Raw genomic sequence first — 69,539 nt, forward strand, 5'->3', positions numbered from 1 at the left:
TATGCAAGAAGAGTTGAATCAATTTGAAAGAAATGATGTTTGGACACTTGTTCCTAGACCCAAAAATCATACTATGATTGGAATAAAATGAATTTTTAGAAATAAGAAAGATGAGTCCGGAGTTATGACTAGAAATAAGGCTCGACTTGTAGTCCAAGATTTTAATCAAAAAGAAGGAATCGATTATGATGAAACATATACACCAGTCGCAGGATTAGAAGCTATTCGAATGCTACTTGCATATGCTTGTTATAAAGATTCCAAAATTTTTCAAATGAATGTTAAAAGTGCTTTTTTAAATGGTTTTATAAATGAAGAGGTATATGTTGAGCAACGTCCAGGTTTTGAAAATCATATTTCCCCAAATCATGTTTTCAAACTCACAAAAGTACTATATGGACTTAAGCAAGCTCTTAGAACTTGGTACGAGAGATTCAGTGGTTTCTTGATTGAAAAATATTTTTCAAGAGGAAAAATCGACACAACTCTTTTAATTAAATATGAAAATGATGATATTCTTTTGATTCAGATTTATGTTGATGATATAATATTCAGTGCTACTAATGAAAATATGTATCAAGTTTTTGCTAAGACTATGCAGGACGAATTTGAGATGAGCATGATGGGAGAACTTACATTCTTTCTTGGATTGCAAATTAAGCAAGCAAAAAGTGGGACATTCATCAATCAATCAAAATATATTAAGGAATTATTGAAGAAGTTTGGGATCGAAAATGTTAAGGAAATTGGAACACCAATGAGCCCATCAACTAAACATGATAAAGATGAATCCGGTAAGCCAGTTGACTCGAAAATATATCGAGATATGATTGGTAGCTTATTATATTTAACAACCAGTAGACCAGATATTATGTTTAGTGTGTGCTTATGTGCACGCTTTCAATCATCTAAAAAAGAATCACATTTAATTACAGTTAAGCGCACTCTTAGATATCTTAGTGGTACAATTAACCTAGGGTTATGGTACCCTAAGCACACATCTTTCGATCTAATCAGTTACACAGATGCAGATTATGCTGGCTGTAAAATAGATCGAAAAAGTACTAGTAGAGCATGTCATTTCTTAGGTCATGCACTAGTTTCCTGATTTAGTAAAAAACAAAATTTTGTTGCACTATCTACTGCTGAGGCAGAATATGTTGCTGCTGGTAGTTGTTGTGCTCAAGTTCTCTACATGAAGCAACAACTTGAAAATTTTAAACTCATGTATAATCACATTTCAATTAAATGTGATAATACAAGTGTTATAAATCTTTCAAAGAATCCAATACAACATTCTAGAACTAAGCATATTGAAATAAGATATCATTTTCTTCAAGATTATATGCAGAAAGGCGATATAATACTAGAGTTCACAAACACACACGATCAGTTAGCAGATATTTTCACAAAACCTTTACCAAAAGATAGATTATGTATGATCAGAAAAGAAATATGTATGATGCATGCTATGAATATCTCTTAAAAGATAGATCAGAATAAATAAAAATAGAGATAAATTTTTTAAATACTTTTACATAAATTTGAGATTTTTAGCCTCACGTTTGAGACGCTCATTCTCTTCATACAATATCATGTCATTTTTATTCATGGGAACCGGTAAGTGGAATGAAGAATCTAATAAAGATTTCAACTGTTTATTCTTCTGCCGAATGATTCTTTCCCTTGTGTGAGACTCTTGAACAATTCGTTGAAGTACAACAATTTGTTCTTTGAGTTTTTCAACTTCATGATTTTTGGCTTGTAGCCGCTGGGAAAAAGCAACAATAGAGGAAGAGTAGCAAGTCTCAAGACTCACCAAGTCATAGATAGCATCAGAATCTGACTTATTAGTCAGATTATTATTTTCTTGCTGCAACATGGCACCAATGGCAGCTGCAGAAAGGACATGAGGTTGAGATGCAGAATGCCTCATGGATGGATCTAGAGAAATGTTAGAAGAATGAGCCATTGAGAATAGAATAGAATGCTTAAAACGAGAATGTTGAAAGAATGCAGATGAGTTATAGAGATGAGAAGAAAACTTGATGCGGATTGGATGAACTTTAAGACTGATGATTTTGTAGAGATAGCATAAAGAACCCGACGAGCTATCATCCAAGTCAAAGAGCAATGTGATTTTTTTTTCCGATCAGTGAAAATGACATTTTTTAGAAACTTGGAGTCTTCAATCTCGTTTGTCAACAACATCAGACGATTTTTTCAAATCTCCAGCCACACTTGTCGGGTCACGGATGGATCAAATTTATTTATTTATTTTTTTTCAACTATCTACAGTGTCTACTAACGCATCGTTTTCTTCAGGTCCATTTTACTTGTTGCGGATCCTTTTTAATGATGCCAAAAGGGGGAAAAGTGTTAGATTAGAACATTAACATTGTTTGAATTACTAAACTTATTATATATGTTTAGAATTATATTTATATTTTTACTTGAAAAACTAAAGCACATTCTCAGGGGAAGCTTAAGTATCAATACAGGCTTCAGGTTCTATCAAGTATTTGTCATCATCAAAAAGGGGGAGATTATTGAACCCAAGGTTTCAAGTTTTGTGTAATTATATATCTACACATGAATTTTGATGATAACAAATGAATTCAAAGAATAAAGAAGTCTCAAGCTCAAGTTGTCTACACAATGGAGTCAAGCACATCAAGGAAACAAGCATGAGCAAGAAGGGAATAAGTTCACATTAAAGTTATAGAGTAATGTTGTAAATCTCTTCAAAATTCAAAATTAGGATTAATGCTTAAAATTAATATTTTATCATAAAGCATTAAAATACATTTTCCACATGTGCATGAATATTTTTGAAAATTAAATTTGAAAACTTTAAAAGATGATTGATTATCATCTTTTACATATGCATGTCTTGATAAAAAGTTGAACTTTAAAAATATTAAAGATGATTGATTGTCATATTTCACATGTGCATGTTTTATTTGAATATTTTCAAAAGTGATTGATGCTTTTTTAGACTTATACAAAAGGTAGATGATTTTGTTTGAAAAATTTGAAAAGTAAAGTGTGCTCCTTTTGTCATATACAAAAAGTAAAAGATTAGGTTTGAATTTTTTGAAAAATAAAGTGTGCTCCTTTTGTCATATGTCAAAAGTAAAAGATTATGTTTGAATTTTTTGAAAAGTAAAGTGTCTTCCTTTTGTCATATCCCAAAAGTAAAAGATTAGGTTTGAAATTTTTGAAAAGTGAATGATATTATCTTTGACAGTTGAAAAAGAAGAACCTTTTATTTGAATTTTTTGAAAAAATGAATGATGTTGTCTTTGACATGTGAATCTTTTTAAATTTGAATATGAAGTCTCATATGCCTATAAATAGATCATTTGAGAGTTTCACATTCAAAACACCAAGAGCATACAACATTCATTCATTTTTCAAAAATTTCAAATCTAATCTTTTACTTTTGGCATATGACAAAAGGAACACACTTTACTTTTCAAAAAATTCAAACCTAATCTTTTACTTTTGGCATATGACAAAAGGAACACACTTTACTTTTCAAAAAATTCAAACCTAATCTTTTACTTTTTGTATATAACAAAAGGAGCACACTTTACTTTTCAAATTTTTCAAACAAAATCATCTACCTTTTATATAAGTCTAAAAAAGTATCAATCACTTTTGAAAATATTCAAAAAAGCATGCACATGTAAAAGATGACAATCAATCATCTTTCAAAATTTTCAAATTTAATTTTCAAAAATATTCATGCACATGTGGAAAATGTATTTTAATGCTTTATGATAAAATATTAATTTTAAGTATTAATCCTAATTTCAAATTTTGAAGAGATTTACAACATTACTCTATAATTTTAATGTGAACTTGTTCCCTTCTTGCTCATGCTTGTTTCCTTGATGTGCTTGACTCCATTGTATAGACAACTTGAACTTGAGACTTCTTTATTCTTTGAATGATGTTGTCTTTGACATGTGAATCTTTTTAAATTTGAATATGAAGTCTCATATGCCTATAAATAGATCATTTGAGAGTTTCACATTCACAACACCAAGAGCATACAACATTCATTCAAAACTTTCATTCTCTCTTCTCTAAGTATTGAGCCTTAATCTTTATTCATTTTGAGAGATATAGTTTGCGCTGTATTGTTCTTATTTCACTCATTGATGAGTGTTTTCTGATAACCTACCCACTATCAGCTCTTGTATCAGAAAAAGGGTGTGTATAACCCTTGTGCGTGTAGAAAGTGTTCTACACGGGGAATAGTTGAATCACCACGTGTAAGGTGATTGCAAGTGTAGAGGGTGTTCTACACGGATCCTTTGTAGCGGTGTTGTTCAAAGGTGTAATAGGTTTCTATCTCCACCTGAAGGAGGTTGAATAGTGAATTTGAAAATTCTCAAGAGGTAGCTTGAGGTGAGGACGTAGGCAGTGGGGCCGAACCTCGTTAACATACTGAGTTTTTTTTTTTCTTACCATTACTCTTTATATTTATTGCTATTTCATATCTTGTTTATATTTTATATTATATATTTGATTTATAATTGTTATTTTTTTTTAATACAACTCAATTCACCCCCTCTTGTGTTAGTCATATGGGCAACATAGTTCATCCATAAAATTAAGATTGGAGTGAATACTTTTATGTCAGAATTTACTCCCAAAAGAAAATTCTGATAATACAGCTAGTTCATCCATAGAATTTAATATTAGCAGGAACACTTTGTATGTCAAAATTTACTCTCAAAGAAAAATTCTGATGATACAGCTAGTTCATCCACATAATTTAAAATTGGAGGGAACACTTTGTGTGTCAGAGTTTACTCCCAAAGGAGAATTCTGATGATATAACTAGTTTATCCACATAATTTAAAACCAGAAAGAAAATTTTGTGTTGGGGTTCATTCTCAAATGAGGGATCTCGATGACACTATTAGTTTATCCATAATAATCTAAATTCTATTATTATTTATGTGTGTTGAATTCAAAGCATTAATGTGATCAAAATGCTTTTCTTGTAGTAAGTATCTGAATATCATTACAAGTTTCATGTATAGAATAGACTCTAAGATAGAGAAACATGAGCATGTCAAATTTACACTAAAAATTTTGACATTGGTTTATCCATTTTAAGTTTAATATCAATTATTATTGGGAATAGTGATAAGGGTTATAAAAGTACAATATTTAAGAAGATTGAATTAATTATTAAATATTAAACTATATGAATTTTTTAGTTTTGTACATAATGGTTTACTTTAGATGCATTATTTTGATTAAAGTAATGAGATATGAACAAGTTAGCAGCATGATTGTTAGTAAGATACAAATTCATTTTACTTATTCATATATTTTGGGAAATCAATGAAGTTATTATGATGAAAATATAAGAATTGTGTCAATTGAAATTTGAAAGAAATAATGACACATTAAAGGTTTAACTGCCCTAAGCATAAAATATGATTCGAAGGGATGGGTAAACCTTTTTTCGTATTAGTTTCGAATAAGATTTTATAAATGTTTATACATATCTTTTAAATTAAACTTGAGTGTAAATGTTCATATTTTTTTTGTCTGTATAAGTTTCAAATCAAACTCTATAAATGTTTACACTTATTTTAACTGTTGAACTCGAGTACAAATGTACAAATTTCAATTTGTTTCAAAATATCATTTATGTTGGTTCCATTCTTCCTTCCAATAAAGTTTTATTTGTCATGCCTTCATAATAATAATTTTTGTTAAAATTTTTCTCACTCATGAGGTATGTACTGGAACCAAAAGAAAAATGATTTATGAAAACCTTTTACAATTTATGGCATAGAATTTGAAACATAATTTGTGGCATAAAAGTTTGGAGAATATTTCCAAGAAAAGTTACAGAGATTAGTAAATAAAATATTTTTCGCATTTAGATTTTCTAATCTCAGGATGTGTGTTGATTTATATAAAAGGAATTCAAATCAAACATATCAAGAAAAGATGGTACAAGGAATAGAGAGTTTCTTGAGATAATGCATATAGACGCATGTAAATATTTTTCTCTATAATATTTGATATAAGTATTTCATTACTTTTATAGATGATTTTCATAATATGAATATATCTATCTGCTACATGAGAAGTCTCAATTCATTAGTAATTCTTATAGTACTTCTCATGGGGGGAATTGCAGTTAGATAAAAATGTGAAAATCATTGAATTTGATTGAAGTAGTGTCATGAAAAATATTAAGAGTTGAGCTATAATGATTTGGAACTAATATCATAATGGTTTAGAACTTATATCTTGTTTTTAGCCTTAATGATTTATTTTTGAGTTATGAATTGTTATAAGGCATATTCATGTATGGATAGTCAAATTAAAGTAATAATTTATAACCCAAATGAAATATTGTTGAATCTTATAATAGTTATTGAATACTTTATTATTATTGATTACTTAAGGAGATTCAAATGATTTAAGTTGTATTGTTTTTACTTATGGTTTGAATTTTGAGAAAATTGAAATATCAACTTTCTTATAGTTGGCAAAATTAGTGGGAGTATGGAAACAAGAGATGTGATTGTCGTGAAGTGCATTCTTGTACTTTTGAAAATTCTTGTAGTATTCTTTTATGATTATCTTAATGATAATATTAAACAACAAGCAAATGATCATTCACCTCATCAAATAAACACTACTGAAAAATTGGTCATAGAGACATCAGAATAGGTAATCTCGTGTAATCTTCTTGATTTGCTATTTGTTTAGACTATATGGTGTATCTTCAAAATTTGAATTTGACATGGAAACAAAGAAAAGTTCACATATGTTTTCACAAATTTTAGAAATAAGTGATTCTATAAAAGATTGATGTATAAAAGTGTGATTGAAATCTATGAATAAATATAAAGTCTATAATTTTGTCTAATTGCCTAAAAAGTATAAAAAGTTAAATGTAAATAGGTTTTGGAGACAAAACCCTAATTGTAAATGGGTCTTGGAGACAAAACTCTAACTTTAAAGGCAATGTCGAACGATATAAAGTTAGACTTGCAAACATGGGTTTTACTCAGAAATGAGCATTGACTGGAGAAATATTTTCTATTTAACTTGAAAGAACTCATTAAGAATCACTATGACATTAGTAGCTCATTATGGTCTAGAGTTATATTAAATAGATGTGAAAATAATTGTAGAGTGAAAGTCTGCAGTCTACAAGAAACGAATAAAATGATAACTTAGAAAATGTAACAGTTTTTTTTTTTTAAATTAATATCTGAAATTTGATAATACCAATACTGTTTTGGATTTAAGAAAAATATTTATTGTTAATACATATACCCCGTAGGTTAGTGAGAGTATATTTGTATTTATGCTCATGCATATATATGCCTTTTTGGCAAGTATGAGTTATCGTTAGTAGTATAACATTAAAGTTATGTCTCTAAGTGAAATTTATGAATGAGACATCATTCGTAATTGAGATTGAATTTAATACCAAGACAATGACTATTAGGATTGTTTCAGTATAGTTGCATAAAATTTTGAAAGATTTTACATGAAGAATTATTGGTCAATGAATACTTTAAAAATAATATGTGCATTCTCAAAATTTTACAGTGTCCTGAAATTGATTATGCTGCTAAAGAATTCTATATATGATTATTATAAGGAATTTTATAATTGCACAAACTTGTAAAAGGTTGAATATCAGTTTTGTCGGTTGGCATCTTTGGTTGTTGCCAAAGTAATATAAGGATGTTTGACCCAAAAGCTATGAAAAGAGTGCAAGGTTATTTGTAAGAAATTAAAAATTATATTGTTATCTTAAGAAGAACCGATACTTTTAATGTAACTGGATATTCAGACCCTATTTTGTGGGATTACTCTTTGATGGAAAATATAGTTATAGCTATGTATTTTCTTATCTAGTAGAATTATTTTATGAAAAAGTAGGAGGCAAATATCTTATTGCTTCATATGCAATTGTGACTGAGTTTGTAGTATGCTTTGAGGCTATAATATATGGTATCTGATTGAGAAAATTTATCTTAAGACTTGGAATTGTCGACTTATAGCCAAGCCACTAAGAATGAATGACAAGAATTTATCATAATAGTTTTTTTCGAATGATGAGTATTTAATGAAATTTTAAATACCTAAGTGTCAAGGAGAAAGTACAAAAATAAATATGTCCATATTAATAGTGTGTTAATGATTATAATTTAAAGAATACGTTGAAAAGACGGGTTCTATGCTTATACCCATAATATGAACATGTTACAGAGATCATTGATATGTCGAGTATTTTGTTACTGGACATTGAAAGATATCTATTATGGCTATTTTTGCTTTCTTATCTTTCTACTTTATATGTACATTAAATGATGTGGATGAATGATGACAAAATAATATCTACAATAAACATGAATTGGAATCCAAGGCATCAATGTATTAGCCTTAATTGTCTAAATTAAAGATCGTGTTAAATTGATTACTGGTGTTGTGGTACATGGAAGAAAATTTGTTGGTTATATAATATAGGACTGCCATGACTCGCATTGGTAGTTGATTTAATATTGATATTATAGAACTCATGTAATGTGTTTTGAGCTATGAAAGTTTCAAAAAATGAATTTGTGTAGCATGGTTAATTTCCTGTTATAAACTCATGAACGAAAAATATTATTTTATGGGCATATGGGTCATGTGGGAGAATGTAAGAGTTTTATTTAAATTCTATATTCCACACATCCATCTTAAGAGAGTTTAGAATAGTTCAAAACTTATCAGTTAATAAATGAGTTATAATGGGATAAGATTAAAACTCTATATCTCTAATTATAGTCAGATATAAAATCTGAAATTTCTTTATGGTCAGAAGTTTATAAATAGCATCGAGGGGTTAAAGGGTTCTTACCTATAATATTATTGTACCTCTAGCCATCGGGAGATATTCGGAAGTAAAGTTGTTAAGATAATCCTTCCCTCATAGTCAAATTAATTTCTTCATTAATGTAAGGAGAAATATACGTATTTATTTATTATTGTCTTATTATTATAGATTATTAAAAATCAAAGATCTAATTACTAATATTTATATTAAAATATTTAACAATTTCTTCGACAACCACCCCTTGACAATTACAACAGCCAATACCGTCAATACCATCCGTCATAACTCTGTCGAACTGGTCAATCACTGCGACCACTTCTCTGTGATGGAGAACCAGATACTTTTTTAATAAACATTTTTCAACAACGAGCTATGGTGTTTGTTTATGATATGTTCTTCTCATCATCAACTTTTAAGTACTAAAAGAAACATATATATACTTGTACAGAGCCGCTTCTAAGCGGTCCGGCCGTTAAATAGAGATAATCAGCCCTCCTATCAGCATCAGCCACATCAGAAATCACACCAAAAAGGGCATAGGTGCAGCCACATATGATTAGAAAGCTAGGTCGCCCCTGCAGTTTGAATCACACCCCTTTATCTTTCATAACACATCTCACCGAGACCTTGCCATCTCTTCCGTCGGAATCGAAAACCATTGCTCGCTGTGAGGGGTCGGTCATCTCTTCCGTCCGTTTGCACCACTGCCCAACAGTTTTGGAAGTTCAACCGCAACCATCTCAGTCCGACAGACCAAGTTGCCGGGAAATTAATAGAGAAGCTCTTTTGACATCAATGGCTCCAAATACTCAAACCACTTTGAAAAACAAAAAGGTACTATTGTGTTAAAATAAAAATAGAAAAAATAAAAAAGAAACCCAAACCTCACTGTCAATGAAGAAAGTGTCGTGCCTTGTCCATCATCAAGAAGAGATATATTCTGCAAGGCCCTTCATTGCTATATTCTCTTGGGGTTCATTTTTACTGCATATAGCAGAAAGTGTTTGACACGAATGCACTAGATCAGCATTGTTCCCTGTTTCATATACTACTAGATTTACTCCCCCACACAGTAGAACTTCCTTGTCTATCACGATCCTCTAAGCCCCACCCCCACTGTCTATAATTTGCTGCCATTCAAAACACAAAAAGAGCCCAAAAAATTTCTTATAATCGATCTGTTTCAACAAAGAGATAAAAAACACGGATTGGGTAGGAGAATTTTTGGGGTTGGAACTTGGGGGCTTCGGTGGAAGAGGGAAGAAGAAAAGGTAATGACCACTTAGGAAAAAGCACGGTCAAGCACCCTCCCTCCAGTCGTCGAACACAAAAAATATGAAGAAAAATTAAAGTATATTGGAGAACGCAGTTGAAGAAGAAAAAGTTGAAGAAGACGCAGGCAATGTCCCTCTCTGGTTGCGCAAGGTGGGGGAAGGTGCGACGGATTGTATGCAGTGCGGTCACACATAAATTATACTGGAAAGTATACGTGGCAATCTATCATTGGGGGGCTGTTTATTGTGGATTATAGGTCTAACCGGCCCAAAGGTTTTCTCATACTTGTAAAAGCTTTCCAAAGAGCTTGAGCCGTTAAATAAAGACGTGCATCATGTAGATAGATTACCGTCTATTAATACAAATCCCTATATATTCAGATACTACATTTCTCTGGCAAGATGTTTTATGTCCCGTGCAATCTCCTCTCGTTCAGGCTCAAAGAGAAGGTCATGCAAGAAGCCATCATAGAACTTTATGTTTTTGAACTTGGATGCCGCCTCGTTGTACAGATCCTTTGAGGCTAGAGGATCCGTGACTGTCCCATGAAGGACGAAGAATGGGACAGTCACTGACCTAAAGTTCCTCATTAAATAAGAGGAAATGTGCAATATCTCGTGGCCTGTTCTAACCCTTATGGGACCCGTATATACTAATGGATCCGAGTACTTTGTCAACAGTGCTTCAGGATCCCTAGAAACTGGAATGCCTCTTTTGTTTGCACCTTTAAACTGGAACTTTGGAGCAACCAGAGAAAATATAGGAGCCACAGCCTGCGCGCATAAAGACATCGGGTAGAAATTTTCCCATGTAAAAATTTTACCAGCATGGAACCACCAATATAATATTTTCCTCAATTATCAAGCACGCATTATTCATCAAATTCAACTTTCCATCTATGAATTCGTCACCGACAAGCAAAGGAAAATGAACAAAAATACTAGCTACTTTTTATTTTTTTATTTTTATTTTTCTACTACGACGTAACCTTCATTCTTCGTATTTGAATTTGTTAACGTGCATTTTACAAACCCCAAAAGTAAAAGAACAAACCGGCATAACCCATAAAAATTTTCACGCCTTTAAGAGAAAACAAACATGCTCATAAAAATACATTTCAAACATTCCCATTAAAACAAAGTACTCAAAATAAACAAGGCAAAAATTTGTCACCTATATATAGCACCTAAAAGTCACGAAATTTGTTGGTTCAAGTTTTACTTTAAGGTCAGGGCGGCCACAGAATTCAATTACAACTATCAAAATGCTTTTCCACTTCTTTCAGCCAACCAAAGTGAATATTTAAGACATCATTATCTTATTAACAAATAGACTACAGACTACAGATCTATAGATCTAGATCTCCACGTGTCAAAAAACAAGCTACAGAATACCGTGCTACATGATGCATCCAAATATACAAATATCCATGAGTCAAAAGCTGCAGAACATAAAAAGAAAAAACAAACCATAACAAATTGAGCAAAAGTTTTATTTTTTGTTTCTGTTTTGCATACAAACATCACTACAGCAAACTCATATTCCCAAACACTGCAGTTATAGGCATAGCACGTCATTACTATAGATGATTTTTTATCAAATAACATACACAAAAATGCTTTAAAAAATATATATATACAACACTGCTAGGTTCCTGGCGTTTTGTGGATGTAGCATCATCCCATATTCAAGAGCACTGGGTCAGCGGTCATGTGGTGGTATTTTGGTAATATTCCTTCTTGTCCCTAAACAGAACACCCACTAAAACCATATATACAGGTTGATTCTCGATTGAACCGATAGCTTTCTTATCCATTGTATCTCGAACGCACACATGGAAGAGGAAACACAGCCTTTAAAATGGGAAGGAAAAACCTCTGCACAACTCCCCACCGCAAGAGCACATGAAGTATGGCCTTTCTTGGAGGACTTCTGCAACCTACACAAGTGCTTTCGTATTGATACGTGTTACCATGTTGATGGGATCCCTGGCCAGCCTGGCCTGATCCGCTACTGCGCCTCCACAGTACCATCATCATCAGGCGGCCAAGAGGGATCGGTGATCACCATGTGGGCCAAAGAGAAGCTGCTGCTGATTGATCCCATCAAACGGTGTTTGAGCTATGAAGTTATTGATAATAACATCGGCTTCAAGTCATACGTCGCGACGATGAGAGTATTGCCAATCCACGATGATGAAGGCGAACGTGGGTGCAAGATCGAGTGGTCATTCCTGTGTGATCCGATCCAAGGGCAGGGATTTGAAGAGTTTAGCTCTTTTATCGAGTCTAGTCTTCAGTTTATGGTAAAGAAGATTGAAGATGCCCTCCTACCCGCAACCTGAAATATGGCTTTAGATGTATGGTATTTATAATATTATTTCTCGATTTCCTGCTGTGCTTTTGTTCTTAAGTTTTAACATTTGGAAATAAAGAACGTACATCATGCACCCTGATATTAAACCTCATGTAATCATGTTTTGAAGTCTTGAAATTGGCCTATTAATTTGAGATCCTAATAAAACATTTGGAGGTTGCGTAGGAAATACGTACATTCAGGGGATGGCGCAAAAACGTGCAGATAGATAATGGTGATGTGGTATGGTACTCGAAAGAGTTCACGCCCAATTTGGAGATATTGTATTTAGGAAATTAAGGAAAACATTTAATATTGCATGGTTGTTATTTTTCCATTATTTTAATAGTTGAAAATAATATTTTCCGTTCTTTGATCAACAAAAAATAAGAAAGGAAAACAAATGGCAAATGAACTTTAGATGCGAATTGACGGTGATGCATATGTTTTGTCTGCCAATTAAGCAATTTCTTCGACAAGACGACCAGCCCTTGACAATTACAACAGCCAATACCGTCAATACCCGTTAAATCTCTCTCATTCCGATCAATCACTGCGATCACTTTTCTCTGATGGAGAACCAGATACTTTTTTAAAAAAGTCTTTCAACAACGAGCTAGTGTTTATAATTTATGATATGTTCTTCCCATCATCAACTTTTAATTACTAAAAGAAACATATATATACTTGTAAAAGTTTTCCAAAGAGCTTGAGCCGTTCAATAAAAGCACAGTCAATTGATTGAAAAGAAGTTTTGCGCTGTACGTAATGCCAACCTCCAAGACGTACATCATGTAGATAGATTAGCGTCTATTAATACGATTCCTTATATATTCAGATACTACATTTCTCTGGCAAGATGTTTTATTTTACCAGATATTAACAACATTTCCAAGACCAGCACCTAATCTTTTCTCCATCCAGGCAATTATGTCCCGTGCAATCTCCTCTCGTTCAGGCTCAAAGAGAAGGTCGTGCAAGAAGCCATCATACAGCTTTATGTTTTTGAACTTGGATGCCGCCTCGTTGTACAGATCCTTTGAGGCTAGAGGATCCGTGACTTTATCAGCAGTTCCATGGAGGACCAAGAATGGGACAGTCACTGACCTAAAGTTCCTCATTAAATAAGAGGAAATGCGCAATATCTCGTGGCCTGTTCTAACCCTTATGGGACCCGTATATACTAATGGATCCGAGTACTTTGCCAACAGTGCTTCAGGATCCCTAGAAACTGGAATGCCCCTTTTGTTTGCACCTTTAAACTGTAACTTTGGAGCAACCAGAGAAAATATAGGAGCCACAGCCTGCATAAAGACATCGGGTAGAAATTTTCTCATGTAAAAATTTTACCAGCATGGAATCACCAATATAATATTTTCCTCAATTATCAAGCACGCATTATTCATCAAATACAATTCTCAAAACACATATGAGTTAGTGGTTTTCTGCCACTCAACTTCAATGTGTATGCGTTGTACCTATTAGATTATTGGAACTCTGTGAAACCAAAAATACTTACACCAACAATTGGATGTGCTGGCTTCACGCGCAAAGCTGGTGAGGTCAGTATAATTCCCTCCAGCATGCCTTCAACTTGAGGGTATGAAGCCGCCTAATCAAATGGGTAAATTTCATATTAAAACTATCAAATATCAAAGCAGCTCAACTAGTCGATCTGTTCAAACCCCTTACCTTCAAAACCACAGAACCTCCTGTGGAGTGACCAAAGAGGAAGCATGGAATTCCAGGGTTCTCCGTTTTAAGTTTTTCTAGGAAAGCCCCCTGTTAAAAAGGCAACATAGAGCTCATAGAAAGGTATTTTGGAACGTTATGCATTCAAAACTACTAAGATATGACTCACAAAAATGAAATGAAACTGAATGGTTCTAACAAAGATTAGGTAGCATTGACTTGACCATAACCAAAGTTGGCTCAATAGATTTTGAGGCCTAAGGTGACAAACATAAGTGAGCCCTTTCTATAATTTAATAAACTAAATAATACTTACTCTGTTTCCTATATTACAATTTTTATTGCATTGAAAAGAAAGCCACAGGACTGGAAAAAAAATCAATGTAAGATTGAGATTTTAAAAAGAAAGAGAGTGAAAGATGGGAAATCACTTAAAAAGAAATTCTCACGAGTAATCTGAATTCTGATTTTATTTTACCCGACTAAAAGAAAGTAATATGAATTCTGTTCACTTAAATGTATATAAACTCAATTGCAAGATTGACAGAATTATGACTACACTTACAGTGTCTGCAACAACATGGTCAAGTGAAGGAACGTATCCATGCAATCCATCGCTCCCACCATGACCTATATAGAAAGAAAAGAAAAACCCATCACCTCACACTTTCTTTTTAATCATCTCAGATGGAGAATGATTACCAGAAAAAAATAAAAAAAGGATGTACACGTTTTCTATAATAACATGATAATTTTTCAAGTCCATGATAGCACGATCATATACAAAGAAAAAAAAGTGCTGGTACTCCAAATTAATAAAACTGCATCGAGGACATTATTTCTCGAGATATTTTGAAGTATCCATATCATAATCCAGACTATTATTGTTTCAAATGCCAGGAGAAGGAAAAAAATCATTCGAAGGATACATTAAAAAAGAAAGAGAAAAAGAAAGAAATAAAATAACAGCTTCAAATTTCTTCTTGCCGAGTAAGAGATTACCAATATGAAACTTGTACTTTCTTGTTATAAAAGTAACATTTGTCATTTAAGAACTATTAAAGTGAAACAACTCAACCAAAAGTTTTCCGGACATAGCTACCTATCCAGTCCATCGCATAGACACCAAAATTGCATGATGTTAGTTGCCTTGCAAAATGAGCATATCTTCCACTGAAAATGAACACCAAGTTAAAAAATAAAAAATAAAAATTCTTAAAATCTAGTAGTTAACAACTTAGGGTAGACCATGGATGAGATCCCAAACGCTATTAAAATGATCAATTATGAGTACTAATATCGAAAAAGGAGTTGAGAAAACCAAAGTTACCTGTGCTCATTAAGCCCATGAATTATAATCAATACACCCCTGAAATCACAAAACACTCATGCTTAGGATATAAGTAGACAGATAGAACAGATGAATTAATGCAACAGCAACAAATGTAAAAACAGTACATGCTAAAGATGAGTGGCACAGAACCAGAGCCCTGTTAATCCTTTCGTCTAGTGTGACTCCTGGTGCGCCAGAGTTTTATTAGAAAATACTGTAATGTATATACATCATACAATAATCCAAGTTAACAACCAACCCCTTGCAGATTGGCTCCAAGGCTCACAATAGGTATATTAACAAAGCATGGTACATACACAAAAAGAAATACAAAATTCACTTCATAAACAGACCGACATAGGTAATAGAGATATAGCAAAACAACACTGAAACAGTACAGGGTTGAATTGAAAACTCATTTGGAAAAATTATGCTTTGGATAATACCCTATAAGGCTAAGATTCGACAAAGTTTAAAACCTTTAACCAACCATTCAGGTATTTTCCTTGCAACCAACTCGGAACCTCCAGCAGAATTAAGACGCCACAATATGACTAGGTGATGCAAGGAAGAAGGGTTCATTTTCTCCTTTTTCCATCAAACAGAGCAACATAGAAATTAGTAACTAAATTCCTTACGAAATTATGATTTTTTCTTTTGGATAGATAGCATCCAAATAATGTATTCACGGTAAAAGTTGAACCAAAAGTAACATTTCACTCTTAAAACGGATTGTGGAATATTAAATTTCAATTGATGATTATTCCGCTCTTCCAATTCGAAACAATAAAAGAAAAATTCCAATTTACTTCCTTCTCCTACAATTTAACGCCCAGATTTTCAGTTTGGTGTCATTTCCTAGCCAAACCGACCATGTTAGGCAGATAGATGAACTAAAAACATTAATTCTTCCAAAAACCTTACTTCAATTCAGAGGAGACCGGAAGCCACGACCGGCAGAAGAGGGCGTTCCCACGTACCCCTGAGAACAGGAACTTGGACCATCGGCATCGGCAGTCCCCGTCGCGAGTCTCGAAGCCCATGTCCAAATCCTCGGCTAAGGCTCTCCTTCTCGCGGTGTCTTCGTCTTCCATTCTACGTTTGGAACACTTGGAAGGTGGCGCTTGAGTCAGAGGCGCCACCGTGGATGGAGAGAGCCGGCGGGGCCGGCGCGGGAGGATGAAGAGGACGAGAGATATGAGAATTGTGTAGACGAAAATGAGGGAGGCCCTTAGGGTCTTCAGGATTGGAATGATCCGGTTACTCGCCCCCGAGGTCAGTTGTTCCATCTCGGCCGTCGACATGGATGGCTGAGATGGATTCTTTCCGTATCACCGAGAGATAGTTGCAACACACAGATACGCGCATAAAGGGACGGACGGCAAGGGAGAGAGAGAAAGAAAGGGAAGAAACTTCTGCCCCTAAAACTGTATATTTATAGACTATGCTCGTAGTGTGTAATTTATGGACAAGGTGAGGAAGTCTCGTTAAACGCGGTCTGTGCACGTGGGTCCTACGATGACGGCCCTAATTGCTTGTCGTATACGGCTGGTCCCACATCCTAAGAGAAACCGGACTGGACAGACCCATTAAATCGATGACGTGGCCTCTTATTAGTGGATTCCTAGGACAGTTAACATTAGGGTCATCTAGATCGTAGCATAATTCATAAGGACTAAGAAGACTGATACCGATCACTATTCTGATCTAAGATAAATTTTTATGATAAAGCTTAAAATGAATTTAATATTTTGCTTTATGATTTAATCGTCGCTTAAAACAAATAATTAATATTTTTCGTTCTTTACACTGATAATGGAATTTTAACCTTATTGTTTTTTCTCCATAATTTTAAGGAATTTTTTTTACTCGTAATATATAAAATAAAGTAACATTCACATAATATTAATGACGTGACAGACATTAATATATGTTGCATATTAACAAATAAGTCTGAATTGTCACAAGTTTTATAAATCTAATCCATTCCTTTATCACCCAAATTACGATTGTCGAATTTCTTTGAAAATTAAAACTCATTATAAAAAGTTCTATGTAAAAAGTATATATTAGTTTGTTGTTATATATCTTGAATAACGATCGAGGTATTTTAACCAAAAAAACAAGAAAAACAAGAAAAAAGATTACAGATTCGTTATCTGTCGTCATGTCCCGAAAAGAATCAAACCGTTTGAATATATCAAAACAAGACCAGCAATTTTAATAATGACAATTCGAAAAACTATTGAGGATGTGGCCTGCAGAATGAGTCATCCAAAAGGCAAAAGGTCATATATATATATATATACATACATATATATATATATATATAACAAGACGTTTTAGCAACAAATATTGGTGACCAACTCAAACCAAACCACAATCTTCATCTTCCATCAACGCGCATTACGGCATTATAACAAACACATGATGTCCAAACCGAGACATTCATGTAATATTGTATTCCAATGCAACGCAAAAACCACCGCTCTCTGTATTCAACCGGGCACTTTTGGTTTCACTGGTCAAGCCTATATAAAGCTTTAATAAAATGAAAAACCCGCATATAATATTTGTCTGATTCTTTTCTTTGACTTTTGAGCACGCGCGAAAGAGACGGCGAAAGGACAACGAAGCTTCTACGTCAAACCGAATATTGAAACTTGAAAGAGCGAATCCACTTGGAACCTCACAACTCTCTCTGCATTATTTGCCAGTGGGATTCTTTTTTCACGGGTATAGGTTCTTGGAGGCTCACCACAAATTCATTTTTTGTCCTTTCACGCACTTCCCATCACCGCCAACCCTACTAACCCAATCAGTATCACGGCAATGTACAAAGTAATTAAAAAAAAAAAAAATGTAGGCGCACAATTTTTTTTAATAAAAATAAATTTATAAATTAATATAATTTAATGTGATAAATTAAATTTTAAAATTATTTTAATTATAAATATATCTACTATATCATATCAAAATATGTCTTTTATAAAGTTTCTTATCCAATAACACTTTAAAAGCTGACATATATATATATATGTTTTGAATTTATTAATAATAAAATTTCAATACATTCTTTAAACTATTAGAAAACACAAAATTAAAATTATAGGAAAAGCCTCCTCTAAAAGGACAGCTCTGCTGCTTTGGTTTACGTACTTTTCAACAGTGACACTTTGAGGAAAACCGAAAAGATGGACGGTGGGGTAATGATCCCGATAAGATCGGTTGTGCATTCGATCCATAAAATGCAGGGATTAAACTTTATTCATAAAAGGAGCTCTTACCTTGAATTATTGCCTTTCCTTCCTTAGCTATAATATTTGGCCACAATTTGTTTGGGATTTTTCCAATTAAGGTGGTTTCTGTGTACACGCAAGACAAAAATAGGGAGAAATTGTACTTTTCAGTTTTTCCCAATAAATTATTATTATTTTTTAAATGATAATTTCCTATAAATTTTTTAATTTTAAATTAATAATATATTTTTACATCAGCTGAAACTGATCAATAATTTTAATATAAAAAATAGATGACGTGGCATAATTATCACTATTTATAAAACTTTTGCCACGTTTATTTTGTTAGGAAATATGACCTGGTAGGATTAAAAATGATGAACTGATTTAAGTAGGATGATCCGAACCTCGAGGCGGGACCTGGTGTCACTTTCTTTTCATAAAGCACCGACCCCTTTTGGACCGTTTGCGTTAATTAATGAATGAATGAAATGGCACATCTGTCCCTTAAATTGCGGGGCCTGTGGATCTAACGGACGGACTTTGCTTTATGCCAACAATTGGGCCTTTCGCACAGATGTACTGGGTCGACATGTAGTCGCTGCAGTCAGGTTTCTTTCATACAACTTTTTGTTGGTGTATTATTTGTGAATAGTCGAGCTTCCGAAGTGTGAATCAAAGATAGGCCTTCCCCCTAATGGGCCTGCCTTTTCGGACTGAATCTGCGGGCTTAAACCCAACCGCTGGAGCTCTTACTAGTACAATTTTTTAAGTATTTTTTTAACTTTTTTTAATATATTTTTATTAGGACTTATCAAACATTATTCAGCCCTGAAAATGAAGGGTGTACGTCGCCCTTGGTGACGTGGTCTTTTCTCATAAAACAAATCCACGCACTCAACGCCCTTTCCGTCGAGATTTATTTTTCCAATCCGGGATTCGGGAATGCAGGCAGCAAGAGATCAAGACTGGTTTCTCTTGACCTGCTTTCTGCTCCCCAAAGTAAAGCCTGAAACTGGGAGGCTGAAGCCGGAATTAAAAAAATGATAGTTGTAGTCATGATTATATAAATATTGTGTAATTTTAAAAAAATAAATAAATTAATAAGAGACTCACGTAAAAAAAAACTAATTTTTTAAATTGTAAATTTTATTTATTTTTTAAATAATTATACAGTATTTACACGTTTCACGATTGTATATCATTACTCCACTTCTTATTTTCCCGTTTCATGATACATGTGATTGTAATACTTTTTTTTTCCTTTAAATCATCCATCTGACAAGTGCATGGCACTTTCTCTGCATCCCTCTTATCTCTCTCACATGATTGACTATGTTTCTCGTGATTCTAGAGTTCTTTGGATCAATCGGATGTGTAAAGACAAACCCATATTATTCTTTTTGGAAAATTTATTAATTTGTTTCTGCCTTTAATCTGAAAAAAACAGAGCCAAAAGCCATTCTCCACAACGTCTCATGCCTCTCACCAAAAGAAAAAAAGAAGAAGAAGCTGAAATAAGGACTGCATATGTATGGTTGAACTGAATCTTCATGTGAATAACCACAGTTTTTTGTTTCTTTCCCTTTACCGGAATTCGCAAAAGGTGTGATTCTGCAAAAATATAGTGTCGTTATACTCGGAGGACTTCTCTCCTCTAATATAATGTGAATTAATTACTTGTCCCAAAAAGCCAAAACCACCAAATGAAACCGAAAGTTCGTATGTACGCGCGCTGTATTGGCTACTGTAATTAATATAGACGTAGAAAAGGCTGATATTTTCTGATATCTTCAAGACAAATCCAGGTTATTAAGGGTAGGTACTCTCTCTCTCTCTCTCTCTCTCTCTCTCTCTCTCTCTCTCTCTCTCTCTCTCATTTATTGATTGCTGAAGTAACATCGTTTATGGTCCACATACATCTGCTGATCTTAGCTAGGTTTCTGTAGATATAGAAGACCATTATAAATAAGAACATTGGCAATCCACACCTTGCTTCCCACATGAGACAGTCCTCAAATTTCTGAACTCGTTCCAAAGAAAACTCTCCCACAATCCGACTTCAATTAAAGCTATCCTTCATCCTCATGGCTCCACACACAGAAAATCCCATCGGGTCCCACTACAAGAGGGAAAACGTTAGTAAGCCACCACCAAAGCTTTCAATGGCAAGTCTCCAAAGAACAATATCCGACATCTCATTGGAGCTAAGCAAAGAAGACATCGACGCACACCTCCCACCCATATCGGAGGTAGAGGAGGCCCTGTGCGAGTGCTGTGGCATGTCAGAAGAGTGCACCCCGGAATACATAAATAGCGTGCGTGAAAAGTTCTCGGGGAAGTTAATCTGTGGGCTGTGCGCTGTGGCTGTGAGTGAAGAGATGGAGAAGAATGGAGTGAAAAGAGAGGAGGCTTTGAATAAGCACATGACTGCGTGTGTCAGGTTCAACAGGATTGGAAGGTCATATCCTGCGTTGTACCAAGCTGAGGCCATCAAAGAGATTTTGAAGAAGAGCCCAAGATCAAACAGAGCCAAGTCTCAGAGTCCAAGAGATAAGGTGGTTGATCTAAAGAAGGGTGGGCTTGCAAGGAGCTCAAGTTGTATTCCGGCGATCACGAGGGAGGTTGTACGTCGACCGGACTGTGGTCAATGACTGAGCCACCAAAGAGGATGGGGCCGTACTTTCTTATTATATATATATATATATATGTTGGTGCATGATCATCAGCTAGCTCGCGAGAAATCTGCATGGCCAATTATATTATTTGGGTGTAGCTATTCGCCAGTGGTTGCCTGCAGCCACTTTTGCCTTTTCTCATACCCCCAACGTTTGCTACATGCCCTGTCCAAGAGCAGTGGCATTTTTGTAGATGAAACGATAAATTACATGCACCTCTTGAAGACTTTCAACATCTCTTTCCCCTACACTAACTTACATCGAATCTCAATCTGCTCGGACTTTCACTGCATGCAAGGGCTAGTTGTTAGACGACGTTGTCAAGAAAAAAATCATATATATCATTCTAATTTCATCAAGTGATCTGTAACGATGGGTACTTAGTTTGTAAGCAATAGTATCTCGGCCGGTGATAGATAAAAGCCACCGAAGTTCTTCACCGATTGCGTAATTTTTTAAATTTGTTTAAAATTCTTTAAAACATTTTTAAAAAATAAATAAAAATCATAAATTCATAAGAAAACACTTCCTTAAACATTAAATAAATCAGCGACTCCCCTCGGTCAGAGTAGAGTTTTCCTAATATATATATTTAATTTGAAATTTAGTAATCATGAGTATATTTGCACTTTATCTTCAAGTGCACTGGTTGATTTGTAGTTAGCATGCATCAATATCAATCCCAATCAAGACTTTCCAATTTTAATTATGATAAACTTTTGCAAAACAACAATATTGCTTGATCTTCAAATTTTATTCTGGATCTCAATAAAGATATAGACAAATGAAAAAAATGGAGAAAGTTATATTGATATAGAAAAAGATAGATGAAAAGAAATAGGAAGCGAAAGAAATAATTTAAAAAGAGAGGGAGAGATATATATACGGGAAAAAGTTATATAAAAATGAGTTTTGTTACTTATAAGTAAAGTCACGTATCAATACTGATTCATTCATATTCAAAATTTAAATTAGCACGATTTTCAATCAAATCTACTTTTTGACCAATCTCATTAGATTGATGTATATATTAATACGTAATGATGCTTGTAACTAAATTTTTCCTATAAAAATATATATTATGGTATCAAAAACACGTTTAGATTGGTACGTAGTACCGCATGTAAAGAGTTATTTCACATATATTCCCTTGCATAGTCGATCGGATTAGTCTCTAATATTCCCTTGCATGGTCGATTGGATAGTTTATATTAATCTCCCTCTCATTTTTATTTTTTGGATAATTTGTTGCTACATAATATTTGCACCACTAATTATTATTTTTATATATAGGTACTTGGGTTCATATAATTTGCAATAGGTTTGAGTTGAAAAATATATATAAAAAAAGAAAAAGTTAAAACTAATAAAAAATTAAATTAATAATATTTTATTATTATTTTGACTAATAAATATACCTTTACAGAGAGAGAGAGAGAGGGGCTGCGATCGGAAACCGCCTAAAAAACTGTGATCGGAAACCGCCTAAAAGTTAACTAGTAGAGAATCGAGACGGTCCTTTTGTTTTTGGCCGAAGAATGAGTAGAATTTTTCGTTACAAAAGATAGGTTCGAGTGGCATACGTATATACAGAATGTCAATAAACAAGTATTTTATTTTTAAATCAGTCTGTTGGGAGAAACTTGGGCCTGTCGTCTCCAGGCTTGTAGTTAACCTGTGACTCGTAGAAGATGTGGCCGAGTCCGAGACCCACAAATTTTATTCAGCTTTAAGAAGGCCGTGCTTGGTTACACAAAAATGTATTGTAATGGGCTGCATCCATACGAAGATTAAGAAGGCCGTGACCCAAATAGAACACTGCAACTTCTGAGGGGGCGACAAAGCTCTCCTTTGGAATCCATCTATCTCGATTCTCCTTTTTAAATATTATTTAAAAGTTAAATACAAATTTTTTTAATCTTTTTTTTGCTTTTGAAAAATTCAATTTACTGATCTATTCACTATCTAATCATTCCAATTTTTTCAAATTTCTAAACAAAATACAAAAAATAATTAAAAATTTTCAAATTCTAAAATAAAAATAATATTAAAAAATAATTTTATAATAATATTTTAACTTATAATATTTTTATTTAATTTTTTCTCTTTTATTTTTGAAAACTTCAAAAAGAGTACTTTTAACTCAAAACATTTTACTGTTATCGACAAACTACTTCACTACTGCTCGCAGTTCTCTCTTTTCATTCCATTCTCCAAATTAATGTGGTCAAAATCAACTAATTAGGAAAAGAGAGAGAAATATAAATGGTGCTTTTTGACTGCTAATTCTCTCTTCTAGTTCCCGATCGAGCTTCATTTAATTTCCTCTCTCCGTTCTTAAAAATATTCTACAGCTTTGATCATCTATATGACTACAAGCATGCAGTTTAAGATATATATGGTAAGATCGGGCCAGTTGAATTACAAAGATGCACTTACGTCTGTCTCATGCATGCATGTGCTTTAGCAAAACACAATCAAATCGGATTCCTTACAGTGGATCTCGTGAGTCCTCACGAGTATGGAAAACGATTAGTATTTCATACCCTAGCTCGAACATGCACCCACGCACGATCCTTCCATGTCTTCTCCAATATCGATCGTTGCTGCACTGCAAATTGCAGAAAAAGCCCTAGCTAGCTAGCTAGCTACATGGCTACTGCCTGGCCACTGGCCAATCCTACTAGCTCTGCAATTTGCACATTAATGGAAAAGCAACCGGCCTCATCCGTAAAATTTGAGATATTTTAGCCTGTAAAGCGTTCAATCCTCTTGGAAATTGTCGATCGATAAGCTAGCTTAGCTAGCTATTATGACAACTAAATCGACTTCCCTGTTGATTATATCCACTTTAAGATCAGATCGATTCTTCTCACTTTTAAAAGACCCAAAGCAGCCAATTTTTTGTACGTACAAATGTATATATGAGTCTGAATTGAAGTGAACCTAACTTCTTTAGAAAGAAATGGCATCATCACTTACTGAAGTAGAGGTATTCCATCTCCTTTACCTCATCATATATATATATATATATATATTAGTGTCGTTAATTTAGTGTTGCATTGCTTATTTCACTTGTTATATTATCGAGCTAATGCATGGCCTGGTTACCCCTCTCTCTATGCTACTCTCCAAAATGAACAGATCAGGCTGCGAAAGGTGGTCTCCAACATCTCTGTGGAGATAGAAAAATATAGCAAGGAATTAGAGACCATTGGCATAGTCAATGAAGTCGAGCAAGCTGAATGCAAATGCTGTGGCCTCAAAGAGGACTGCACCCCGGCCTACATCGTAGAAGTTCAAGAATATTATTCAGGAAATTGGGTATGCGGCCTTTGTTCCGAAGCTGTAAAAGAAAGGCTAATTCGAGCTCCAAAAACATCCACCGGAGACGCGGTTGCCTCTCACAGGGAGTTTTTCCAGAAATTCAACAATACAGCCAGGCTCAACCCGAACCTCTCATTGGCATGCAAACTGAGAGATATAGCGAAAAGAAGTTGTGAAAACAGGAGCTCCAAGAACTCGTCAATGACAAAGTTAGCCCGAAGCACGAGCTGTTTTCCAAAGATTGATCTTAGAGACTAATTATAATATTAATTAGTTTAGCAATATTGATGGCCAAACTCCTTACCGGCCTGGTCATGTTGCTTTTGTGGTTCATGGATATGACTGATTGGGCTATCTGTGGGAAGAAATACTCGTGTGATTAAAACGTATTTATTTATCGATAGTATTAAACGATCGACGATTGGCAGATATATCGGCTGTGAGTAGCCATGCATAACCTATGGCTTTAGAAAAAGGTGGTCCTCAGTCTATATATATGTACATATATAATAATTTAGGTCATGTTTATCATGAGTCACATATGTATATGTAATCGATAATTGCGAATGGTCCCAACCAATTTCTCAATCCCGAAAAATTACTTTGATCGAGCAAATCTCAACTATAGCTAGCAAAGCTTGGTGCATGCAAGCAAACTCTCACATAGCACGTACGTGATCAGTTTCACACGTGCAATACCCCTCCACTTTCTCTAGGGTTTAAAAGAGCTAGCATGGATTTAATATGGGCCACCTTTCTTAGAAGTGCATGTTATTTTTTTAGCTCAGTCGGGGTCCACGATGAAAATGATATTGGTGTGGCTAAACTATAATTAAATTTTATATATAGTACTGTGGCTCGGCCTCGATCATCCTCACATCGATAAAAAACTGGAAGCTAATCCATTGGCATATATTTCCAGTAAATTAAAAGAAAAAGGCCAAACATTTCTAAAATAGGGTTTTGCACTCGGCCAAGACCTTTAAATTCAGAAGTAGAAACCCGGCCTGTATGACGTTTGTGTCATGCATGTACTGGTCTTATATATATAATTACGTGGTGCTGCTACTTTTGCCAACTTATTTAATTAGAAAACCATTAATGTATTTAAGAAAAACTTACCAAAAATTTATTTTTTTACATATCAGTTATTGATAGACTTAAAATCATGAAATATTTTAAATTTTAAAAGAAAACTAACAAAATGAGTATTATTAAATAAAAATATAAGTATATATAATACTACTCTATTTAATTTGTTACAGATAATGAATTAGAACTCATCATGATGTTGATATTTTGGCCCGAAGATTCACGGTTTACAGTTGAGTGATCAAGTTTCAGTTATTCAGCTGGCAATCTTTATTTGGAATATGACTATGTAAGTAACTTTATTTTTGTCCAGTACCCGCAGTACTTTGCATAGTACGTACTCCAGTCACCGAATGAGAACGACCCAGCTTAACGGGTTTGATGTGCATGCAGATCGAGGAGTTTAATTTTCCATGCACCTTTTGAAGAATTTGGAGAATTTGATCAATCGTCGGCAATTAATCTAAATTCACGCGTACCCATCCAGTTGATGCCATGTGATGCGTACTGAGTTGAGCTCTTGGATACATAAGTAGCCCATGTTCGCAGTAATCTTAGTGGACCCTTGCGCCCGACATTTGTAGATCAGAGACTCAAGAATTGGAAATTTATTCTTTTTAAAAAGTAATGGGACAAAAATAAAAATAAAAATGATCATTAATGCTTACCATTGCTACCGTAATATGTATAGTCTTTAATTAGTCAAAGCATTTTATTAAAGTTTTGGGCTAAGTGCATGGCTGAAGTGGACCACTAACTATGAACATTACGCCCTACATGCAGATTTCAAAAGAGATATTTGAGACCCTTATTTAAGGGAAATGGTCGGTTCCACGTCATGCATACCTAATATTTAAGGGAAAAAGTGATGACCTAAATTTTAAAAAAAAAAACTCAAAATAAAATAACGAACATTATAAAATGTATAGAATGAAAAGTGCCTCATTAATTAGTGTAAGTACAAACGAAGCACCGAACCTGGTTTTGCTCTTTACAACAGCATATAAATTCATGACTTATATATATATACACTTTTCATTAATGTTGAACTAATTATTGATCGCAGTTGAATCATATATACCATAAATTAATGACGGAAAATCGATCGTAATACTTTATGACATGGTTTCTAGATTACATACATTCTCATGCACGATCATTGGATGACAGGATGTAAATCTAGACCAATTGCTGAGTTTGCTTGCCATTTATTCGAAAGGCGTGAACAATGATGTCCGATAAAAAAAAACCCAGGGCTTTCATCAAAAGAAAAAAGAAGTAAGAAAACATAGTTCCTTCTACATTAATGGTTGTCTAGATGACAGCTGGTGACAGATATCTAGGGAGGAGACTGCTTAAACTTCTTTCGAGTTTTGATCATTTCCTTCTACGTACTCGAAAGGTTAAATACAAGGCAACTTGTGCAAATTTGATGATCTCATCGCATCTAACCCTGATCAGCCTTAGGTAAAATGTTCAGATCAATGAATGCAAGACGCATATTCCAAGAGTGTATATATATATATATATATAGTTGATGACTGGTAAAGCAGACTGGGTACGTACAACTTGAGCCTCAATTATTCTTGAAGTATCTGTCAGGCAGAGGCTGGACCCAACATGTCCAATTTATTGTGGTCTTTAAAAATACTTTACTTTTTGTCTGTGCAGCTCACTATTTTCTCTAATATTTCTCCATCTGCGCCCTCCCCAACTAATTGCTTAGAACTTTTAAGAAGTTGCAATATGCAGATTCCAAATGGCTTCTTAGTATATGTTGAGTCGACCGTGATTGACATAAAATACATATATATATATATATAGAAACAATATAAATACTTCCTTTGGTCCAATCAGGACACATATATTAATTATATATACACATATATATTCTATCAAAACAATATTAATGTTCGTTCCAAATGGTTTCTTTAATAATTAATTTCTTTTTACTTCTTTTTTTCATCCACCTTTTCTGCTTGTAGTAATTATATTTACCCTTTGTTGTTTCAATATAATGTTTAAAATGGCCAAAAGAGAGAAAGTGGGAAAATACTGTGCATGGGAGGGTGTAAAACCCTAGAAAATGGAGGAGACGGGCATGCCGGGTGTGACAAAGACCACACACTGTATATTCCTTCGAGAAAGAGACTTTGGGTTCCAAAAGCAGAATGGAGGAGAAAGAAGGGTGCGCACGAGCATTAGTGTATGTAACGTAAAGACCACCAACTTTTTCTTTTCATTCCTCTGCTTTGCTCTCTCTCTCCCTCTCTCTCTCTCTCTGCTGCTTTACAACCCCACTGATCTTCTCACTTCTCTTTGCCTAAGCTTGTAACTCCTTCTATGTGCTTGTACTCTTTTTCTGACTAAAAGTTTTTTTCCTCTCTCCCTACAGCGAGAGAGAATCCAAGACGATAAATAAAGAGTCCAAACGAAAGGGTTTCAAGAATATTGCTTTAATCCAAGGAAGTTCGACTTTTTCCCTATCTGACTTGCTAGTTGTCGTCTTCACTTCTTTAAAATTACAGTCTAAGGTTCAAATTCGAATTAATCTGAATTTCTATATCATAATTTTGTCTGATAAAGTACTGTAAACAACCAATGACAGTCCATTCGTGGAAAGATTCTTTAATGATTAATGAAATTTCAACTGAGCCTGAAAATAGAAGCAGAGGAAAAAAAAAATGATGTTCTATTGATTGCCCAAGAGAAACTAGCTAGAGGGCTAAATCCGAGTTATACTGGCCATCTGAAGAATCATTAGTTGCAAAGGAGAAGACAAAATGATCTTGTTAATTCCCCTTAATATAAGTCTAATTAATATTATTATGAGCAATATTATTCTTCATTCTAGATTTTGTCCGTCTCAGTCATATTTATTGATCATGTAATACATTTTAAATAGTTTTATATATCAACAATTTGAATACAAGTTTCTGAATAAGTCAAGTGTGATCCGAAATAATAAACTTTAAGATGAAAAAGAAATTACAGATAATTAGTAGACTAGCTGGCATTTGATTAATTACCTCTTAAAATGTAAGCAAATGGCCGGGGCTGTGCTATCTCTTTCCAAACATTAAAATCTTATTCATAATTATCATTAACATGCGCCATACCAATATTTATGTTCTTAATTTGATTGAACAGATCGAGATTGAAAACTTTATTCGAAAGCAAGTGTAAACAAGTACAACATGAACGGCATACATGACAACCAAATGCCCATAAAACTTTTCAAACTTTTCAACGGTTACAGATCATTACCCTTGTCCCTATCCCAAGTCAGTCAGTCAAAAGAGAATTTTGGTAAAATAATCCGACAAAATCAGAGACTTTTTCCAACATATGTCCCTGTTTCCCTTTCAACCGTTCGTGTTCAAACATCATTCTAAAGGAAGTCAAGGTGCAGTTTCGCAATTATTCCCTCGAATCGTGGCCTTAGATTTATATACCTTTAGGCTTTAAATCCCCTCCTATTTAAGTTGTAGTATATCTCGTTAATGTCTCTCACCCAGCCTCTTCAATAGTTCAAAACCTGTCCTCCTTTCTTCTCTTTAAATCCACGTTTTTTAACTACAAATCTTCAGTTTCTGCTATATTCCCATTAATATGCGATTCAGGTACGTTACAAGATGTTATCCTAAACTTCTTTCTCCACCTTGCATAATTATATTGTAATTATATTGTGTCTAAAAAGAGTTTAGATCATTCATGCATGCATATTCTCCTGGTTATCTTTTCTCGAACAGTGTTAATTATGGAGATGCATTTCGTCTGATTCTGTTCTTTTTTGCTTAGTACAGGTTCTAGACCGATCAGTGCTTGGTTTCATAATAATCTCATGCAAATATGGTAAGTTCCCTAATTAAAGAGAAATGCTTTACTACACACTATACACTTCAGTTAAAGCTAGGAATTCCATGTAGAAAATCGTGTTAATATTTGGCTTATTGTTTTCATCTGGACAGCTTGGGATCCGAGAAATGATGACCAACATCTTCTTTGGTGGGTAGAAAATGCTCTTATCTATCATTTTAGTAAGAACTTTCATCTCCTCCTGATCTGATTTCATCTGTTACGTAGATGTTACATAAACCAAGCTAGACATGGCCAAAAAAGGTGCTGAAACATGTTCATGGACATTGTCCATGTTCATGCTCTTATTCCTCATAAATCTCCCCGCGTTGTATGGTGAGGAATTAGAGTCTCTCTTGCCGTTCAGAGATTCGATCAAAGACCCCTTAGGCTTTCTTTCCAACTGGAGCTCCTCTACCAGCTCTTGCAATTGGCCCGGCATAACCTGTGACAACCCTCCCCACGTTAAAAGAATTGAGCTCTCCGGGAAGAACATCTCTGGAAAAATTTCTGGCTCAATTTTCCAGTTGCAGTATGTCGAGTTTATTGACCTCTCCGACAATCAGCTCTTGGGCGAAATTCCTCATAATTTATTTTCTTGCCCTTCACTTCTTTCTCTCAATCTTAGTAACAACAACATATCAGGTCCATTGCCCAGTATTTCCATTTCCCGCCTCGAAACATTAGATCTCTCCAACAACATGCTCTCGGGTAAAATTCCAGACAACATCGGATTACTTTGGAGCCTAAAATTTCTTGATCTGGGTGGAAATATTTTGGTGGGTAAAATCCCAAACTCCATATCAAATCTCACAGTTTTGCAAGTCTTTACTTTGGCTTCTAACAAGCTAGTTGGTCAAATCCCTGGTGAAATAGGCCGAATGAAGAACTTGAAATGGATTTACCTAGGCTACAACAATCTTTCGGATGAAATTCCAAAAGAGATCGGAGACCTGACTTCTCTAAATCATCTTGATCTTGTCTACAACAATCTGAGTGGACTAATTCCATCATCCCTCGGGAACCTCACCAGTCTTCAGTATCTCTTCCTCTACAAGAACAAGCTCACGGGTCCTATTCCAAGATCACTTTTCAATCTCAAAAAGCTTGTCTCGCTTGATCTTAGCGATAACTCTCTTTCGGGTGAGATCCCGGAACTCATAAGTGAGTTGCAAAACTTGGAGATTCTTCATCTTTTCTCCAATAACTTGACCGGAAAGATTCCTGCTGCTTTAGCTTCTCTGCCTCGGCTTCAAGTCCTCCAATTATGGTCGAATAAGTTATCTGGCAAGATCCCTGAAGACCTTGGAAGGCGAAACAATCTCACTATAGTCGACCTTTCCAGCAATTTTCTAGTCGGAAAAATACCAAAAAGCTTGTGCAACTCGGGTCGACTTTTTAAGCTCATCCTCTTCTCTAATTCTCTCCAAGGCGAAATCCCCCAGAGTTTGAGTTCTTGCATAAGCTTACGGCGAGTACGTATCCAAAACAATCGTCTCTCTGGGGATTTATCGTCCGAGTTCACAAAACTGCCGCTAGTATACTTCTTGGATATCTCAGGCAACAATCTTTCTGGCAGAATCGATGTGCAAAAGTGGGATATGCCATCACTGGAAATGCTGAGTTTGGCGAAAAACAAAATTTTCGGGGAGTTGCCGGGCTCATTTGGCAGTGGCAAGCTTCAGAACTTGGACTTATCGGAAAATCAGTTTTCAGGGAATATCCCCAAGAGCTTTGGCAGATTATCAGATCTAATGCTGTTACAGCTAAGCGAAAACAAGCTCTCTGGTAATATTCCAGAAGAATTGTCATCATGCAAGAAGCTTGTGAGTTTAGACCTCAGCCACAACCACCTCAGTGGAAACATACCAATCAGTCTCGCTGAACTGCCGGCTCTCGGTCAGCTTGATTTATCTGCAAACCAGTTGTCGGGAGAAATTCCACCAAATTTAGGAAGAATAGAATCCCTCGGAGAAGTGAATATCTCCCATAATCACTTCAATGGAAGATTACCGTCCACTGGAGCATTTCTTGCCATAAACGCCAGCGCCGTTGCAGGTAACGATCTTTGCGGCGGCGATGCTTCTAGCGGTTTGCCGCCATGCAAAAGCCTAAAAAGTCGCATGTGGTGGTATGTTATGACTTGCTTTTTGGTTGCGTTAGCAATGTTTGCTCTTGCTGCTCTTGTCATCCTTTTCATTCAGCGACGAGAGGAATTGGAGCTGAAAAGAGTGGAAAACGAAGATGGAATATTGTGGGAAATGCAATTCTTTGATTCCAGGGCTTCAAAATCCATAACAGTCGACGATATATTATCATCGGCGAAACAGGAAAATGTAATCATGAGAGACGGAAAAGAGAGATCGTACGGGGGGAAGTCTTCAATGAGCAACATGCAGTTCGTCGTGAAGGAAATGAATGATCCAAATTCAATCCCGCCGAGTTTCTGGTCTGTCATTCCCGAATTTGGTAGGCTTCGGCATCCAAATATTATTAGGTTGATCGGAGTATGCCGGTCGACCGAAAGAGGATTTTTAGTTTACGGGAATGCGGAAGGGAAAAATTTGAGTGAAATTCTTGGAAACTTGAGTTGGGAGAGGCGACGTAAAATTGCCATTGGCATTGCGAAAGCACTGCACTTCTTACATGGCTACTGTTCGCCGAGTGTTCTGGTGGGTATCATATCTCCAGAGAAAGTTCTGGTTGACGGAAAAGATGAGGCTCGCCTTAGTTTGGACCTATCTGGCCGGTTGGCTTGTACGGACAACAAGTGCTTGCAGATCATACCTTCAGCCTGCATTGCCCCAGGTACGTAAATGACTAATTTACCCTTTATGATAACAATTGGATATATTAGGATTAATTTACCACTGATGATGACATCAATATCCCTCTTTGGTTTCACTTTTTTATTTTTATTTTTAAATCTCTGTTTCACCTAAATTAATGTCTGATAAAAGTTAGTCCTTAAAATTCTTAAAGCATTTTATTACATTATAAAATTGTGGTGAATATGCTAATTGCCTTTAAGAATCGAAGATGAAGACTATCATGCGTTGTTTTGTCGATACATGCATCCATCGACAAACACGGTTCATTTAACGGAAATTAATGACGTACATATCACTTGGGAAAGTTTAATGTTCGTATAGATGAAAGGTTTTTAAAGAATATTAATGGCCGGCCTGCAGGCCCTAGTTTTTGTATGGTACTGATGGGTAAATTACATTCTGGGTCTATCAAAACAAAAGGAAATTTGATGTGCCTAAAAGTTGCCAATCATGGAGTAATTAAGCTAGTGTCGCACGTCGGTATATTAAGTTGATATATGTGTGTATATATATCAGCTTGCATTTAGATTCAAAGTCTAGTAGATCATGATCATGTGGCCGCATGCTCCGATTGGCAAAAATTGGCGTACGTCGGTATTTTATTAACCCATGCACGTATAAAAATTGTAGATCTAAAATCCATTTATAACCAGATGGAGTTTTGGAATTGGTTGCAGAAGCCAGACAAAGCAAAGACATCTCAGAGCAGAGTGATATCTATGGATTTGGTCTCTTCTTGATCGAATTGCTGACAGGAAAAAGCCCCGCCGACGCGGAATTTGGCATGCACGAGAATATCGTGGAGTGGGCTCGTTATTGCTACTCAGACTGTCATCTTGATGTGTGGATTGATAGGATGATTAGAGGAGATGCAACAACGGATCATAATCAGAACGAGATCGTTGAAACCATGAACCTAGCCCTCCACTGCACCGCCACTGACCCCACTGCTAGACCATGCGCAGGCGACGTCTTGAAAACCCTCCAGTCTGTGCTGATCAGTTCAAGTACTTCTTGCGTTTCAGACGTCCTAAAGTTTTCCTCAACTAATTATTAAAAGAATTTGCCCCCTAAGATTTTTCTTTACCTCTTTCTTTTTCTATTTTCTTTTAATTTTTATATAATATTTTAAGGTGTTAATTAATGATGATTACTCAAATCTGCTTTTGTCAATTAATGGTATGTTTTACATACTAGTGAGTCGAAACATGTAGATAAACTAAATGCCATTATATGAGCTACAGCTTTTTCTCTGACATCTCTCTCTCTCTCTCTCACTATGAACATCAATTCATGGCATTCATGCACCCATGCAGTTCTTCAAAACTCAACATCATCATGATTTGTGATCTTTTGTCCATTGAAAAAACAAAAACAAAATTATAACATATATAATTAAGTCAAAGAACTTAATCAGTACTAGACATCCTTAAGTCAATAACGTCGGTGGCCGTTCTATATCATTGTTAGGTGAATAAGAAAAAGAAAATGAAGTCACTATGCAGTAGTAATTAGTAAATAGGAAAAAAATGTAACTCTATGAATAAACTAGCTAGATTTAGACAGTAAGATGAAATGATTTTAGATAAAAATTAAAAATTGAATAAAATTTTATTAAAATATTATTTTTTAATATTAATATTATTTTATAATTTAAAAATATTAAATTATTAATTATATTTTGTATGAAAATTTAGATAAATTATAATAATGAGATTAGAGTATTGGTAATGAACTAGCTATTACCAATTCTAAAATTTAACTAGAATTTTATCTTTTAACTAATATATCAATTTTTAACTAGAAAAATCCGTCATTTAAAATGCAAATAATAATATTATTATATTATATATTTTAATAGGCACTTGCAGATGGAAGTTTATCTCACGTCAAACCATAGTCAGTCGTCCGAACCAATGGTCCAAACTTGCAGATGGTATCCCTTTCTCTCTCTTAAACTCTAACTTTTAGATTGGAGGCTATCTTTGAGCTTCATTCATGGCTTTCAAGCGGATCTTAAAGGAGTTCAAGGACCTCTAGAAAGACCCTCTTACCTCTTGCAGTGCTGGTATTTTTTTCATCAAAAAAATTCCTTATTATTTTTCCTTTATTTTCTCCGATTTGTTTTTTTGTTTAATTTATGATTTTCTTCGATTTTCATGGCCACCAACTTCTTTCTGGGCTCGATCTGTGATGTTTCTAGCTTTTGAGGATCTAGGTTCTGATCCGTCATGGAGTTTTGAGAGGAAGAAAGAAAAAATAGAGGGATAGAGAGAGCGGTTGTTAGACAAAAAATAATAAAATAATATTTTAATCCTTTTATAGTAGCTGCCAACAATGGTCAGAGAAATTAATGTACTGTAACATAAACTCAAGTTTAGCTAGTCCGATGCGGGAGCTTTTTGACAAATATGGTTAAATTATAAATTTGTCTTGGCATTTAGTTAGTCAATTGCCAAAACTTTTAGATAAAACAATTTTACTATTCAAATAGACTTTAATGTTCTGGCAACTTAACATCCCGCTAAAAGGATTTTGAACGTCAGAAGGGTAATACAAATTGTAAAATATAGAGTACTTTTGCGGTGCATTCAAGTACTAGTTCAAGCACTAAATTTTCGATAATTATCAAAACAAGAAGGGGATTAACGATATAATTATGAAGCGTATGTCAAGTTTCTGAAACGAGCTAGATTGCATATGAACTTCGATGGAATCGAAGGCTGTGCGGAAGTCATGATTTCTTAATTAGTTTAAGATCAATAATATATATGTTGACGAATCCCAGATTAAAATCGCGCGCTGGCCGCTGAATAGCCCGAGTTCGACTTTTTATAATCACCAAATAAAGCTAGAGACAACATTATAGTATGTCAGAAATCTAGCTATTACATGAACAGCTCATATCCGGAACGATGCCTGTACGCTGGCAATTAACAGGGTCTGCAATATTTCTTTTGGGTACAACATATACTGCTCTTTTTCAGCAAAAAGAAAACTGATTGACAAAAATAACGTCATTAATTATTACTCATAGCCCGTTCTTATTTACTTATTTGTCTATCCGAACCTAGCACGCGTGTACTTACACCATCACTATCACTTTTCCCCATTTCTAATAATCATATATTAGAAACGGGCAATGGCAGCTGAATGGTCCTGATCAGTGAGTTGCGTCAAGCAGCAACGTACGTACACTGAATTTTGCAGGGGACCAGTACTGTACTACCAAGGGGCTGATGCTACTGTTTGTCGCATTGTCGGGCAGTCCTTAAAATGGATTCTTTCCTTTCTTTTGGCCAAGAAGTTGTGTATATATACGCAGTGATGAATGCTTTTTATGCTTTCTGTCGTCAAAGGGATTGAGTTGAGTTTTAGATATTTCATCTCATGCATACCATTCCATGCGCACCAATATATAAATTTAAATGCATGTTGAACTACGACGTCCTTGGAAAACTTAAAACCTGCTTCACTGACTTAGAAAGATATCGGGAGAAAATAAGCTAAAAAAAAAAACTTGATTTGTTATAAAATGGCAGAATATTATATCGATAATCTCCTAATCAGTTCAAAAAAAATGTGGGGTGAAGTCATAGGCAACAAAGCATGCGAACATCAAGTGATGGAGCCGATCGAGCTTAAAAATTAATAAAAATATTGATGATGTTGTTTTAAAGAGTGTTAGGCTGGATCACGAGTTGATTCTTTAATTTGTTCAATATATATATATATATAGAATTTGATTAAGCATTAAATGTGCTCCAGTACTTTTGTTAAAAAGAGGAGTGTTTGGATGAGTCTCTTTCCTTCCAAGTTTGGCCACAACCTTTCTTGTGACTCGCCTTTTTTTCTTTCTATACTGTAATCATGGTGATTAGGATTTTCGCCCCTTGTTTTTTTTCTTTTATACATCTATGCAATGATGGTAGTAGTGACGGACAAGATCCCTTTTCTCTTTTGTTCAGTCTGAACTTGTAGAGGGCTTACATGGTTAGAAGATTCCATCACTAAAGACCAGTCTAAGCATGTAGTATAAATTAGCTGACATTATAAGGAACAAACTAGATAGCTTGGTTTTGCTGTCACGGACATGATATTTGAAATACTTTCGTCTCAAAAGCTTCAAGATTTTAATCATAGTTCTTGGAGACCATGCAAAAGGTTCTTCGACTCCATTCTTTTCACACAGGAAAGCTACAATCTGATCACGGTTCTCACCCACTCTTTCCCCCCTCTCTCCGGCCTTATATATCAAGTATTTTCTTTTATTCACTGGGTAAAAGAAGTTGACGTTCGATCTTCAATTGTTGGCCTTTTTAATTTTTGGTTACCCAATTTGCTTTTTACTTTGTAGACCATATTACAAAAGTTTTTCTTATGATCTGTTTCTTTCATTAAGAGAGGTCAATTTTGTTTTGAGTTTTAATGTAATCATTATAACTCTAAAGTTCATGCATCCCACTATATATATATATATATATTGCAATAGGTTGTAATACCTGCGGCAGATGAATTATACAGAATAATCAAAAGAAAAAAAAATAAAAATCAATACAGAGATTTGATAAAGTTTGACAATGTACCTACATCTACAAGAAACGAGCAGTACAAAATTTATTATCCATTAATTACGATTATATAATATGTATTTATACTAATCTTAAATGTATGGCCGTATTAAAAAATTATAAAAATACCCCTCATATCATGTCGCTCCACTCTACTCATTCTGGCATCTGCCTATTTTTAATGTATGAGCATATATTTCAACACAATAATTATCTAGGTACATACCTACTTGCATTGATATACCGAGTTTGGAGTGGAGAAAAGAGCGCGCTAATCTTGCTGCGCGAATATTGCAAATAATTAGCATTTAATTATTATATCAGAATGCATGCATATTAATGAACATTCAAGAAAATTCTGGTTGCTATCAAAAATAAATATATTTGCAATAGTACGTAAATGCTGCATAATTTTTTTAAAAATAAATAATAAACATATAATTTATATGAAAAAAATTAAATTTTAATAAATTTATTTTTTTTAAATAATTACATAAATATTTTATCACTCCAAAACTACAGCATTACTTTTTAAAAAAATTCTGGTTAGTAAATGTAGTACTCTAGCTGGATGCATTACAAGAAAAATAAATTTTGTGATTAATTTATTGCAATAAAAAAATTATTTTTTTTATTATAAATAATTTTTTCATTATAATAAATTAATTATAAAAATTAATTTTTCTTATAGACATGGAGGCCGCATCGTGACTACTCGAGCAGGACTGATATTCATGCACACGTACTACAGAACCGACGATTTTTCTTTAGTTTAAAATAAAAAAAGGGGCCCGGGGGTAAGAATGTTTCTAATTAATGCCATGTCAGAGAAATCGAGAACGGAAAAACTGAAAATCGGGGAGAAATAAGAGAAAAATGGACTTAATTGTTTTGATCAAGAGGGGCTGTATCCACGTACACTAAACCACTGATCCAACGGGAGGAGGGATTGGGATAAAAACAATCGTACATTAAGCGGATTTATTACGGCCTGCTGCATTATATATATCCACTTCGCATTGGGTTAAGATCATAAAGTTTATGTTAAAATTGACATATACGTATAAATTATAAATAATTAATCAGACTTGACATTTGGACAGGATGGAAAGCAATTAATGTTGACATGGGTATGTTCCATGCATGTCAATGGAAATGACACTAGATTCGGATACGAAGTGGGTTGCGATTGAAGTACTCGAAAGATGGATCGGTAGTAACGTGGAGTAGATAGGAAACAGATCAGGCCCAGCTAGCTGTCACTTTTAAAAAAATGGGAATGTGCGTGGGTAATAGAGTCTAGTGAAAAGGTCCAATTGGTGGAAGACCGATCATCGAGTTGCTCGAAATGAAAGATCGCTCTCAACTTATAAAGCATGATCATATGTAATTGGACTCATGTCATGTGAAGCTGGAAATTCAAGTTCATAGACAACTAAGAAAGTATATACAATATTAGTGGCATTGAGAAAATGTCGATCGTGACTTTTTGGTCACGTGGCTGATTCATCATACATATAAATAATGGGTAGGATTGTAGGAATTAGGAATGGATTTATTAGGATAGGCGTGTCGCCCACATTACGGTATAACTGGTCGAGTAAGGGATCGGAAGAGATCAGTATTTTTTTTAAAAGTCAAATCTATGGGAATTGATCGGTAAGTACCTGATTATATTAAAATTGACAAGTACTGCTTGGAAAAATGCCTTTGGGAAAAAGCTAGCTAGCAAAAGCCATCGATCTCCCTTGCTATGATTGCCGCTAATGTACAAATTTACAGAGAATTGAGGACCCTACCTGTCCTCCATTTTCATCATAGCGTGCTAGCTGCTCCTCCACGTTGGGAAAAGACACAGGTAATTCATTTTTTATTTATACTGATTATTGAAGCTACCAAGCCAGGGATCAATTTCAATATATTGGACATCAATCAACGTGCATGGTGGGTGCATGTAAAAGATAAGGTTAAAGTACTACTACTGCTTATTTCCTCAATAAATTTAAATATTATATATATTTAAATCAAGTATATGTTAAATATAAAATACGTAACTATCGTATAATTTTTTTAAAAATGTAAGTATGATATTTACTTTTTTTTTTTTTTTAAATTTCATTGTATTTGTGCACTTCATGATGTCACACAATAAATATGATGTCACACATTTATCACTATTAAATAATTATTTATTATATATTTTTTTATCATCTAATAATAATAAATGTAAATAAAAAAATAAAATGAGAATATGGTATACAATGCAAGAAAATTGCTTATTTACACCTAATTAATTCTAACAAAATGATTATTTTCAATTAAAATTGATTATAAATATTCTTTTAGTTGTAATAAATTAATCATAAAAATCTTTTTTTCTTGTAGTGATAGCATTACTCTTTTCAATTATATATAAATGTCGTTGTTGATTAATTAAAGAATAAAAGAATTGGAGTACCGACGGGTATTGCGAGAGAGAGCATACGTAATTATATAAGGGGAAGGTTGGTGGGTTCAATGTTTTGTAATCACATTCTTCTTCTTTGGAAAACTTCAATTATTAAGCAAAAGATGGGAATTGAAAGGACAGACGACCTAATTATGATAGTCGTTGAAATCTCCTAATTAAATATGACTATGATCGCTAGTGTTTTCATACGAGTAGTCTTCATCATGATGAGATACCTAGAGATTTGATGAAACCTATTAATCAATCACATCAAGTATTGTCGTAATTAATTAATGACCTTAATGACCCTTAATCATGCTCTAAAAAAAGATGTCGGTGATCAATATCTTAGTGACCTAATGGAATATTACCAAAGCTATTTTTATAGGGCTAACATTTTGTGACCGTTGGTGGTTATAATTCCACCTCTTAATTAGAATACCAAATAGCTTTGGTAATTAATATAAGTTTACGTACCATCTACTCTCTTTGTGGACGGTCTGTTTATTCTCGAAATTAATTAAGATTTTATTCTCGAACACTCCACGTCAATGAAAAATAAAAGAATATTGAACCATGAGATATATTATAATATATTTTAATTAGAATGTAATTAGAAAGATGAGAATGAAATTTGACGTTATGTGAATGGAGAAATTTAAACCCATTATAGTAATTTTGAAACTCGATTTATATCATTCATTAGTCCTTTCAAAATATGGACTCAAATGTGATTTTGGCATTCCTTAAAGCCAAATCCAACAAAATATATGGAAATTGAGCCATACCACTTTGTATTGAAATGGGGCACCTGATCCTATAATATTGATATGTACCGTACGTATCTATAATTTTGCATGCAGTCTCCCTTTAATCCAAAAACTACTGAAATTCTCACTAATTTGTGCTATCTCAATCTCTCCGACAAGTTGGCACGTCTCGATCTCGAGAGTCGAGACCAAAGCACGTCCACTTTGAGACCAAAAGCACTTCGATCCACTTTGAGACAACTTTGTTTGGCCTTTTGCTTTAGTTGTCTGGTATGCATGCCGTTAATTGGTTGTCTCGACACCAAATGCATGGGGTTGAAAGTGAAACTAGAAGATATGTATGAACCATATAAGCCTGATTAATCAATTTAGAAGGTAAGGCCTCGTTTGATTACACAAAATTGATTAAAAGTTTGTACATATATGAGTAGTGTGCCTAGCACATGAAGACGGCTCGCATCTTTAGAAAATAATTAACACATATTATACAGTATTTAAAACCATCAGGGGCCGTGAGCACCTATCCAAGTGTAAACAAACAGGACTATTATGCTCATAGTGATACGAGGTCTTGAACACCTGTTGTAAAGTTTAATTAAGTCCATGTTAAACAGGTGTTAGTTATACTTGGGATATCAAGAGTAATAAGAGTACTCAATTTGAAAAACAACTTGTCAAGTAACTCAAATGATCAGCCTCGTATTAAGTAGGAAATTGTGAGTTCCAATTGATTAAATCACTGGAAGGAAGTAATGGAATGCCAACCAAGTCATGCTTCTCCTGGCATAACATTCAAATTCACAAATATGGAAAAATATATGATAACTAGTTACCAAAAATGGGACCACATATGCATTTCGGTGCAATATGTTCATAATAGTACAAAGGCATTTTAGGGTTTCTCCATACCCAATAGGATAGAAAATATATTTAATAAATTTTCAGCATCCTATGTTTCCAAAGTTTTAGACGAAAGACCAGTTGATGAACATGAAGCAGATACAGTGAGCATTCTCTTCTTCATTCAATACCTTCCACGCTACTGCTCTTTCATAGGAGATTGGCCTCCCCATGCTAGATAAGCAAATGCCACCTTGAAGACAGATAAAACCCTGCTCCCATGGACCAAAAAAAAAAAAAAAAGAGAAAGTAGATGGATTATTTTTCTATTCTCAGACAAAAAGTATGGCTGCTCGGTACAATATTTCACATGGAAGTGATTAACGTTTGTCTCTCTGCTTTATGAAGGATAACTCCATCCAGATTTCAAGGAAATTGTTTTTCTACTCTCACTTAACATCGAGATGAATACTTTTTTCCTTAGGTCCATCTTGAGTTCTATAGTGATGCAAGAAAGTCAATCCTATGGTTTCCTTCAGGATTTTCATGCATATCTAAAATGATTTCCTTGTAACCCTCTTATATTGATCAGTCTCCTATTCCCCCTAGTATCTGAATTGATATTGGTCAAGTCTCATATGTGCATGTGATCACGCAATATAAATTTCCAGTCAGGTTTTTATGCTCATCACTCCCTACCATAAAATCAGAGAAATTTGCTTTCTCCCCTAGTGGTTGGTTTAAGATCATGAAACAAAAGTACAAGGATATACTTTACTCTGTTCTTGGTGTTCCTGTCTCCCCAGCACCCAATGGAATTTCATTATTTTTTAATTTTCAATTCCTGTGGATCTTTTTTTTCCTTGTTAGTGAGACAAATATATATAGATGTTTTGAGATATTTTAAAACACTTTACCTGCTGTATTATCTGTGGGAACTCAGAGCACAGAGTTTTCTTTCCATTGTCATCAAAAATCCTTTCCAGTGTAATATCTTGAAGTGCAACCAAGGTTGTCTCAAGCATGTCAAGACCAGCCTGATTCGCAAATGTAAATACTGGCAGTGCCTGTATAAAATATAAAATACATCAACTTTCCAGTGCACACAATAAGTATTCTGAAGAGTATAATGCAAACCTTGAGTATGGGTAGAATATTTTTTTGGGATTCAAATAAAAAAAAAATACCTTCAAAGAGCAACACATGACCGCATCAGAGTGATGCCAAAGAGTTTTGAGAATGGGTTCACTTCCTTCACTTTTAAGCAATTCAACCCCTAGATACAACCTGTAAAGATCAACGTTGAGATACACAGGAATATATAATAAATATTTAACCTTTTCTTCCAAAGAAAAAGAAACACGTAACATATATCACATTTCATCTCTCTTATTGTTATTACAGCTAAGTCAACATGTTAAAAAATTATATGGTATAACTTGACTTGGTCCAGAATATCATACAAAAGACTATGAATGCATGATACAAGACTTAATCAACACACCTATAGCTGTGACAGATCCATCGAGCAAGTGTCTGAGCTTCAGGAGTGCCAGGTGGTGACAAAAATCCAGCATGAGAACCCAAACAAGAAGGAGAGAGCGCTAATGCCACCCTCTGCACTGAAGCTATTATACTCCGGACGTACTGTCGAGCCATGGCAGCTACGTTTTCTTGAAGGTGGATTTCAAATGCAAACTGGAATGCTATTGTCATCACAGATTTGATGCTACCAGATTTACCAGAGTTTTCACTAGATGTTCTGTTTCCAGTGGGTCCAACTTCAAGAGCAGAGGCAAGGTCAAGTGTGCGGTTTGGACTGGAGGCATCCTGAATTATATATTTAAACGAAATAATTAGTATAATATACATAACTCCAGCATAATGGAAAAAATAAAGCCATGAAAAACGACGAGGTTATATCATCTAAGATAAACACTTACAATTCCAGACTCAATAGGAATAATGCGGAAACCAGAGGGTATAATAGGTGCATCATCAGAAAAAGATGCGTCAATGGGAGCAAATATTAGTTCGGCACATGTGCCGACTGCACTCTCATCCACTCCGCTGCAAAGCTGCAGAAAAATGCGATCACAAAAAATTTCACATGGAAGTTAATGTAGTTAAAGAGTATTCAGTAAGCTAACTACAACGTAAAAATTAATAACTTGCTAATCCAAAAAAGCTGAGTTAAGAATCTCATCAGAAAATCAAGTTTTGTTGTTCTAGAAGTAAGAAGAAAGCAGAAACCTTTAAATTCCAATAATCCTAACCTTGTAAGTAATAAAGTAAGGAAATTTCTTTGAGAATGAAATGAACGAAAGAAAACTAATACTTACTTGCAAGAGGAAGATGTCACCAGCCATAATCATGTCCTCTCGATAGTGGCCCATACTTTCAAGCTTAATGACCTCCATAAACTGTTTTCAGAAACTCAAAAGTTTATTAAATTGGCAAGCAATCAGATGACAGCAAATCAAGACGATCCAAAATAATGGCGTGAGAGACGAAAGCTGATAATATTTCTGAATGTAGTTTAGCACAGAGCAGAATCACTTGCCTCTTCATGCTCAATTGTGTAAGCAAGCGGAAGAATGACCTGACCCCCAAAACTTCCGGCTCGAACTCCAGGTAAACTACATGGACCAGCCTTAACGGCAGCAGCTGAATAAGCATCAATGCTGCTATCTGCCCATTCCGACCTGTGTTCTCGTAGAAATCTAAGAAGTACCGCAGGTGGCACATTCTACGAGAATAGGAAGAAAGTTTGAGTCAAGACTTAAAACTAGGAAGATTACAAACTGATGTTTTACATCCTAGGCTTGTCATTTCACTACAACAGAAGTGATTTTCCTGGCGAAAATTTTTGCGAGAAAGTGCTATAAATTGCCGCCCCTAGCTTTTCTCAACAATTTACACCTTACCGAATGTTAGCCGGTATTATTCCTCCACTTCTAATCTACTACAAAGAAAGTCAAAAATTTAAAAGGTTATCTTTACCGGCAATTTTCTTTGTAGCAAATAATCCAAAATATCACCGCAGTTATGATTCATGAACTACGATTCAGTTCAAAATCGTTAGGAAAAAACTAATTCCGGCGATTTTTACCGTCACCGAACTGACGTTGAAATTTCCACATCTGTCACTGCATTGCAGATGAGATACCTAGCTAATTTTTTAAGGTCATGGATTTTTTGGGGGTTTTAAACTACATTTGTAACCTTGTTTATTAATTGGTTGCATAAACCATTTTTCAGCAAACTGCACTGCTTTACGACCCTACCTATAGGCTATAGTAATGTTTCTAGTGTTTAACTTAACCTGGGCATACTGTCCGTATTTCTCAGAGCCTGAATTCATATATACTTGCACCCTCACACGTAGGCCCAGAGAGACATGATTCACAAAAAGAAATAAGATTCAAAAGATTATCCTTCATCATTTCGCTAATACCCAAAATCATGCTAATTTGCTTGACCTAATTTGCTTGGCAAAGTTACAAATTTTGAAGGATCTGGGCACTCATGAAACCGTATTCTCTCAGAAAATATACCTATTAACAGAAAGTAGTGTATGTTTTTACCCGATGTGTTTTTTTACGGTCATAAAACCAAATAAGAAAAATCCATCTTTAATTTTGTAAATTTTGAGCAAATTCCTAGTTCTCCGGGTCCAATGTAATCCTTACTTGTACTAACATGGATGCTTTTGCACATAGAACTGCATTGCTGACAGATGGAAATCCATTGACATAAGAAAGACTTCCACCCATCATCTTGGCCGGAGATGAGTTCACCAGAATGGTAACATCATCGATGCCATCACTTTCCAGCATAGACCATCCCTCATCTGTAAACCCATTAACTGCTTCGTTAAACCCCCTGTACATTAGAGCTCGTTAGATTCTCGAATATCTAAGTTGATCAATTATTCAAACGAGGAATTTGAATAAAAACTGAAAAGTATTACTTGCTCAATCTCTGACTAAGCGCACGTAGAGCTGCAGGTCTTCTTCCCCAACCAGTGACATTTGGCTGCTGAGAAACTTCTTGAGATATCTGCCTCAAATGACGCAACGCCTGAGTGAAAATGACAAAGTTATAACGGAGCACGAGATGGCTGCAGTCATTGATACCTCCTATCAACCCTCCCCAAAATGTTATATGGTAAGCACCATTCTTTGGCATGGCAAGACATCACTCAGCCAAAGCTTAACATTTTGTTGGTCCAATTCATTCAATCAGAAAAGAATGTAAATTCAAAATTATAATATGACAAGAGTTCTTACTGCCGTCGTCGTCTTCTGAGCAAGTAGTGTTGATGACTCATAAAGCGGGCGCAACACTTCAGGTACACTCCAAGGCTAGTTCAAGGGAACATCAAGTCAAACTATGAAGCAATACTATCATGCAAAGGAATGAGTTTGCATCAGCATAAAAAGCAAGAAATTCTACGCACCTCTAAATCCATATGATCTACTATATGTATTATTGATCCACCCCCTTCGCAAGGTCTGATCAGATACCCACTTGGCAGCATTTCTGCTCTCACGAATTGTTGCACCGATGGCATGCTCGGACCATTCTGAGTGTTGTTAAGTGATCTTTCACAGACCTAAGACGCCACACATTCATATTAATGGCAGCAAGTTTAGGATAGTAAGGTGTGGGGAAAACAAGAAAATAACCTATATTGGTACTCATAAGAGAATAAGCATGAGTAGCATACCACAAGACTACCATCCTCCAAAACAGATGTATAGCGCAGCAACCAAAAGTCACGAGCTGGTGCCAAAGTTGTAGGTGCATATAGCTAAATGAAGGCAGTGAAATCTTAATTAAAAGGTTGTTCAACAAGTCTATAATTTACCCGTATACCAGATATGATGGCCATACCTGCATGTAAAGCAGCTCAACGGTTCCACCATTTCCAGTGGACAGCACATTTAAGACATCCACGGCTCGGCAACCTCGGAACCATGAACGCCGATCTTTGAGGATTTCTGCGACCTGTTTAAAATGTAGTCAGTTAAATTTTCCATAAATCTCCAACCGGAATAACGTTTTAACAACCAGGAACATACTCTTGTAGGTTCAAGACCAACAAGGCCACATGCACGTGCTGCCACTCCAGGGCAACCATGAGAAATTGCAACGATTCCAATGGAATCCGGACCAGGCTGCAGAGATTAATTTAGAAAATTACGTAAGGGCCAGGAATTCGAGAACTGAAAATTGGAAAAGTTTCAACAATGGTCTGAATTGGCACATCGATCATGATAAAAATGTAAATTAAAGTTTCATTGTCTTCAAGAAGGAACAAAAGAGGAAGCTAGAAGATGATATATCGAGATAGATCGAGGAGCTACTGGTCTGCCAGGGAAGAAATTATCATGTTTGGATGATGCTTCAAAAGAAGGCTGGGATGATTATTCAAATTCTACTCAATCTTTATTACAAAAGTTGAAAGTCAAGGAAAGTTGGTGGGGGTGGGGGGAAGATAATGTAGATTTGTTGAACTTGTTCTGTGAATGTCAATATCTTTTTCAAACTATAGACAACAGTGTAGAAGAAATAAAGCAGGTAACATTTGATCGCTTTGCTGAATAAGACAACAATTCTACTTTATTATTTAAAAAAAGGGGAAAAGTTGGAAAAGGCAAAATTTAGTGAATAAAAGATTAGGATATGGAAGATATTGCTTAGAGGGCCAGCGAGGTTTTTATATTCTACTAATTTATCTTGAAAATGACAGAGAATAATTGAAATAAGGTTCAACCGCACTGAGTAAAGATCATAGCAAAGAGAGAGGTCCAGTCACCTTCATCCCAGGCATTTGGACCCACTCCACAGCAGTTCCGGTGGCCTTTGAAAGAAACTCTGTTAAAGTCTCCTCTGCAATGGACATAAGTCTAGAAAACATACAAGAAATCTCACAACTCCATAAAACACGACAAATGTAGAGCACAAAGAACAGAAAGTCAGGCAACAAGAAGCAGAATTCCCACTAACCCTGCAGGACTAGCATCCCTTGGTGGATGCTGAGGAGTCAAATGATGTTGACCGCTAGTCACCACCGACTCGCAACTCGTATCCGTGGTGGCAAGGGTCGTCTGCAAGACACGGATACATACTCAAAACTCATGGTTTATTAAACATAAAATTAGACCAACAAGGGTTTAGTTTTACAATAACAATGCATATGGAACCAAAAGATTCAACTGGGTTGTTAAAGTGATGAATTTCATTACCCTATAAGCCTAAACGAAAGCTTGAAATATTAAAATTATATTTCTCTTTTCTTTCATTTTTGAGTAGCTAAGGAATCCAATAGACAGAAAATGATCATAACTGGTTGGTTTAGAATTCCGTACATTTTGTGTGTGTTGACGGAAATAACTGTTCTCGTAGACTAGCTGTGACACCTGCTTCTGCAGCCGATCGTTCTCCTCCATCAGGAGCTTATTCATGGCAGTCAGCTTTCTGTTCACAGCTTGGAGGCGAGACGCCTCTTTTCGCTGCTTTTCTCTACATCTGTGCCAGTAGAGAAACATATAACGTTACACAGATGCTGGCGAGCAAAATATTCCCTCAATGAACTTGATTACTTCATGTAGCTGGGAAAAAAGTCATTAATTTCTCGGCTTGGGAGACCCTATAAATTGAGACCTCCAAAGACTTGATACGAATTTATGATAATTTCTTAACAAACATAAAGAAGATGCAAAAAAGCACGTAAATTTGAAAACTCGGTTTCCTTCAGCCTGGGGGTCTAGAACACATGAAAAAAAAAAAAAAGACTATGCGTTATACGAGGAAACCATTTTCCGGATCCAGGGTGAATTTTGCATCTCATGGAAATATGAGATGCGAAAGAACTTGATGAAGTAGCGCATTCACACCTTTCGTGTCCTTACTTTCTCTCCCATGTCCGTTGCTAATTAAAGATAAAAGCTGTGTGATATTATCCAATATTCAAACATCAAAGCCAACAACCGTTGTAATTCTGAAAAATACGATACCTTCGGTTTTGGAACCAAACTTTGATCTGCTTGGGCTCGATATTGGAGAGAATAGGGCACTCCCTGATAAGCTGTTGGCGGCGCATGGAGCTGGGTTTAGGGCAGTCGTGGTAGAGCCTCTCGAGCGCCTCAACTTGCTCAGGCGTGTACCGCACATACTTGCCGTTATCCAGTCCGTCCTTATTACCATCCTTGCAGGCCGAACTCACACCCATCATCCCCGCCCACTTCGTTTTCACCAACATTTAAGGAGGAATTATATCAAAACACAAAACTACTCGGGGGAAGAAGAAGAAGAAAAAACAGTTCTTTAAGATTCCATTGCACTAATAAGAATAGGCTTACCGTCTGCGCGCGGTTTCGCCTATTCGCTTATGAGAATAAGCGAAAAAGAAAAGGGAAGAAGCTAAGAGATCTCAGGAGGAGGTTCGCGGAGCCATGGAAGTTATCTATAGCACTGAAGGCGAGAGACTTTGCAACAGTACAGTGGCTCTTGTTTTTATTGAGGAAAAAGATCGGGATGGGTATATTTGATGTTTAGGAGAATGTTTGGGATCGAGAAGGCTTAGAAGAGAAACCCCAAATACCAGACACAGACATAATTATAAGCAGTGACCATTTTTTTGTTTTCACATCATTGTTTGATTTGCTATCTTTTGCTGTTTAGCGTTTGCCTGTTGCTTTTGCTGCCGCTGCTTTTCTTTCAACTCCTTTCGTTTGTTTCGCAGTCCAACACACACACTCTCTCTCTCTTGAGGGAATATAGATCCAGAGACTCCAGTGTCCAACTTCACAGCGCGTGCATTTTGTGAGCATGTTGGACTGCAACGCCCCCTCATCAATCAGCACGTAGATAGACTTCATGTAAGAGCTGATACGCGCATATATACGTACGTACGAAGTATCTCATAGATAAATAACCGTCTTCTTTTTTCTGAAACTAGACCTTGTGTATTTTTTTTTTAAATGCAGAATTTTTGAATAAGCACGACATGTTTTTTCCTTCTTCTTTATGTTCGTTTTAGAATGATTGTTGAGTACTCTTATCCCGTTAAATCTTATATCTTGTAATTTTGTAATTTATATATGCTTGCTTTGAGAATAATATATAAAAAAAAAAAAAAAAAAAAAAAAAAAAAAAGGGTCAGCCGCGGTCTTAACTTCCCGCTCGAGGAAAAGTTTGGAAACACCCAACTTTCATATGTATGCCTAATTATACCTATAATTTCATGACCGTAGCAAACGGGTACATATTTCAAACCATCTTAGAAGATTTGAATGGGTCGATGATTGTCTTTTTCTTCCTTCCTAAGATTACAAGTCAATGCTAGTTTGTCTCGGCCATTACTTTCATCAAATTCCGAAATTGGGCACTATAGAAAGGAAAAGAAAAAAGACCCATCATGTATAGTACGCTCCATATGCAAAACAATTGGTTAACACTAAAGAAAATGGCAGACCAACTTAGGTGGGAGTTTCAATTCTTGGACGTTCGGCATCCAAAGATAGCCCGAAATACACGTTTAATTAAGAATTGAAAATGTTTTTCTTTTACTTTTGTTGTAAATCTGTTGGCACCGGCGAAAGTCCAGATTTTGGCTTAAAAGAGAAGGTGCCAACATCAATGGCTAACACAAAAGAAAAGGTTGGAAGATGAAAGAGTGTTTTGTCTGTGTTTTTAACAAGAAAAATTATACTTATCATCTTATACATTACAAATTATATATAATTTTTTTATTTTTTATTAAATATATAATATATAGATGATAAGTAAAATGATTCAATTAATTTAAAAAGAATAAAATAAAAAAATTATAAGTATTTAATAATAATAAATATATTATATTTTACGTAATAAAATAATAATAGAGTGTATATAGAATTTCAATACGTCAACAGCGGTGACAAAAGGGTTGTGGGTTGGTAAAAGAGGTAACATATTCCGCCACTTCCGCCAGTATAATTTATTTTTATTCCTTAAAGAAGGAAAGCGACAACCAATAGGATGGTTGAATGCCTGTGAGATAATGACAGGTGTCTGTTGATAAGTGTAGCTTAGCGTGAGGTAAACGCCAGCAGACTTATACACATGAATATATATATATATATTAATTTAAAGATATCTTTGGTGTGGGGTCATATTTTGTGGGCCCCGCACGCGTGAGGTTGCAATTCTACTTTACAACGTGCTCCTCACCAACCACCCACCCAAGTCGTCCCTCAGCCTTTCTTTTTTTACCTCATTACCGTGTTCTATGTAAATTTCTAGAAGGATAAAATCACCTCTTAAAACTCTTTAACAAAGATTTTCAGAATAATTACTTAAATCTTAGCATCAAGGTTTTCTCTGTCTCTATTTCTTTTCTTTTTTTTTTTAATTAGAAGGGTTAGATGAAATAAATGGCTTATAATAAAATATGAGAAACGTACATTTATCACTCAATAACTCCAAATCATGTTTTAAAATAAGATTGTGACTTCAATGGAGTTTTGTTAATAATGAACAAAAGGTTATAGTCAGCTTAGGAAAAAAAAGGGGTAATTTAAACGGAAGGTTGGAAGATTTACCAAATTTACTGTATTTTTGTGGAGAGAATAACGTGAAAATCATTTGGTAAAACTTCCCATCGAAAACAGAGGAAACAAAAACAAAAAAAAGGATAAGAAGTACTGTGAAAATGGTAAATTAGGGGGCATGTCAGAGTCCGCAGCAACGAGACATTCCCCCGGTCTTGAAGAACGTAGAGTGACCTAGACATCTACATATATGTCACTTGGCCGACGTAAACCCTGTCCCTCGGTTCCCGATTCTCGTGCTTCTGTGGCCCGAACCTTTTATTTCAAGAAGAAAATTAGGGATTTATTTTTTTATTTTTAATAATTAAGAAAATAATTATTGTTTATTTTAATTATTTTTTTTACAGTTTTAAATATTTTTAAAAAATACAAAAAAGTAGATTTATTTATTAATATTTATTTTCTTAATTATTAAATAAAATAAAATTTTCAATCCGTCAAATTTATCTATTAAATATATCGGTTTAATTAATATTTTTCAAAAAAAACAAAAACACCAATGTCATAGTTAGCACATGATGCACGAGCCATGGACACTGGACAGCTTACACAATGTATGCACATGTCGTAGGACAAGGCACGCCTGGGACAGTTAAATTTATTTTTATTTTTTTTTTCTTTTAGCCAACATTTGCCAAGCACAAGTAAAATGGGAGGTGGAAAAGTTGCAGTGGGAGGAGGGCCCTCCAGCTTGGGCCTACAAAGCGGCGAGGAAACAGAGAATGGCCCACCTAGGCCCTAGCTGGGGCTGTTCATGATTTTATACGGTGACCCCTCACAGCCCACAGGCTGTTAAAAATAAAAATATAAAATCTGCAAAGCTGAATATTCGGCGGCGGCACCTTCTCCAATGCAAATCTCTATCTCTCTGTGTTTTCTCTTTATTTATTTAAATTAACTTTGAGACGGTCTGGTGCGTCCCATCATGCGCCTCTGACGCGGCAGCTTAAAACTACGCGCTTCCTCATGGAGCGTGAACGCAACAGCACTTTTCGTTGCCCATTGCTTTCCGCTCCACTATAAAAAATAAAAATAAAAATAAAAATTTTATTACATACAAATAAAGTCGCATATTAATCTACGTACTAATACTGATTCTTTCATACTTAAAAGTTAAATTAGCATTATTTTTAATAAAATTTACTTTTTAACCAATCACAATAAATTAGTGCACATATTAGTGCACAAATATACTTGTAATTAAACTTTTCTAAAAAATAATTAAATTAATAGTTTTCCATTATAATCATCTCATTTTGTACTGTGATATTTCGCTATCCTTCCTGTTTGGCTGTTAAAATAAAACAAAATTTGAACGGTTCGATGTTAAGATTCAAGAAGCAAGTAAAAGGGGGATGGGGATCGAACTAAGACACTCAGTTTAACTCTAGTTTAAGCAAACAACTTCAATATCAGCATCAATTTCCAATTCCCAACTTGATAGGATTACGGCAATAGTAGTTGTTTTCCAATTTCCGAATATAGTCTAGTCTTGCACCGCACAACAGAAGGAGGGTTAAAAACAAAACTGGACTGAATAATTCGTTGTGTTCTTTACAATCTCAAAGCTAGTCAAGAATACCATTGAGAATGGAGACCGCCTAGATTAGAGTACAGCACGCTGTATCATTGGCAAATTTATCTAGTTGCCCTTTACATACTCAAGGAGGCGCAGATCAAGCTCAAAATGTCGAGAAATAAGTCTCTGCAACATATACAATCGGGTTGTGAATGATTAGATATTTCACATCACCTCAACATATACATGTGTTAATTTAAAGTCATGATTGTTTCAAAATCAAGCCTTGTTATGGCTTGCACATGAACTCACAATGCAGGACCAATCTGTTGGATCTTTGACCTAAAGTGTGATTTAATGGTAAACATAACAATTTTCATATTCCAATAATCCAGCTGAATTAAATGGTTTATCTAGGCATCAATATCGTTTTCTTTAAACTGAGCTTCACTTTTCCATCCCTAACATCTTCTACACTGAAAAACAGGATCTTCTATATCAAAGTTATATACCACAAGATGGTGTTTCTTGCCCAAATATATGAGAAATAGAAAGCATACTTGTTTTAAGCGTCGATAACTTAGGGCTAGGATTTCAATCCCTTAGCCGAGAGCAGTTAGTCCTCATGCATGGAAAATTAATAGAAACTTTTACCAAAATGAAGGACTGAAATTGACCACCAACTCAAAGAGGTCAGAATTAACAGAGCCCCATAACATCATGACGACGAAGAGGAGAGAGGTTTGGTTAGGGCCATTGAAAAGAATTGGTCTGAACTAAGATGAGTGCCAGAAAGAACCTTAGTTATGGGAGGAGAAGATTTTGCTTCCGAATCCAACTGTGGAATGCGTGAAACCTCAACTGCATTCTCAAATAAGATATATGTAGGAAGTTGATCCATGCTCCCTGCAAGTTCATAATCCCCATACGATATCTTAAAATAACTAAAGATACATGTATATGGTGAAACTGAAAGTAATTGAACAGCTTCCGAGCTAAACTTATTTTACCACCAAGATATATTCCAAATTTTTCAGCAGCATTTGGGAAGATTCCAATATCAACTATTCCAAAAGATAAATTTTTGTGCGAGTACCTGCAATAGGGAAGCATAAGCACATATATAATTTGGTAATACCAGCTTATATTGATTACTGTAACACAACAACACTACTGTTTCACAACTCACAGAGTTGCTGAGAAGATATATATTTTTTTTTTTTATTGTGATCTATGTAAGGTGCAAAAACATACGTAATGGAGAGCTCTGGAAAGCACTGACTAGTGCGTATGCAAGCGGGTGAAAATGACGCACGAAATTCTACCTGCAATATAAAGGTCTTTAATCATCTAAAAAATTTTCAAGAAATGAGGGGGAAAAAAGTACAAACCAAATGAACATATACCTGAGTATTTAGTATTAACCCAATTGGTTAACCAGTAATAAACCCCATTATATGTTTTGTGGGGTTTTATATAATCATACAGCCTTACTTGGAATCAAGTGGATCTGTAAAAATGGAGTGTGGAAAATAAGGGGATGAAAGGCATGAGTGGAAGCCCATCGAGGAAGAGGAACCTGCCTCGTTTACAATCTATCATTATCTTAAGAAGACGATGAAATCACCACTTGTCTCAAAAACTTAAGACGATAGGAAGAGGTAGATTTAGAGGATGTTTGGAAACAATTTCCATCTCATCACATCTCATCTCATTCCATCTCATTTCCTTCCCAAAAAAGCTTTCAAACACAAATAATTTCAAACTAATCATTACGATTTTTCCAAATTTTCAAACTAAAAACAATTCAATTTTTTCAAATCCCAAAATAAAAATTATATTCTAACAATATTTTAACTTTACAATATTTTTTATTGAACTTTCTTTCTCATTTCCCAAAACCGAATAAATACTTAATTCAAGCTATCTCACTACTATTTACAAACCATCTTACTACTATTCACAAAATTATCATCTCATCCCATTACCCTAACATCCAACATCCCCTTAATCATTTATATTTATCTTAAAACTCCCCCTCAAGTGTAGGTTAGACTCCCCCTCAAAAAGTGGGCCAAGCACATGGAATCTCTAATTAAATGGGTGAAATGCAGAGTCAAGGCCGAACTCAAGACTTCTGCTCTAATGTCATGTGAAATCATCACTTGTTCCAAAAGATTAAGTTGATAGGAAGAAGTAGATTTAATCATTTATATTTATCTTAACAAAGACAAATAAATTATTGGTATTTGTAAGAGCAATCATATCATAAATAAGCATTAGAAAGCAACCAATCTGATAGCCTAGGCCTGACTGACCAGTACCTTAATGGGCAATTGAGGGCCTCCTGAAATGTGCAGTGTTATCTCATATCTTTAACTATTTACAATGTCAACTAAACACCTAGGAGATCCCTACAAAAAGATAGGGTGAAAATGCTTGCCAGTGACAGAATAGGTATGTGTCCATCTTAGCTTGGTGGCAAATCTTGTATGGAGAGAACAGAACAAAGCAAAACTTTTTCTTCAGACCAGGCAAACCCTTTGCCAGGTGAACATCCAGACCTATAACAATTAAAAATCTAAGCCAGTTCCTCAACTACTTGTCAACCAAGTTTTCAACCATACCTAAACTCTCTTAGGATTTTAATCTCCTTGACAAGGTTTTCTAACCTCCCTTTCATAAAGTTATTGGACATTGTTTATGCAATATAAAGGCCAAGAATTCGAAATCCTCTCTCTGTTAACTTAAGTGTCTATCTAATGTTTTGAATTTGATGAACTGGAAAATGACATCTGTTTCTAGCCAATACGAAAACTCTAGCAGAAATTACTGGAATAACTCCAGACAAAGATACCTCTAGAAACCTCGTGTAAAGTTGCATGTGCTGTTAATTTATCAGGATGAAAGCCCAGTCGAAATGGTCAAAAAATATGAATTATGCCCATTTTCCTCATTAATATCGATAATATTTTTACCGATAAAAGAAAACAAAATGAATTCTGATAAGTCCTTAGAACCAACCAGCCAGAATCTTGATGTGTTCCCCTCTGTCAGCAAAGTTTCCAACTGCAATGGTGTTAATTTACTTGAAGTACCTAAGGCATCAATTATATGGGAAAAAAAAAAAAAACAAAAACAAACAAACAAACATTTTGAGTTTCTCACATTGTGAAGCAAAGCATCCTTGACCACATGTGAACAAAAGCTTGCCCAACGATGATAATAACAAGAATTTATTATTATTGATGTTAATCTATATTGAGGAGATGGGGAGAAAACATAAATATACTCCTTACCTAATCCTTGGTAGGCAGGCTGTTGAGTTAGAATATATATGACTGCAAAGAAACACAAAACAAAATATATATAAGCATTCACGTCAACATAATCAAATCTGTTTGTATGTAAGCATTTTGACTCGCCATGAATTCTAAGTCTAACTATGTTTTTTATCCAATTAATTGAAACATAAATCCTCAAATTCTTATAACTGGCATACTATCAGATTAAGGAGTACATAATACCATATAGAAGGGTTTGGAGGACTGCTATCATAATATAATCATATTGAATTCGATGATAAAGTAATTAGGACTAGGGGCCAAATGTAATATCAACTATGTCAAAAAAAAAAAATTCCCTTTTAAATACAATACATGAAAGTTGGTACAAAAATGTACCTACCAAAAAATATTCCCAAGTACCAAAGTGCCAAGTGGTAATCCATTACTAAAGCAAGAGCGAGAAGAAAAACCTGAGAGAAACTGCCATTCAGGTTAGAAAATAAGAGATAAGAAGTACCACACTGAAAATAGACAATAATTTTCTTTTCTTTCTTTTTTTTGGGGGGGGGGGGGGGGGGAGGCAATGTTTTTTTAGAGGAAATTAATGTCAAAAGATTCATTTTTCTGACTTCTAGTAACACTAAAAAACTATTCATCCTTCCTGCAGAAGCATGTATTTGGTACAAATAAAGGTTATATACACGCCTAATCCATTATCTAATAGTTAACCCGCATTCATGCTTACTGAATTTTATCTTTTCTTACTTCAACAGAGAATATTCAGACAAATAAATATTGAATCTACTCGCCTATGTGTTAAGAATGAGCGAAAACAGGAAATGGTGAGATGACCACCTTTGCAAAAAACAGCATATCAGAAATAAAGGCCTCCCAGGTTTCTTGTCTAACCATCTGTTGCAAACATACAAATGGCAGAAGTTAGCAACCAGAAATAACTCTTAACGGTAAAGTTCAAGTGATCCTAGCTACTTTATCCAGTCACAATGCAAGCTTTAGTCCATAACCTTCCAACTCTCGTTCTTAACAGCCACATAATTTTCGAAACCATTTGTCTAAGCGCATAAGCCAATTTCAGCAGAAGCAGAGGTCAAATGCGGACTCCTTAATTTGTAAACTATAAAATTGGGATTTTCTTTTCTTCAAAATTGACCAAATGCTACATTGCATAGCAATATAAAAACACTCAGAGAAAGTAGAGGAAAAAACCATACCTTTATAACAGTTAACAAAGAAAATGCCAGAATTGCTTGAATTTCCTGTAGTTGTAAAGGAAAGAGAGGGATGAAAAGTCGAGGAATTAAAAAAATCCAAGGTCAAGATCATGGAAAATGTAGTACAAGTTCTCAATTTGAGAGAAAGAGACAGAGAGATAGTACCCGATAAAGGAGATGATGAGTGAGATGAGGAGAGAGAATTGGGGAAGCGGAGCTGCGGATGACCAAGTAGGAGAAGAAAGCAAGAAAATGGAATAGATAATAGGGTTCTGAGACCATTAGGTTCAGCCATTCTATCGGACTACGCTTCTTCTCCATTCTCTCTCTCTCTCTCTCTGGCGCTCGATCTTCGTTCATTTGAAGACTTTGTCCGTCGGGTTGGATGTTTCAACTTTCAAGCACAATATTCGCAGGAAAAGAGAGAAGCTAAACCCCTCCATCCGTCTGAGAATGGTTCCTGCACAAATTTTTGACCAACTGTGTACGAAGATTTATTTATTTTTAAAATTTAAATTAATACTACTTTTAATAAAATTTACTTTTTAATTAATTATATCAGATTAGTATACAATTATACTTATAATTATATTTTTTTTAATTTTTTTTCTAATTTTTTATAATAATATCTTATATTTTTTATTATTATTATTTTATTATTCATCCTTTTTTTTTCTTTTTATTTTTTTAAATCTACCAATGTCATGAAAATTTTAATGCATATTTTAAAAGCAAAACGAACAAAAAAATAGTAATATATATATATATTTTTTAAAAGAAACATTTCATTAATAAAATGAAAGAGTTACATTGAGTTTATATATGAACCCTCTATACCTCAACTATCAATTTTCTTTCTTAAGACTGTCAATACCATAATAAGAATAGAGATCTATTTTTCTTGTAAGACTGATTTTGAGATTTTTGCAAACTCAAGAACGTTCAATGTTCAATATGTTATTTTTGTTACGACCATGTCTCATATATTAATAGCAAGGGTAAGTGAGATTGATCATCTTAACAATCAAATATCTGAATTACGACATAAACTTACTAATAAGAATAGAAAAAATAAAAGGTTAAATTAAGGAAACAAGAAATTGAAAAAATTTATAAACTAGTATGCTCACGATTTGCAATCATGAGGAGTTAGAACAAGATAGAGTTTAAATATAAGGTCAACATTGACAGATAATAATAGAGGCTCATCGTTTACGAGAAAAATAGGGACGGTTTGTTGTTAATCTCTCTGACTTAACAAAAAAACTTTTGACAATATGTGTCTAGTATATCTTGTAATTTTTTATTAAATAAGATTTGAAAAGACGATAGTTTATCTTATTCTTTACAATATTTTTATAAAATCAATCTTAAAGTTGTGATATCGAGAGTAGGGCATTTGGCCCCCTCTCCCTCCAATTTGTCTCCATAATGGGCAAGTCTATGTGTTACCTTATTATTATTTCTTAATAATATTATGAATTTTTTAAAAGTATTTAAAAATATAAAAACTAAAATTAAAAATTAAAAAAGATAAAATAATCTTGTCGTCGGGAGCCATTTTTGGGCTGCAGCACGGCTGAGGAAAAAAAGCACATATATTGTATGCTTTGAGCACGGAGCTTTTTTTTTTCCCCCACTCAACTATGGCACGGAGATATTAAATGTGAAGAATTATATTAAATTATCAGATTATTTTTATTATAAAATAAGTTTAAATTATCTTATCAAATTATATAAATTTATAATTTTTTTTTGCGAATGTAATGGGCCCTATGCGGAAAGGCTGACAGCCTGACACCGCGTTCATGGCCATCTATAGACCCAATACGACAAAAACAATAATTTGCTACGGATCCAGTTTCAGTCGGGCCCAATCCTAATTTTATAAGAAATAGGGTGGCCCGGACCTGAGTTCTTCTTGGACGCGGGCCTTCACGATGCTTTGAAGCCCAAGTTGCCCCAGCCCACCCTTAAACTCTCTCTCTCTCTCTCTTTTTTTTTTTTTTTTTTAAATAGACTTCAATTCAATTCTTGAATGAAAAAAGTTATAGTTGTAACTAATAAGTCCGGGTACCAATCCTGATTACAAGCCAACTACTCATTTGTTTTAAGCTCTCCCGCACACAATAAGTGTCAGACACTGTATAAAAAAACTTTAAAAACTCTCTGATGACACAACTCTTTTGAGATGCGAGACTCTGTATAAACAGAGATATCCATCTCGACTTGTCTATTAAAGTCTCTTTCTTGTTTCTTTGTACGCACATAATAAATATAAATAAAGAGTTTAATTATATATAAGTACATCGTATATTAATCTTTATAACAATATTGATTCATTCATACTTAAAATTTTAATTAACACTATTTTTAATAAAATTTAATTTTTAATCAATAACATTATATTAATATATAAATTAATACATAATTATACTTATAATTATATTTTTTCATAAATAAATAAACTTGCTTTAAAAGGAGCGGAGGATGCGGTTTGAAACTTTGATAGGTTGGCACGTGCTCTCACGTTATGGTATAAGCCCAATAAAAAGACCACGCGTCTATCATTCCGCCAGTAGAAGTGTCTTAGAAAAGGCATGCCTCAGTGGAATCTCGCCGCGTGGCATTGACCACCGTCACTCTTGGCTTTTGACACGAGCGAATCATCCACATGCGTCGCTGACACCGCCCCCTTATCTCTATCACGTGTAATTTGGAGCCATACATACATACGTGTCAAACAAACAAATTATAAATAAATAAAATAAAATTTGCTTGAAATAATAAAAATGGGGATATTGAAAAACTAGCCTCCATGTCAAGCAACGTCCCGACTCCCAATCTCTCTCCTAACCTTTCCATGCTTTCCTTTCAATTGAAGCTAACAAGTTTTAAAGTGAAAATTAAAATAAATAAATAAAAAGAGAAATATCTCGTGGCAATAAATAGTTACTACACCGTCACCATATCCCTTTGCGAAAGAGACTCGTATAGGGACTGGTGCATCAAACCAGGGTCCCAATTTAATCGGTATGCACTTTTCTATGTCTGCCACGTGGTTACATCTCATACCTTCGATTTAACTTACGTACACACATGCAAGAATTCCAGGGATTCTTGCGTAATTATGTTGAATGGCACTGCACTCTTGGAATAAGTGGATAGTTTATCCTTATTCCTGGGTGCTAATTAAAGTTCTCTCCAGACTAATATTAAGACGAGACAAAAATCATCCAAATATTTATGTGTAATTAAACCAGTTTGGAGTTCGTATTCTGACGTGGTAAGGTTGGGGGTGAAAATGGGAAAGGAGGACACTTTAGGAAGAATTCGACCGGCCATCTCATCAAGTGAGCTGTACCCGCACGTCGTGCATGCAACCAGTGGAAAAAATATTGCATTACTCAAATTTAATATCGGGAGGATATCAGAGATAAAAAGAAAAGAAAATACTGCGTGTATCCCGAAGAAAATTAAAAGCAGAGGATTATGGGGGAGGTTGATGCACGTCTACGTACAAACCTCAGCGACAAACCTGCCGGATCGGTTCCTAGGGGTTGAATATGAACACTTCGTTACTTCCAATGTTGGTGTCTTTAATAATAAATTAAATAACTGCGTACTTACCCAGTTACGTGTTGTGGAAAAAGTTTCCATGTGAGTTACCGTAATTGCCCATCCCGACGACTGCTATTGTAAGCAACGTATAATGATTAGGTGCGGTGATGTGTTGTTGTACAACTGGGTGATCATCAGCATCATGGTCCATACACGTGCATTGGATTTTCACTGTTCGGACAATATGAGGGTCCCACCAAAGATGTATCGGATTGGGTGGTTTTAGGTAGGCCTTTCTTACCCGACGACGTCGAATCCGTACGTTTTAACGAACAAAAACATGACAAACTACACCACGCCACAGAACTACAAAAATACTAACCGATTTGAACATTTCAACCGTTTTGATCGCTTCGCAAGGAAACGTATTGGCCATTTATTTACCTTCTTCGACCTTCTAACATTTTTTTTTTTCCTTACCAGCTGTCCCTTCTTATGCAAAACACAGAGAATCGCTCCTTGTCCATACAACATTTATCCCATTAGAGTGCTAATCGGATTACTGACAAATCACACAACCCGAACTCAGAATATTAAGGTGGTGGGTCATTTTGGGTTTCATTAATTAATAAGGCTTGTAATTTAAATGGTAAATTAAGAAATTAAACTTTGGATTAAATGTCTTGTTTCCCATTCTTCTTAATGTTGTTTGGTTATTCAGATAAAATGAAATTAAAATTAAAATTTAAATAAAATAATATTAAAATATAAAATTTATTTTTAAAAAATTATAATATGAGATGGTTAACTAAATCAGTCTTAAACCTAAAGAATAGAAATGGGAAATCAAACAATTAAAGGCCCGACAAAAGCAGAAGGGGGTACTAAAGTAACTTGACGAAATATCTCCCTCTCTTCTCTTTTAGAACAATTAAAGCCTCTTTATATGTATTTTTTAATTTGCTTATTTATTACTTTATTTTTTTCTTTTTATTTTTTATTTTTTAAAGATAAGAAAACTTTTGTTTTCCTCGTCAAAATCCACCATTTTAGCTGTCCGCCTGTCCCCTTCAAACGCAAATAAACCATCCCTCGCCACAAAATCACAACTTCTCAAACTCTTTCTTTCCCCCTCCCCCGTTCTCTCTCTCTCTGTCTCGATACCTACAGTTTCACTCACTCATCGCTCACTAGTTTTCTCAACCGTAACCCTTGTTTGGCCCATAAGGTAAAACGAAGATCCTATGGAGGCACCTGAGTTTTTCCAGAGCGCGGGATTTTGCCCACAATACGTGCCCGAAAAGCGTCACTCATCAGATAATAAAACTGCCGGCGCTGGCGGAGACCATTTCATTGTGGAGGATCTCCTCGACTTTTCCAACGAAGACGCTGTCATTACTGACGGTATTCTCGACAAGGCCGCTGGAAACTCTGTCGAATCCTCCACTGTTACCGTCGCCGACAGCTGCAATTCCGCGTCGTTTTCGGGGGGTGAACCGAATTTTGTCGGTGATATCGGGTGCCGAAATTTCTCTGACGGGCATTTCCCCAGCGACCTTTGTGAGCCGGTAATATTCTGCAGTTCATGAAAAATATCATGTGTGCATGTGTGAGGACGTCAGAGAGAGATTTTTAAGATCATCCTGATAAATTCTGTATTTTTGGTTTCCTTTTACAGTATGACGACTTAGCTGAGCTCGAATGGCTTTCCAATTTCGTGGAGGAATCGTTCTCCAGCGAGGATTTGCAGAAGCTCCAGCTGATATCCGGCATGAAAGCCAGGACCGACGAAGCGTCAGAAACTAGCATCGAATTCCAACCCGAGCCCAGTCGGAACAGCCCCATATTCAACCCCGATATGTCGGTCCCGGCCAAGGCCAGGAGCAAGCGGTCCCGGGCTGCCCCATGCAACTGGACGTCCCGCCTCCTCGTACTCTCTCAAGCCACAGCCTCGCCCGAGCCCGACGTTGTCTATCAGGCACCCGTGAGCTCCGGCAAGAAAACCGCAAAGGCCACACCAAAGAAGAAGGATGGTCCCGAAGGAGCAGTCAGTGACGGCAGGAAATGCCTGCATTGCGCCACGGATAAGACGCCGCAGTGGCGGACGGGGCCAATGGGCCCGAAAACACTTTGTAATGCATGCGGGGTTAGGTACAAGTCCGGTCGGTTAGTACCGGAGTACCGTCCTGCAGCTAGCCCAACATTTATGCTGACGAAACACTCGAATTCACACCGGAAGGTACTGGAGCTTCGGCGCCAGAAGGAGATGCTGAGAGCCCAGCAGCAGGGGGAGCATCAGCAGCAGCAATTCCTTCATCACCAGAACATGGTGTTCGAAGTATCCAACGGTGACGATTACTTGATTCACCAACACGTGGGCCCCGATTTCAGGCAGCTGATCTAGCTGCGGGCGGTAGCTACGAAGAGTTAGGAGAATCCTCGCACGATAGTCTCGGCAGTTAATTTTGGGAGATTAATTTGAATTAGCAGTTGACAATTTATAAGTACTTTACTATAATTAGCCAATTTGCGAAATTTAATTTTCCATTTTTGTAGGCTTAATTTTTGGATTTCGTAATCTGTTGTGTTAATTAATGTTGTTTCACGAGTTTCTTTGCCTTATAACTTGGCAAATTCTGAAACCCAATTTTTCCCTAATTAATTCAGTTTTTTTCCCTAATTATTCCTCTTGATCTCATTTTCTCTTATTGTTCCTTTTTAATAACTGCATGGGAAATATTAGCTTAATTTCAATGTGTTTATACTTTAGAATATGACTTTTTAAAAAAAAAAAAAAATTAAGATTAGAGGTTTTGAATTTAGATTTTCTATTTAGAGAATCGGATCATATGCTATTAAACTCTTGGTACAAAAATATGACATTAATCAAGAGAAATGAATGATAATTTATTGGCAAAAAATGCATGTGATTCTAAGCGAAAAAAGAAGAAGGCAAATAGCTAGGTAGATAGGATAATAAACATATATAAAAATGTTTAGCACGCATATATACATGGATCTATATATTTATGGTCACAGTAGCTAATTAAATATTGGAGACTATCCCTTTCTTTTCCATCGTGCCAACCATGCCAAGCGGACAGATATAAAGGAAAAATCGTTAAATTAACAGAAGAATTATATATATATCTAACCAACTGGAGAAATTAATAATTAAACCCATCATGTATATCTCAAAAACGTCCTATTACATTTTTTTTTTTTTTTTCTTTTTGCATGCAACCGGAAAATTTTACGTACTAGCTCGCCCCTGGCCAAAATAATTAAAATATATATATTATTTATTTTTGTTTTCAAAAGGCATCGAGTTTTATTAAATGCATAGTGATGTTATGTACTAGAGACTGAATGTACAAAGTTTGTACAATTACTTTATAAAATTGTGGATCCCATTAATTTTTAATACTTTTTTATAATGAAGTCTATTTTCTTAAAAGACTCATACAGAATTTGTACATTTTAAACTTATATATATATATATATATATATATTATCATTTTCTCCCTAATGCAAAGATGTACTTTGCGTGAAACGAATGCAATGGAATCAAAATTGAAGCTTTGGTGGAGGTGCGTGCTTGATCAACACTAATCAAGTAATGTTAAGTACAAGTTTTAAATAGATAAATCTTATATAAGTTCTTTATAAAAAAAGTGAATTTCACTAATTAAAAAATTATATTTTTTTACACTTTTTTAAATAGAGTACTTTTTTACAAAAATTTGTACGATATTTATCTATTTAAGACTTGTACAGATCACTCCTCTTTTATTTAACTGGATATTTTTTTACATTTTTTTAGATGGAGTCTACTTTTTTTTTTATAAGAATTTGTATTGAACTTTTCTATTTAAAACTTGTATTAATCACTCACTTTATATATATATATATATATATAAACTGGATCCACATGAATTTCAGTGAAAACTACCTGAAGCCGCTGGTATGGTAATTTACCATTCAGAGAATGTTAGCATTTCCGGGAATTTAGAAAGCATGCAAATTAAAAAGCAGATTCCTCACCAGATTTCCACGTTGTTTACCGTTAATTGAAGTCAGAAGAAGTTTTTGTATTCTTTTTCGTCTACAAATTTTATTTTTTTCAGTTTATGATTTTCAAAAATTAAATTAAATAATTTTATTTCTCGTATTAAATTCTATCGTCGTTAATCATACTTGTTAATATTAATATGTTAGCATGGTTATAATCTTCTTTCTGTATCTTTTGTTTTTGTTTTTATATATAATTATTAAAATTATTAGAGTTGACGATCCAATCAACTGCATGCACGATCCTAGGCAACGCTAATCCATATGTCTATACTTTTATTTAATAGTAAGTACTGCAACATCTTCGAGTTTTAGTCCTTTTTTAACTCAATTATTGTCCAAACAAGCCATTGTTATTTTTTTAGATTCGTCTTCTTATTTAATTGCCATTTTCAGTTCTATATATATATATATATATATATGAATAGAGTGAGAGGGGAAGCGCTGTTTGCGGTGGTCACATGCCTCTCTTCCTTTTGCCTCATGCAGTGGTCAGTGCAGTCTTTGATGCCTATCGCATATCCACAAAAGTTCGTAAAATCATGAAATCTCTTCATAACTAGAATATTTATTTACTTAGAGAGGGGAGAAGAGGTGAGTGTAATATCACGTGTCCTGTGTTTTAAAATAATTTAATAATTATCACGCACATTTGACTTGACGACACAAAATACAGTAGATTTTATTTTTCTTTTGGCCATTCTATTGTAGACATTCATGATTAATGAACTGACCATGAAGTGTGCAAGAATCATGTTTTGTGCGACGTACGCGGTTTTCAGTTCTTACACGTGGTGATGATGGGTGTGAAAGTAGAAGAGATGCAAAGGACGGGGAAAATGAAATGGAGAGAATGGCAGGTAGAGTCCCACATGCAGCTGTATCGTTTTATCTTGGAGACATGATGGGGGAAGGGCACCGTCGCCAAGACCCCTTTCAAAGAAATGGGAGACAATTGCGGGACATTATCCCATAAACCAGCCCACTTCCTCACCTGCAGTACTTCACGTTGCCTTCAGAAGATAAATATACATATATTCCAAAATCTTTACCCACATTATTACATTTCCATCTTTGTATATAAAGGTATAGAAAGAAGTACAAGATCAGCATGCCTTTATCACCTTTAAAATTAACGTATATAGCCGAATAAGTTGAAATTGATATAAATTAGGTTTTGAAAGGAGAAATACCAATGAAAAATAAATAAACAATTTATCATAATAACGAATTAATTTAAAGACAAACAATTGGGTATTACTATCTTTTAACAACAAAAAAGGTCAATAAACCACATTGCAAAGGATTTTTATTGACCACCAGTAATGGTATTGTGTTACATTGCTGCTGCAATAAAACCCTTGAGACAATTCAACAGAAGTTCTCGAGAATTCTAGCAACAACAATATGGCTAGAGAATCGATTTGATGCGGCCATATTCCGGCCACACAGAACTGACAAAAATGATTCTTAACAGATGGTGAAAAGGGCATGCAGCACACGAAGAGTAACATGACTCTGATCCATCTACCACTGATCACTATTATTAAACTTCAAGCTCTTATCGCGGCACACTGAGACCTAGTTCTGAACCCAAAAAAGAAAAAATATATATTAATATATTAGAAAACCCACAGGCCACAACTAGCAAATGATAATGATTACTAAAATAACAGGTTCTCATCAAGTCAAATGAATCCTTAACAAAGCTGTTTGGCATTGTTTTTCCTTTCTTTCTTTATTTTTCCCAACGACCTAATTAAATTAATATAGGGGAAGAGAGCTGCCATCCACCCTCAGGACAGAAATTAGGCTACTTGAGGAATGGATCCGAACCTCTTGACAATGGATTAGAGAAAAGAAAATTTTAGAGGACATAATTATAGCTAATCAAAATATTGAGAAGAACCAAAAAGATAAGTAATTGCAACAGCTATACTTTTTATCTTTCAACAGTGATATCATTCGGAAGCTGAGTCCAAATAAATTGTTAATGCTAGAATTCAGAAGTTCTTCAAATAAAAAGTGAAATACTGGAATTCCGCATGGAAAACAGTAGAGACAAAACGACCTACAACTTCATTGCATGTCCCGGAATTTAAACCCTCGTATAGCTTTATAAAGCAAGTAAAACAATCTTACTCTGAAATAAACATAGTCTAGGGGGAAAGTGTCTGATGACCTAAAGATCCTGAAAGAAGAAGAAAAAGAAAGATTTCCTAATTTGATGTGTATTTGAATTCACATTCAAATGGGACTTCGAAAAAAAGAAGAATTCAAAGTAGATTGCCAATAGCGACCAAACGGAGAGTTGCATTTGAAGCTTGTTCCAACTAGATGTTGAGAGTTATGTTAGAGGTGCAACCAAATGGGATTTTGGATTTATGCTTGTTAACTTCTAGTTCTATTCCAGCTCTTGTGAGTTCAAGGAAAGTATGTAAACTCACTACCATGAAATCATGGACACTCTGGTCTCATCACCTAGAGCTAAAAAAGCTTTTCTAATCTATTAATTTGAGCCCGGTGTCTGGTCTAACATTTAACAGCATTTTATGAGTTATCATTTACTTCTAGTTGGGGACACGGCAACAACATAGTCAATATTTTTATAATTATGAGAATCATTTATCTAGATCTCCTATAAAACACAGATTTATTTTCCAAATACAAGATGAGAGAGGGGAGCTTGTTAAGTGATTTAAGGCCTGGTTTGTTTTCACAAACCATCTCATGTCATGTCATCTCATCTAATCATTACAATTTTCCCAAACTTGCAAATAAAATACAAAAAAAAATCAACTTTTTCAAATTTTAAAACAGAAATTATATTAAAAAATTATATTCTAGCAGTATTTTATTCAACTTTCATTTCATCTTGTCTCATCTCATCTGTGTAACCAAACGAGACAGTCAATCAATTCATCTTTTCTTGAAATGTAGCTTATCAATTCAACATTTAATTATATATATATATATATAAGTTTATCAATTCAACATTAAGATATCACAATCTAACCAAACAAAAGCCAATGTAGAATCCATAGTCAAGATGACCAAAGCATGATGGGGAACATCACATAAATTTTGACATGCATGGGATAAGGAGAAATAAAGATTCCACCTAAAACAGTATTTGGAGAATGAATCAGAAGCGAACAATTCATTTGCAACTCATTTAGCAGCAAAAGGATCTCAAGTAAACACAGGGTATACAAGAGAATCCCCTAAAGAATTACACAATAAGGTTAAAGAGAGCACAAAAGAAAGAAAGGAAAACTCCCATCACAGTAGAAGACTTTTCAACAGCCACAGAAATTTCATTATTCCTCTCACCCAAGCACCCGCAATAAGGCAAAGAGGAGCTTAGCTCCATTTCAGACTATTTTCAAGCCAACAAAATAACCATTTCCAACTGAAGTCGGCATCCCTCCCCTTCTTTGGCATCACCAATGGCACCACCCATTGGATCCCAAGTTCCAGCGATAGAAAGCACAAAATATTGCACAATCCGCTAGTGACTCATTATAACAAAGACGGGATACACACTGCCAAATGAAATTGAAACTCTAAACTAGCCACCCAATTAGAAGCAATCCATTTAAATGTTCTGCAGGCAGCATACAACCATTACTGCAAGAATGGTACCGGAAGACTTCTGAGACCTACAATTATAAGATAGTTCGATCCAATTCTCAAGTGCCTAAGAGTTTCTTATGCAAAGGAAAAAAAGAATAAAGAAAATGAAATGTTTGAACGCAAAAAAAAATATACTTATCTGCTGCGGGAAGTGCAGAAACAGGAATGTAGAAGTTCTTTATACATAATTCATCACAGACCAATAAATAAATATCTACAAACATCCAGGCGTGTGTATACACATTACACACACGTTCCTTGAGCAGGGCATGTGGAATCTTTTCAGAAAAATTAAACCTTCAACGTAGACAATAAAGAAATGGGTTCCTCACCATCAAGTTTAGTAGGTATCGAGATTTCAAAAAGAATCCCAAAATTCATTGTTCAGCAGAATTCTCAGTAATGAAACAAATGGCTAGAAAATAAATCACAAAAATAGAGAGAAAACACAAATTAAACTGTAGAAAAGGGACAGGAAATCCAACGAAACTCAGTTATTCGCGTAATACTGATACTTTATAATGATAAAATTGAACATTAATTTTAATCATCAAAACAAAAATTGTACATTAATTTAATCGATTCTGTGGTCAAATTAAAAAAATATGTATGTATATATCAAATAACAACACAAGAAAACTTAAAATCCGACCTCACGTAATCAAAAAGTAAAAAGTTGCTTACAGATACTAATCTAAAACAATGGAGAATATCAAACTCCTGGGTTTGCACTGCAAAGCATACCCTGAGACAACGACCTCGAGCTGCTCGAATCAACTCCGAGGCACGAGGTGAGCCGAGCCGAAGAAACCGCTGTGTGGAGAGGAAGCAGAGACTGAAGAGCACCCAATGGAGGAATCGACCTGAAATTCAAAATCTGTGGTTTGTTAGAGATTTTAAAAAATGAATTCAAAAATTCTACAAAAAAAAGAGAGCAAAATGAGCAAGGGAAGTGGCTTGCCTCGGAAAGCAGAGCGAAGAGCTGGGCTTGAGTGTGGGAAGAAAAGGTGAGGAATTGGGCCTAAGGGTGGGTTTGGTGAATGTCGATTTGAGGAAAGAGAGAGTAGGTTGTGAGAGAGATCTACAGCGGGACGCCATCGGAGTAGACGGGCGATAACTGTTGGAACTTAGGGTTAGGACTTTTCGGTTCTGGACAATGAGACTCGGAAATTTTCAAGCTACTTGATCCGAGAGGAGGGCTTTGGCGAGGTTTATCGTGGGATCTTTTTGTACTGTTACATTATTATTATTTGAGAACGAATTCTCTAAATAATTAAAATTAAAATGATAGTTTTTCTTTTTTTTTGGTACGTCGATTTCTTCTATCCGACGGCAAGATGCACCATACGTTTGTGATACCGCTGCCCAAGACGTGCCTTGTGGTTTACCGGTTACTCTGTGCCAAAGTTTTATACAGGAATAAATACTCTCAACTTA

General features: G+C 35.0%; 10 protein-coding genes across 16 annotated transcripts; 5 read left to right on the plus strand and 5 right to left on the minus strand.

Annotated features, from left to right (window-relative positions):
- Positions 1–10,542: 10,542 nt before the first annotated feature.
- On the minus strand, positions 10,543–10,950 carry LOC122316407 (monoacylglycerol lipase-like). The gene has a single exon (XM_043132924.1). It carries the CDS (start codon positions 10,948–10,950, stop codon positions 10,543–10,545), a length of 408 nt encoding a protein of 135 aa, XP_042988858.1.
- A 778-nt stretch (positions 10,951–11,728) lies between these two features.
- LOC122315993 (lachrymatory-factor synthase) lies at positions 11,729–12,614 on the plus strand. The gene has a single exon (XM_043132385.1). It carries the CDS (start codon positions 11,994–11,996, stop codon positions 12,501–12,503), a length of 510 nt encoding a protein of 169 aa, XP_042988319.1. The 5' UTR covers positions 11,729–11,993; the 3' UTR covers positions 12,504–12,614.
- A 617-nt stretch (positions 12,615–13,231) lies between these two features.
- LOC122315992 (monoacylglycerol lipase) lies at positions 13,232–16,977 on the minus strand. Of its 2 annotated transcripts, XM_043132384.1 has the most exons (8): positions 16,464–16,602; positions 15,665–15,724; positions 15,537–15,575; positions 15,309–15,379; positions 14,772–14,836; positions 14,207–14,296; positions 14,034–14,126; positions 13,232–13,818 (listed from the first exon to the last, which is right to left on the minus strand). In XM_043132384.1, coding segments are annotated over exons 2-8 (795 nt in total). In that variant the 5' UTR covers positions 15,667–15,724; positions 16,464–16,602; the 3' UTR covers positions 13,232–13,383. The 2 variants fall into 2 exon arrangements, with proteins under 2 accessions (XP_042988318.1, XP_042988317.1); XM_043132383.1 differs by lacking the exon at positions 15,665–15,724 and having other exon boundaries at positions 16,464–16,977.
- A 3,497-nt stretch (positions 16,978–20,474) lies between these two features.
- Positions 20,475–21,895, plus strand: LOC122315246. The gene is made up of 2 exons (XM_043131061.1): positions 20,475–20,596; positions 20,728–21,895. The coding sequence occupies exon 2, from the start codon at positions 20,866–20,868 to the stop codon at positions 21,430–21,432; it is 567 nt and encodes a 188-aa protein (XP_042986995.1). The 5' UTR covers positions 20,475–20,596; positions 20,728–20,865; the 3' UTR covers positions 21,433–21,895.
- Positions 21,896–24,421: 2,526 nt separating this feature from the next.
- LOC122316408 lies at positions 24,422–25,041 on the plus strand. The gene is made up of 2 exons (XM_043132925.1): positions 24,422–24,448; positions 24,601–25,041. Exons 1-2 carry the CDS (start codon positions 24,422–24,424, stop codon positions 25,039–25,041), a joined length of 468 nt encoding a protein of 155 aa, XP_042988859.1.
- Positions 25,042–29,349: 4,308 nt separating this feature from the next.
- LOC122316644 (leucine-rich repeat receptor-like serine/threonine-protein kinase SKM1) lies at positions 29,350–33,820 on the plus strand. 3 transcript variants are annotated; one of them, XM_043133328.1, is made up of 5 exons: positions 29,350–29,498; positions 29,682–29,730; positions 29,847–29,883; positions 29,962–32,541; positions 33,218–33,820. In XM_043133328.1, exons 4-5 carry the CDS (start codon positions 29,985–29,987, stop codon positions 33,619–33,621), a joined length of 2,961 nt encoding a protein of 986 aa, XP_042989262.1. In that variant the 5' UTR covers positions 29,350–29,498; positions 29,682–29,730; positions 29,847–29,883; positions 29,962–29,984; the 3' UTR covers positions 33,622–33,820. The 3 variants fall into 3 exon arrangements, with proteins under 3 accessions (XP_042989262.1, XP_042989264.1, XP_042989263.1); XM_043133329.1 differs by having other exon boundaries at positions 29,373–29,498; positions 29,677–29,730; XM_043133330.1 differs by having other exon boundaries at positions 29,351–29,498; positions 29,847–32,541; positions 33,242–33,820.
- A 7,284-nt stretch (positions 33,821–41,104) lies between these two features.
- LOC122316941 (homeobox-leucine zipper protein ATHB-15-like) lies at positions 41,105–48,993 on the minus strand. The gene is made up of 19 exons (XM_043133809.1): positions 48,565–48,993; positions 48,220–48,446; positions 47,572–47,731; positions 47,210–47,310; positions 47,019–47,109; positions 46,282–46,377; positions 46,094–46,207; positions 45,927–46,010; positions 45,657–45,812; positions 45,487–45,561; positions 45,168–45,277; positions 44,887–45,079; positions 43,758–43,943; positions 43,537–43,617; positions 43,138–43,272; positions 42,699–43,024; positions 42,382–42,481; positions 42,112–42,261; positions 41,105–41,466 (listed from the first exon to the last, which is right to left on the minus strand). The coding sequence occupies exons 2-19, from the start codon at positions 48,435–48,437 to the stop codon at positions 41,320–41,322; spliced, it is 2,523 nt and encodes an 840-aa protein (XP_042989743.1). The 5' UTR covers positions 48,438–48,446; positions 48,565–48,993; the 3' UTR covers positions 41,105–41,319.
- A 3,194-nt stretch (positions 48,994–52,187) lies between these two features.
- Positions 52,188–57,313, minus strand: LOC122317184 (thioredoxin-related transmembrane protein 2). 2 transcript variants are annotated; one of them, XM_043134139.1, is made up of 10 exons: positions 57,000–57,313; positions 56,835–56,879; positions 56,458–56,514; positions 56,003–56,072; positions 55,615–55,656; positions 55,340–55,413; positions 53,570–53,640; positions 53,326–53,411; positions 53,115–53,221; positions 52,188–52,501 (listed from the first exon to the last, which is right to left on the minus strand). In XM_043134139.1, exons 1-10 carry the CDS (start codon positions 57,192–57,194, stop codon positions 52,439–52,441), a joined length of 810 nt encoding a protein of 269 aa, XP_042990073.1. In that variant the 5' UTR covers positions 57,195–57,313; the 3' UTR covers positions 52,188–52,438. The 2 variants fall into 2 exon arrangements, with proteins under 2 accessions (XP_042990073.1, XP_042990072.1); XM_043134138.1 differs by having other exon boundaries at positions 53,317–53,411.
- A 4,140-nt stretch (positions 57,314–61,453) lies between these two features.
- On the plus strand, positions 61,454–63,075 carry LOC122315028 (GATA transcription factor 12-like). The gene is made up of 2 exons (XM_043130710.1): positions 61,454–61,963; positions 62,074–63,075. Exons 1-2 carry the CDS (start codon positions 61,640–61,642, stop codon positions 62,797–62,799), a joined length of 1,050 nt encoding a protein of 349 aa, XP_042986644.1. The 5' UTR covers positions 61,454–61,639; the 3' UTR covers positions 62,800–63,075.
- Positions 63,076–65,656: 2,581 nt separating this feature from the next.
- On the minus strand, positions 65,657–69,332 carry LOC122314788 (protein NONRESPONDING TO OXYLIPINS 2, mitochondrial). Of its 3 annotated transcripts, none has more exons than XM_043130381.1 (3): positions 69,064–69,330; positions 68,847–68,965; positions 65,657–66,053 (listed from the first exon to the last, which is right to left on the minus strand). In XM_043130381.1, exons 1-3 carry the CDS (start codon positions 69,198–69,200, stop codon positions 66,028–66,030), a joined length of 282 nt encoding a protein of 93 aa, XP_042986315.1. In that variant the 5' UTR covers positions 69,201–69,330; the 3' UTR covers positions 65,657–66,027. The 3 variants fall into 3 exon arrangements, with proteins under 3 accessions (XP_042986315.1, XP_042986313.1, XP_042986312.1); XM_043130379.1 differs by having other exon boundaries at positions 68,787–68,965; XM_043130378.1 differs by lacking the exon at positions 65,657–66,053 and adding an exon at positions 67,608–68,128 and having other exon boundaries at positions 69,064–69,332.
- Between the last annotated feature and the right edge of the window lie 207 nt (positions 69,333–69,539).

This window comes from Carya illinoinensis, chromosome 7 (assembly GCF_018687715.1).
Source record: "Carya illinoinensis cultivar Pawnee chromosome 7, C.illinoinensisPawnee_v1, whole genome shotgun sequence".
Taxonomy (NCBI): Eukaryota; Viridiplantae; Streptophyta; class Magnoliopsida; order Fagales; family Juglandaceae; genus Carya; species Carya illinoinensis.

Excerpts from the sequence above, each read along its gene's own strand:
- LOC122316407 (XM_043132924.1), bottom strand. The coding sequence starts at position 10,950 with ATGTCTTTATGCGCGCAGGCTGTGGCTCCTATATTTTCTCTGGTTGCT.
- LOC122315993 (XM_043132385.1), top strand. The coding sequence starts at position 11,994 with ATGGAAGAGGAAACACAGCCTTTAAAATGGGAAGGAAAAACCTCTGCA.
- LOC122315992 (XM_043132383.1), bottom strand. The coding sequence starts at position 16,843 with ATGTCGACGGCCGAGATGGAACAACTGACCTCGGGGGCGAGTAACCGG. Across the intron at positions 14,297-14,771 it reads ACCATGTTGTTGCAGACACT|GGGGCTTTCCTAGAAAAACT; the intron begins GTAAGTGTAGTC and ends CCTTTTTAACAG. Across the intron at positions 13,819-14,033 it reads CAGCACATCCAATTGTTGGT|GCTGTGGCTCCTATATTTTC; the intron begins GTAAGTATTTTT and ends GTCTTTATGCAG.
- LOC122315246 (XM_043131061.1), top strand. The coding sequence starts at position 20,866 with ATGGCTCCACACACAGAAAATCCCATCGGGTCCCACTACAAGAGGGAA.
- LOC122316408 (XM_043132925.1), top strand. The coding sequence starts at position 24,422 with ATGGCATCATCACTTACTGAAGTAGAG. Across the intron at positions 24,449-24,600 it reads CATCACTTACTGAAGTAGAG|ATCAGGCTGCGAAAGGTGGT; the intron begins GTATTCCATCTC and ends CAAAATGAACAG.
- LOC122316644 (XM_043133328.1), top strand. The coding sequence starts at position 29,985 with ATGGCCAAAAAAGGTGCTGAAACATGTTCATGGACATTGTCCATGTTC. Across the intron at positions 32,542-33,217 it reads TTCAGCCTGCATTGCCCCAG|ATGGAGTTTTGGAATTGGTT; the intron begins GTACGTAAATGA and ends ATTTATAACCAG.
- LOC122316941 (XM_043133809.1), bottom strand. The coding sequence starts at position 48,437 with ATGATGGGTGTGAGTTCGGCCTGCAAGGATGGTAATAAGGACGGACTG. Across the intron at positions 43,944-44,886 it reads AAGCATCCATGTTAGTACAA|AATGTGCCACCTGCGGTACT; the intron begins GTAAGGATTACA and ends CTATTCTCGTAG. Across the intron at positions 43,273-43,536 it reads GTGACATCTTCCTCTTGCAA|CTTTGCAGCGGAGTGGATGA; the intron begins GTAAGTATTAGT and ends ATTTTTCTGCAG.
- LOC122317184 (XM_043134138.1), bottom strand. The coding sequence starts at position 57,194 with ATGAACGAAGATCGAGCGCCAGAGAGAGAGAGAGAGAGAATGGAGAAG. Across the intron at positions 56,515-56,834 it reads CTTTGTTAACTGTTATAAAG|ATGGTTAGACAAGAAACCTG; the intron begins GTATGGTTTTTT and ends TGTTTGCAACAG. Across the intron at positions 53,412-53,569 it reads TTTCCAGAGCTCTCCATTAC|GTACTCGCACAAAAATTTAT; the intron begins GTATGTTTTTGC and ends TCCCTATTGCAG.
- LOC122315028 (XM_043130710.1), top strand. The coding sequence starts at position 61,640 with ATGGAGGCACCTGAGTTTTTCCAGAGCGCGGGATTTTGCCCACAATAC. Across the intron at positions 61,964-62,073 it reads CCAGCGACCTTTGTGAGCCG|TATGACGACTTAGCTGAGCT; the intron begins GTAATATTCTGC and ends TTCCTTTTACAG.
- LOC122314788 (XM_043130378.1), bottom strand. The coding sequence starts at position 69,200 with ATGGCGTCCCGCTGTAGATCTCTCTCACAACCTACTCTCTCTTTCCTC. Across the intron at positions 68,966-69,063 it reads TCTTCGCTCTGCTTTCCGAG|GTCGATTCCTCCATTGGGTG; the intron begins GCAAGCCACTTC and ends TTTGAATTTCAG. Across the intron at positions 68,129-68,846 it reads CTCGAGGTCGTTGTCTCAGG|GTCTCAGAAGTCTTCCGGTA; the intron begins GTATGCTTTGCA and ends TTATAATTGTAG.